Consider the following 72,089-nt stretch of genomic DNA (forward strand, 5'->3'; position numbering starts at 1 on the left):
AAGGTGCTAGCGCTTCTGAAAGATTGTGTCTCGGTCATCCGTTTCTCAAACACTGTGTAGTGCGAGAAATCAAACGGAGGCGATCGAGTCTTGTGGGGAAAATTGCGCAAACCTCTGTAGAGTGTATAAACTAATCATGGTTAGCCGTGTCCCCGGTTATGGACATCTTTAGTATCTAGTACTCTGATTATCATGTGAATCTCATCATGTTACTCTAAATAATTTGTTGGTTTTCTTATGATGATGCTTAATTGGGATTGAGAATGCTGTCAACCATTCTCAATGTTTAACAACCACCATGATAGTTAAATAAAATTTATTCCTTTGTAGTAGGGAAAAATTTGCTTTACGCAAATCTGTAACCATAGAGCTTTCCACCAGCCAAATATGCGTATAGTATAGCCTTATTCTTTCGTTGCTCTCTATGTGTTACATTGCCAGCATATTCCATGTGCTGACCTGTTTTGGGCTGGAACGTTCATGTTGCAGACTTTTCAGACGACGAGTAAGGTTCTTTTAGGTCGTGGTTCTATACTCACTGATGCCGTTGGAGTTGATAGACTCACTTATCTTCCAACCCTTCCGCTGTTATCGTTATTAGATGGCCTTAAGCCATATTTATTGTAATAAGTTCTCTTTTGAGACACTCGATGTAATAAGTGTGTGATTGCTACTATGTTATAAATCCTTCAAGTACTGTGTGGTGTCAGCATTACTGATCCAGGGATGACACCTGAGCACAAAGATTGAACCGTCTGAGGTCTGATCGCTATAAGATGGTATCAGAGCACACGCTGACTGTAGGACACGACCATTAAGCTAAAGCCCTAGATCACTACTCACTCTTCTCCTTTCTGACTCCTCATCTTTTCTACTCTTTTAGGATGGCGGATGCAAGGAACAAGTTCACGCAACCGGATGAAGATACACCCTTTGGACGTCACTTGATGGAAGTCACTAGATATCTGAACATAGGAGTACCAAGCTTCACCGGGACTTACAACGCCACTTTACCTGAAGAAGAGCGCTGGATGATTCAAGTTCATGTTCCAGGAAGGACGTCCATGCCAGTCACTGAACCCATAGAGTTTTCCTTTGATGCACCAACATGGAGTCTAGGAAAGAGCATGGCAGCTCACATTGCCATGGGACGCATTGGAGAAGTTTACCGCAATGATCTCAAGGATACTATCTACCAGATTTGTGGGCGCCGAGATGAGCATTGGGAGATGATCAGCACCAGGAAGGATAGATTAGTTGCAGCTTTTATCCAGGAGTTAAACCAGCACATTCGACGTTAGGAGAACCAGATGTGCGCCGACATGATAGATCTGAAGAATGTGAGGACAAGAATCAAGGAACTGGAGGAAGAACTCAAGGCTACACGTGAAGATTATGAAGAGGAAATCGAAGTATTAGTGGAGAAGAATGATGATCTGATGAAGAAGATTGGAATATTTATGGGAGGCCCTACACAAGTAGAAGAAGACGAAGAACCCAAGGAGATTCGCCCGGAGGACTACATCATCATCGACGACACCGACTCAGATCCAGATGATAGCGATGATGACTATGTTGATGAAGCTGGAGCAGATATCATGGAGTCTACAACCGAAGAATATTTCTAGTAGACCACCCCATCAGTAGTAGTACTCCACCATGTAAATATAGTAGTCCGAGCACTTTTGTGATAGTTAGATCGATTGTATGCCCTTGTTTGATTGAATGAAGTGAATTGTTTGCTTTTGCCTCATGTGCATATGGGTAGTGTTTTCTCTCTAGACCCCTCTCTATTCTTAAATATCATCTTTTCTAAACCCTCAGATGCCTCCGAGACGTGACCCCGGATTTACCTTCCCACCGGAACTCACCCAGTTGATCCAGCAGCAGAACACATTGATGCAGTTGCTAGTCCAGAATCAGAATCAGGGGAACAATAACAACAACCCACCACCACCACCTGCTGATCACTTAGCCCGTTTTCTTAGGCTGAATCCGCCAGTGTTTTCCAGTAGCACCGAGCCTATAGTAGCAGATGATTGGCTCCGCAAGACAGCAAGGGAGTTAACCACGATAGGATGCACAGATGCGGAAAAGGTGAAGTTTGCCGCACATCAATTGGAAGGACCCGCAGCATCATGGTGGGAGAATTTCACCGCCACTTTCCCTATCGACACTATCACATGGGACCAGTTTCAGCAGGCTTTTCGTACTGCCCATGTTTCAGCAGGAGCTATGGCCATGAAGAAGCGTGAGTTTCGCAACTTGCGCCAAGGAGGACGGACAGTTGGCCAGTATGTGGAGGACTTTAGTAAGTTAGTACGTTATGCCCCAGATGACGTAGCTATGGATGCAGCTAAGCAGGAGAAGTTTCTGGAAGGACTGAATGATGAGTTGAGCATGCAGTTGATGGTAGCAACCTTCAACAACTACCAGGAGTTGGTAGATCGTGCTCTCATGATTGAAGGGAAGCAGCAGCAGATTGAGAATCGCAAGAGGAAGTATGGACAAGGGAAGTACAATTATGGAGCTCAGCAGAAGCCACATTTTACCCCTAGACCGGGAGGAAATTTTCAGCATACCCATGGAGGAGGTAGCTCGCACAATCACAATGGCACCAAGAATAGTAATGGGAATGGAGGAAGCAACGGCCAGAACCGCACCAACCCATCAACCCCAGCCAAGAGAGACCTGAGCCAAGTCACTTGCTTTAAGTGCCAGAAGACCGGACATTATGCCAATGAATGTCCTGAATCCTAGAATGGAAATGGCAATGGAAGCTCTGGGAAGAAGCCGAACCCTTTCAACAGGGGACAGGTGAACCATGTTAATGTGGAGGAGGTTGAAGAGCAGCCAGATGCAGTAATCGGTAAGTTTTTGGTTAAGTCATTTACTGCACTAGTTCTTTTTTATACTGGTGCATCGCATTCATACATATCAAGGGGATTTGTGGATAAGTATAACCTGCCCACCAAAGTTCTTAGAACACCTATGTTAGTAAGCTCACCAGGAGCGGAGTATATGGCTAGCAAGGGATGCTTTCAAGTGCCATTGAGTATAGGTAGGCATGTGTTTCCCTCAGATTTGATCATTTTGGAATCACAAGGTTTGGATGTAATTCTGGGTATGGATTGGCTGTCGATGTATGGAGGAAACATCGATTGTGCCAGTAAGTCAATTTTGCTTACCACCCCAGAAGGAAGAAGGATCAAGTATGTATCCCGGCATGTGCCGAGGAGGACTCAAGTGAATTCGTTAACAGGAGTTGTACAGGAGGAAGTACCAGTGGTGAAGGATTTCCCTGATGTATTTCCAGAGGAGTTGCCAGGCATGCCACTGGATAGAGATATTGAGTTTTTCATTGAACTTTTGCCAGGCACAGGGCCAATATCTAAGAGACCATATAGGATGCCCGCAAAGGATTTGGAAGAGATTAAGAAGTAGATTAAGGAGTTACTGGATAAAGGATATATTCGCCCAAGTTCTTCGCCTTGGGGATCGCCAGTACTTCTAGTGGAGAAGAAGGATGGATCGTTAAGGATGGTTGTTGATTATCGATGATTGAATGAAGTAACCATCAAGAACAAGTACCCACTACCGATGATCAATGATCTGTTTGATCGATTGCAAGGAGCTAAGGTATTTTCCAAGATCGACTTGCGATCAGGATACCATCAGTTGAAGATTCGAGAACAAGATATACCTAAGACAGCTTTTACCACCAGGTATGGGCTGTACAAGTATACCGTTATGTCATTTGGTCTGACTAATGCACCTGCATATTTTATGAACAGGATGAACAAAGTGTTTATGGAGTTTTTGGATAAGTTCGTCGTGGTGTTCATTGATGATATTTTAGTCTACTCGAAGAATGAAGAGGAGCATAAGGAGCATTTGCATTTGGTACTTGGTAAGCTCAGAGAACATCAGTTATATGCCAAGTTTAGCAAATGTGAGTTTTGGTTGAAGGAAGTTGGATTTCTCGGACACGTTATATCCGGAGAAGGTATAACAGTAGATCCCACCAAGGTTGACACTGCGACAAATTGGGAAGCGCCAACAACCGTTAGAGAGATCCGGAGTTTTCTTGGACTTGCAGGATACTACCGAAGATTCATCGAAAATTTCTCGAAGATTGCGAAGCCTATGACAGAATTGTTGAAGAAGGATACCAAGTTCATATGGACTGAGGAATGTGAGGCCAGTTTCCAGGAGTTGAAGAAGCGTTTGGTTACATCACCTGTGTTGATTTTGCCAGATCAGACCAAGGATTATGAGGTGTATTGTGACGCTTCACGTCGAGGACTTGGAGCAGTGCTTATGCAGGAAGGAAGAGTTGTTTCATATGCCTCACGACAGCTTAAGCCTCATGAGTTGAATTATGCCACGCATGATTTGGAATTAGCAGCCGTAGTGCATGCATTGAAAACTTGGAGACACTTTCTCATTGGAAATCATTGTGAAGTGTACAAGGATCACAAGAGTTTGAAGTATATTTTCACGCAGAAGGAGCTGAATCTCAGACAAAGGAGATGGTTGGAGCTCATCAAGGATTATGATATGAGATTGCATTATCACCCCGGAAAGGCTAACGTAGTAGCCGATGCATTGAGCCATAAAAGTCATGTCAACACCCTAATGACGGGAGATTTACCAAGGGAGTTAGCCGAAAATCTTCATGAGCTATGTTTGGAGATAGTTCCGAGAGGCAATGTAGCAGCATTGGAGACTCAGTCTACTTTGATGGATAAGATCAGAGAAGCTCAAAGGACTGACAAGGAGATTGCTTCTATTAAGGAGAAAATGAGCAAAGGAAAAGCTAAAGGATTTTGTGAGGATGAGCACGATACCTTATGGTTTGAGGACCGTGTTTATGTGCCTAATGACCCGGAGATCGGGAAGCTAATTCTACAAGAGGCCCATGATTCGCCGCACTCGATTCACCCGGGAAATACCAAGATGTATTTGGATTTGAAGGATACTTTCTGGTGGACCGGAATGAAGAAGGATATTGCGGAGTATGTAGCAGTTTATGATGTATGTCAGAGAGTAAAGGCAGAGCATCAGAAGCCAGCAGGATTGCTACAGCCATTGCCGATACCCGAATGGAAGTGGGATAAGTTAGGCATGGATTTTATTACAGGATTGCCCAGAACACGTTCAGGCTATGACTCGATATGGGTTGAAGTCGATCGTTTGACAAAGGTAGCTCATTTCATTCCAGTGAAGACTACCTATACTAGTGCCAAGTTGGCAAAGATATACATGACCAGGATCGTATGTCTGCATGGAGTTCCAAGGAGCATTGTATCAGATAGAGGAACCTAGTTTACCTCAAAGTTCTGGAATCAGTTGCATGAAACTTTGGGTACCAGGCTAGAGTTCAGTACAGCTTTCCATCCGCAGACAGATGGACAGACAGAGAGAGTCAATCAGATTTTGGAGGATATGCTGAGAGCTTGTGCGCTAGATTACGGATCTAGTTGGGACGAGAATTTGCCATATGTAGAGTTCTCTTACAACAACAGTTATCAATCCAGTTTGAAGATGGCACCTTTCAAAGCCTTGTACGGAAGGAGGTGCAGGACCCCATTGTCGTGGGATGAGGTTGGAGACTACCAGTTGTTTGGACCGGATCTGATTAAGGAGTCTGAACAGAAAGTGAAATTGATTCGTGATAGACTCAAGGTAGCCCAATCCAGGAAAAAGAGCTACGCAGATTCTAAACGCAAGGAAACGGTTTACGAAGTCGGAGACTGAGTTTATCTTCGAGTATCTCCACTTCGAGGAGTTAAGCGCTTTCGAGTTAAGGGAAAGTTAGCGCCATGTTTTGTAGGACCATACAAATTTTTGGAGCGTATGGGAGAAGTAGCCTACAAGTTGGAATTGCCCGAAGGATTGTCAGGAGTTCACGACGTGTTCCACGTTTCCCAGTTGAAGAAGTGCCACGCAGAGATGGCTGATATACCGCTGAGAGACACAATGCCGCTGGAAGCGATTCAGTTGGACAGTGATTTGACCTATGAGGAGAAACCAGACAAGATTCTTGAGTATGCCAGCCGAGTCACCTGCAGCAAGGTTATCAAGTTTTGCAAGGTTCAGTGGAGCCACCACACGGAGGAATAAGCCACCTGGGAACGAGAGGAAGATCTGTTGAAGGACCACCCTCACCTATTTTCTAGCCAACCCAAATCTCGAGGGCGAGATTCATCTTAAGGGGGTAGGTTTGTAACATCCCAAATTTTCAATTTGGAATGTTACACAATAGATCATCATTGCATATCATATTTTATTTGCATTTTGGTTGATCCTAGAAAATTGTACGCAACTCAAGGACCCTCGGAGAGATTTGGGGATTTCGTTATTTTCATATTTGAGTTTTCTCAAATTTTGAGAATAGGATCATTTGATTTTATTTATTTTATCTTCAATTATTTCTATTACAAAAATATGAGAGAGGGAATAAAATGACTTTTCAAAAATAAAGAAATATTGAGGATTTAATAAAAAATCAAATAAGATTTTATTTTGGATTTATTTGCTATTTTATTTGAATTTAGGAAAAAATGCGTGTTTTTCAAAATTGCATTTAGGCCCCAAATAAATGTTCATCCTGTGCGGCTTGATTTTAGAAACCGGGGAAAGTTTATTTCGGGATTTTTGGAGTCCGTTTAGTATTCTTTTTGTTTTTTTTCTGGGCGTAATTATTTTTTTAAAAAAAGTCGAACCGACCTACCGGGCCGTGTCCGACCAGGACACCCGGCCCGGCCGGCCTTTATAAGGCGAGGCCCCAGCCCGAGCCGCCCAACCCTAGCGCCGCCGCCACCACCATCGCCGGAGCCACACGCCGAGGTTGCCCTGCCGCCGTTTTTTTAGAAATACCGTTCGGTTTTTCCGTCGGTTTTTTGGTTTTTTTAGATCCATTTTTTTCGATAGATCGGTTTTTTCAGTTTAGTTATTTAGCGAGCGTTCGCTCGTTCGTTCATTTTAACGAACGCATTCATCGTTTAGATCCAGATAACGAACGTTCATTCGTTAATCTGTTCGTCGTTTTCTTTTTCTCGGATTAAATCCGCGATTTATCTGATCACGATTCCTGATCCGATTTTCGTTCTAGTATAACTTTTCGCTCGTTTATCGGAATCAGGCGATTCAAGCGCCTAGAGTTTTGTCTCAAAACCCTCTTTCCGTTTAACCAACTAAAAGTTTTTGCCTCTGTAAAATTTGACCTAGATCCAGAATAGTAAATGAAGCCTGTTTCTTTTACCGTTTGTCTTTCGTTGCTTCGTTCGATTTGATTCTTTTTGCCAACCGGAGTTCTTAAGTTGAATTTTCTAGTTAGATCTCTTATTTGAGTTTTACCTGTGCATTAGATGAGTACCTATTGTATGCTTGTTTGTTTGCGATAGAGTATTCGGAGTGCGTCGCTTGCTACTTCGAATCGCTAGGTTTCGCGGATCATCAGCAAGGCAAGTAACACTTTGATCATACTTCCTACTACCCAGTTTTTATTGCATTAGATCAATCCTCACACATTGCATGTTTAGGATCTAATTAAATTGTGGGTTTTGGGAAGTAGTTGAGGTAGTACCTATTACATGTTTATTATCAAACCTTTAGGAGTTACTTCTACGTTTGCTTTTTATGCCATGCTATGCTAGTAGACGTGGATTGGGTGAGTGAAATCCATGACAGATGTGAGTTTGATAAATTAATGGTTTATCTAAGGTGGCAACTTAAATACACATCTGGGTGGATTGAGGCACCTGGGTATTCCAGCGATTGCCTGTTTTTCTTTTGGACCGCCACCCAGGCTCAAAGGGATCATGAGATTATTCATGCTAGAAACTTCCGTGTGCAGCCACAAGCTACTATGGGCTCTAGCATAGTTGATTAAGTCATGTGAACTCTTACAGTGGTAGACTAGCAGATGTAGGGGAAAGTAGGTGTAACGTTCTACCCGTCCGTAAGGTGCTAGCGCTTCTAAAAGACTGTGTCTCGGTCATCCGTTTCTCAAACACCGTGTAGTGCGAGAAATCAAACGGAGGCGATCGAGTCTTGTGGGGAAAAGTGCGCAAACCACTGCAGAGTGTATAAACTAATCATGGTTAGCCGTGTCCCCGGTTATGGACATCTTGAGTATCTATTACTTGGATTATCATGTGAATCTCATCATGTTACTCTAAATAATTTGTTGGTTTTTTTTATGATGATGCTTAATTGGGATTGAGAATGATGTCAACCATTATCAATGTTTAACAACCACCATGATAGTTAAATAAAATTTATTCCTTTGCAGTAGGGAAAAACTGGCTTTACGCAAAACTGTAACCATTGAGCTTTCCACCAGCCAAATATGCATATAGTATAGCCTTATTCTTTCATTGCTCTCTATGTGTTACATTGCCAGCATATTCCATGTGCTGACCCGTTTCGGGCTGCAACGTTCATGTTGCAGACTTTTCAGACGACGAGTAAGGTGCTTTTAGGTCGTGGTTCTATACTCAGTGATGACGTTGGAGTTGATGGACTCACTTATCTTCCAAGCCTTCCGCTGTTATCCTTATTAGATGGCCTTAAGCCATATTTATTGTAATAAGTTCTCTTTTGAGACACTCGATGTAATAAGTGTGTGATTGCTACTCTGTTATAAATCCTTCAAGTACTATGTGGTGTCAGCATTACTGATCCAGGGATGACACCTGAGCACAGAGATTGGACCGTTTGAGGTCTGATCGCTACACTGTTATTTCTGTTAAAATAGGAGATCATTGTTATCATGGCTTATGTGATATGGGTGCTAGTGCTAGTGTTATACCTTATGACTTGTATAAAGAAATCAAGCATGAAATTGCACCTGCTGAGTTAGAAGATATTGATGTCACAATTAAACTTGCTAATAGAGATACTATTTCAGCGATGGGAATCGTTAGAGATGTTGAAGTCTTGTGCAGGAAAACTAAATATCCTGCTGATTTTCTTGTTCTTAGTTCCCCATAAGATAGCTTTTGTCCCATTATATTTGGTAGACCCTTCCTGAATATAGTTAATGCTAGGATAGACTGCAAAAAGAATGTTGTTACTATTGGCTTGGATGATATGACTCATGATTTTAATTTCTCTAAATTTAGTAAACAACACCGTGAAGAAGAATTGCCTAGTAAGGATGAAATTATTGGTCTTGCTTCTATTGCCGTACCTCCTAGTGATCCTTTAGAACAATATTTGCTAGACCATGAGAATGATATGTTTATGAATGAAAGAAGGGAAATAGATGAAGTATTCTTTAAACAAGAACCTATGCTGAAACACAATTTGCCTGTTGAAATCCTAGGGGATCCCCCTCCACCTAAGGGTGATCCCGTGTTTGAGCTTAAACCTTTGCCTGATAATCTTAAATATGCATATCTTGATGAAAAGAAGATACATCCTGTTATTATTAGTGCTAACCTTTCAGAGCATGAAGAAGAAAGATTATTGAAAATTCTGAAGAAGCACCGTGCTGCTATTGGATATACTCTTGATGATCTTAAGGGCATTAGACCCACTCTATGTCAACATAAAATAAATTTGGAAGCAGATGCCAAACTAGTTCGTGATCCTCAACGATGTTTGAATCCTAAAATGAAAGAAGTGGTAAGAAAAGAAATACTAAAGCTTCTGGAGGTAGGTACAATTTATCCCGTTGCTGATAGTCAGTGGGTAAGTCCTGTTCATTGTGTCCCTAAGAAGGGAGGTATTACTATTGTTCCTAATGATAAAAATGAATTGATTCCACAAAGAATTATTACAGGTTATAGGATGGTAATTGATTTCCGCAAATTAAATAAGGCTGCTAAGAAAGATCATTACCCCTTACCTTTTATCGATCAAATGCTAGAAAGATTATGCAAACATACACATTACTGCTTTCTAGATGGTTATTCTGATTTCTCTCAAATACCTGTGTCGGCTAAAGATCAATTAAAGACTACTTTTACATGCCCTTTTGGTACTTTTTCTTATAGACGTATACCTTTTGGTTTATGTAATGCACCTGCTACCTTTCAAAGATGCATGATGGCTATATTCTCTGGCTTTTGTGAAAAGATTTGTGAGGTTTTCATGGACGACTTTTCCGTCTATGGATCTTCTTTTGACGATTGCTTGAGCAATCTTGATCGAGTTTTGCAGAGATGTGAAGAAACTAATCTTGTCTTGAATTTGGAAAAGTGCCACTTTATGGTTAATGAAGGTATTGTCTTGGGGCATAAAGTTTTGGAAAGAGGTATTGAAGTTGATAAAGCCAAGGTTGATGCTATTGAAAAGATGCCATGTCCCAAGGACATCAAAGGTATAAGAAGTTTCCTTGGTCACGCTGGATTTTATAGGAGGTTCATTAAGGACTTCTCAAAAATTTCTCGGCCTCTGGCTAATTTATTACAAAAATATATACCATTTGTCTTTGATGATGATTGTGTAGAAGCATTTGAAATACTTAAGAAAGCATTAGTCTCTGCACCTATTGTTCAGCCACCTGATTGGAATTTACCCTTTGAAATTATGTGTGATGCTAGCGATTATGCTGTAGGTGCTATTCTAGGGAAAAGAGTTAATAAGAAATTAAATGTTATCCATTATGCTAGTAAGACTCTAGACAATGCTCAAAGAAATTATGCTACTACTAAAAAAGAACTTTTAGCAGTTGTATTTGCTTGTGATAAGTTCAGACCTTATATTGTTGATTCTAAAGTAACTATCCACACTGATCATGCTGCTATTAAATATCTTATGGAGAAGAAAGATGCTAAACCTAGACTTATTAGATGGGTTCTCTTGCTGCAAGAATTTGATTTGCATATTGTTGATAGAAAAGGAGCTGAGAACCCTGTTGCAGACAACTTATCTAGGTTAGAGAATGTTCTTGATGACCCACTACCTATTGATGATAGCTTTCCTGATGAACAATTAAATGTCATAAGTACTTCTCGTAGTACTCCTTGGTATGCTGATTATGCTAATTACATAGTTGCTAAATTTATACCACCTAGCTTCACATACCAACAAAAGAAAAAGTTCTTCTATGATTTGAGACATTACTTTTGGGATGACCCACATCTTTATAAAGAAGGAGTAGATGGTGTTATTAGACGTTGTGTACCTGAGCATGAACAGAAACAGATCCTACGCAAGTGCCACTCCGAAAATTATGGAGGACACTGATACGTCTCCAACGTATCTATAATTTTTGATTGCTCCATGCTATATTATCTACTGTTTTGGGCAATATTGGGCTTTATTTTCCACTTTTATATTATTTTTAGGACTAACCTATTAACCGAAGGCCCAGCCCAGATTTTGTTGTTTTATGCCTATTTCAGTGTTTCGAAGAAAAGGAATATCAAACGGAGTCGAAACGGAACGAAATCAACTTGAGAAGTTATTTTTGGAAGGAAACCTACCGAATAGACTTGGACCCTACGTGAGAAGATGAAGGAGGAGCTCATGAGGGTAGGGGGCGCGCCCCCTGCCTCGTGGCCACCCCTTCGGTCCATCGACGTACTCCTTTCACCCATATATACCCACGTATCCTAAAACTTCCAGAATGGAGATTAGATCTGGAGTTCCGCCGCCGCAAGCCTCTGTAGCCACCAAAAGTTAATCGGGACCCTGTTCCGGCACCCTGCCGGAGGGGGGGAACCCTCACCAGTGGCCATCTTCATCATCCCGGCGCTCTCCATGACGAGGAGGGAGTAGTTCACCCTCGGGGCTGAGGGTATGTACCAGTAGCTATGCGTTTGATCTCTCTCTCTCTCTCTCGTGTTCTTGATTTGGCACGATCTTGATGTATCGCGAGCTTTGCTATTATAGTTGGATCATATGTTTCTCCTCCCCCTCTTCTCCCTTGTAATGAATTGAGTTTCCCCTTTGAAGTAATCTTATCGGATTGAGTCTTTAAAGATTTGAGAACACTTGATGTATGTCTTATGTGGGATACCCGTGGTGACAATGGGGTATTCTATTGATCCACTAGATGTATGTTTTGGTGATCAACTTGTGGGTTCCGCCCATGAACCTATGCATAGGGGCTGGCACACGTTTTCGTCGTGATTCTCCATTAGAAACTTTGGGGCACTCTTTGAGGTCCTTTGTGTTGGTTGAATAGATGAATCTGAGATTGTGTGATGCATATCGTATAATCATACCCACGGATAGTTGAGGTGACATTGGAGTATCTAGGTGACATTAGGGTTTTGGTTGATTTGTGTCTTAAGGTGTTATTCTAGTATGAACTCTAGGGCTGTTTGTGACACTTATAGGAATAGCCCAACGGATTGATTGGAAAGAATAACTTTGAGGTGGTTTCGTACCCTACCATGATCTCTTCGTTCGTTCTCCGCTATTAGTGACTTTGGAGTGACTCTTTGTTGCATGTTGAGGGATGTTGAGGGAAAGTTATGTGATCCAATTATGTTATCATTGTTGAGGGAACTTACACTAGCGAAAGTATGAACCCTAGGCCTTGTTTACTATCATTGCAATACCGTTTACGCTCACTTTTATCATTAGTTACCTTGCTGTTTTGATATTTTCAGATTACAAATACCTTTATCTACCATCCATATACCACTTGTATCACCATCTCTTCGCCGAACTAGTGCACCTATACAATTTACCGTTGTATTAGGTGTGTTGGGGACACAAGAGAATCTTTGTTATTTGGTTGCAGGGTTGCTTGAGAGAGACCATCTTCATCCTACGCCTCCTACGGATTGATAAACCTTAGGTCATCCACTTGAGGGAAATTTGCTACTGTCCTACAAACCTCTGCACTTGGAGGCCCAACAACGTCTACAAGAAGAAGGTTGTGTAGTAGACATCAAGCTCTTTTCTGGAGCCGTTGCCGGGGAGGTGAGTGCTTGAAGGTATATCTTTATATCTTGCAATCGAGTCTTTTAGTTTCTTGTTTTATCACTAGTTTAGTTTATAAAAGAAAACTACAAAAAATGGAATTGAGTTTGTCTCATGCGCTTCATCTTTTTGATATCTTTCGTGAGTATGATGGAAAGGATAATTGTGCTCAAGTGCTAGAAGAAGAGATCTCTAAAATGTTTGGCACTAAATATTTGAATGATGAGCATGATTGCAATGTTGTTAGTATGAATTCTTTGAATATCCATGATGCTAATGATGATTGCACTAGTTATGATGAAAATGCCTCCTATAAACATGTCAATTTTTGTGGAGTAGACTGGGCTAGCAAGTACACACCAAATAGGGAAGATAGATATTTCAAGAGGCATAAGTACTTAGAAACCAAATTGTTGCAAGAAGAGCTAGATGAATGTGCTAAAAATTTATCTTTTCTTAGCCCTACTTGTGAACTTTGCAATGAACGCGATCATTTTAGTACCCAATGCAAATTGTTTCATGAGCGTGTCGTGTCCAAAAATTGGGATGACTTGATTTCCCTTGCACATCATAATGAAATTAGTTTGCTCTTGGGTTATGAAGAAATTAAATGTAGAACTAAGGATATTCCAAAATTTGCCCTTGATAAAATTCTTCATTTTGATCTAGAGGAAATTTATGTGTATTGCGCGGTGAATTGCATTGAAAATCCTTATATTGCCAATTACATAAAGAAAAGAAACCAAATAGAAGATGAAGAGAATGCTAACGAAAGGGAAGAGACTTCCCAATATTCTCCTGTTATTTCTTATGATGAATCAGGTAACGAAGAGGAGCCATCTATTCAACCAATCTCATTAATAAGGATCTCCAAAAAGAGGATTGAACCCACACATGATGTGGTGAAGAAGAAGAAAAGAAAAAGGAAGAGAGGTAAAAAGGTATCTCTCCCAAATAAATTTGCTCCTATTATTGATGTGCCTCATGAAAATGATACACTTGATGATGATCTCGTTATGCCTATTGCTGGTTGTGATGATTATGATTGGGAAGATAATGACACTTCTTATGATCTTGAAAATCTTTTTGGCACTTGCTTGGAAGAATATTATAATTGCTATACTATTGGTGCTATCTATACTATTAATGATGAGAGTGATTATGATTATGATATTAAAAGGCCCAAGCTTGGGGATGCTATGTTTAATAATGATGATATTTTTAGCCTCTCAAGTTTTGATATGCAAAGTTGTTATGATGATAGCATGCCTTCTACTTACGATGATTATATTGATGAAAGTGGGTTTGGAAGAGTGTCAACTTTAGGAAGTAATGATCCCACTATTTTGGAGTATGTTGAATCTTATAATATTTATGAAAGTGGATTTGGAGAGGTCATGACTTTATTTAGTGATGTATCCACTATCTTGGAAGAGGTTTCAATCGATTATGATGAGAACAAAGTTGCTACTTATGATGATTATTGTGATAAAACTTATGCTATAAAGAGTAGTGATGATTATATTTATAAAACTTGTCATGATTATGAGTACCCTTTCTCTTAACATTACTCCTTTAACGTGGAAACAATTTATAGTATTCATGTCTCTTATGATACTCCCACTATTCCGAATGAGAAGAATTTTGCTTATGTGGAGAGTAGTAAATTTTCTATGCAAGTAGATCATGAAAAGAATTATTTAGGTGATGGTTATATTGTTGAATTCATTCATGATGCTACTGAAAATTATTATGAGGGAGGAATATATGCTTGTAGGAATTGCAATAATATCAAATTTCCTCTCTATGTGCTTAAAATCTTGAAGTTATGCTTGTTTTGCCTTCCTATGCTAGTTGATTATTGTTCCCATAAGTTGTTTGCTCACAAAATCCCTATGCATAGGAAGTGGGTTAGGCTTAAATGTGCTAGTCATATTCTTCATGATGCTCTCTTTATATTTCAATTCTTATCTTTTATGTGAGCATCATTGTCATTATCATGCCTAGCTAGGGCCGTTAAACGATAGCGCTTGTTGGGAGGCAACCGAATTTTATTTTAGTTCCTTGATTTTTGTTCCTGTTTAGTAATAAATAATTCATCTAGCCTCTATTTATATGTGATTTTATGCTTTTAGTTAGTGTCTGTGCCAAGTAGAACCTTTGGGAAGACTTGGGCAAAGTCTTGTTGATCATGCTGTAAAAAACAGAAACTTTAGCGCTCACGAATGCTACCATTTTTATTTGGAGAGTGCTATTTAGTTAATTCTTTTTTCAGATGATTAATAGATAAATTCCTCAGGTCCATAAATTTATTTGGGAATTTTATGAGTTCCATAAGTATGCGTTTGATCCAGATTACTACAGACTGTTCTGTTTTTGACAGATTCTATTTTCTATGTGTTGTTTGCTTATTTTGATGAATCTATGGCTAGTAAAATAGTTTATAAACCATAGAGAAGTTGTAATACAATAGGTTTAACACCAATATAAATAAAGAATGAGTTCATTACAGTACCTTGAAGTGATGATTTATTTTCTTATACTAACGGAGCTTACGAGTTTTCTGTTAAGTTTTGTGTTGTGAAGTTTTCAAGTTTTCGGTAAGGATTTGATGGACTATGGAATAAGGAGTGGCAAGAGCCTAAGCTTGGGGATGCGCAAGGCACCCAAAGATAATATTCAAGGATTGCCAAGAGCCTAAGCTTGGGGGTGCCCCGGAAGGCATCCCCTCTTTCGTCTTCGTTCATCGGTAACTTTACTTGGAGCTATATTTTTATTCACCACATGATATGTGTTTTGCTTGGAGCATCAATTTATTTTGTTAATATTTGCTTTCTGTTATTTATAAAAATGTTTTGCGTCCTTTATTTCAATAAAAGTGGCATTGATAGCCTTTACTATGCCTATTTTAGAAGTCCACATGTTGCTGTTTGAAAACAGAAAGTTTACCGCTGTTGCAATAATTCCCTAGAAAAGTCAGAATGTGATAAAATGTTGAAACCGTTTGCATATTAATCTCTGATAAATTTAATACAGTGGGAATTTTCTTTCATAACTTTTGGAGCTAGGGAAATATGGATGTTGCGGCATTCTTTACAGACTCTCCTGTTTAGGCAGATTGTTGTTATGTTTGCATTGTTTGCATATGTTTGCTTCTTTAATGATTCTATTTGAGGATAGGACTATTAAATATGCAGAGGCATTTAGTATGCAATGTTGAATAATAATTTTAGTGATTTTCTACAGTAGAGTATGGTAAGGTTTTTGCAATGGTTTATACTAACTTATCTCACGAGTTCTTGTTGAGTTTTGTGTGGATGAAGCTTTTGAGATTTAGGGAGACCGTGATATGAGAGGAATTAAGGAGACACAAAATCTGAAGCTTGGGGATTCCCAAGGCACCCAAGATAATATTTCAAGAAGTATCAAGTGTCTAAGATTGGGGATGCCCCAGTTGGCATCCCACCTTTCTTCTTCAACAACTATCGGTTAGTTCCGATTGATCCTAAGTTTTCGCTTCTTCACATGATGTTTGCCATTCTTAGAATGTCATTTTATTTTGCTTTGCTTGCTGTTTGAATAAATTATCAAGACCTTAAATTATTAAATGAGAGAGAGTCTTCGCATAGTTGCATAATTATTCGACTACTCATTGATCTTCACTTACATCTTTCGGAGTAGTGTGTCATTTGCTCTAGTGCTTCACTTATATCTTTTAGAGCATGGTGGTAGTTTTATTTTGAAGAAATAGATGAACTCTCATGCTTCACTTATATTATTTTGATAGTATTAAATAGCATGGTAATTTTCTTAAAATCCTAATATGCTAGGTATTCAAGAATAATAAAATTCTCTTATGAGTGTGTTGAATACTAAGAGAAGTTTGATACTTGATGATTGTTTTGAGATATGAGGATGGTAATATTAGAGTCATGCTAGTTGAGTAGTTGTGAATTTGAGAAATAATTGTGTTGAAGTTTGTGATTCCTGTAGCATGCACGTATGGTGAACCATTATGCGATGAAGTCGGAGCATGATTTATTTATTGATTGCCTTCCTTATGAGTGGCGGTCGGGGACGAGCGATGGTCTTTTCCTACCAATCTATCCCCCTAGGAGCATGCACGTAATACTTTTTTTCGATAACTAATAGATTTTTGCAATAAGTATGTGAGTTCTTTACGACTAATGTTGAGTCCATGGATTATACGCACTCTCACCCTTCCACCATTGCTAGCCTCTCTAGTACCGTGCAACTTTCGCCGGTACCATAAACCCACCATATACCTTCCTCAAAACAGCCACCATACCTACCTATTATGGCATTTCCATAGCCATTCCGAGATATATTGCCATGCAACTTTCCACCGTTCCGTTTATTATGACACGCTTCATCATTGTCATATTGCTTTGCATGATCATGTAGTTGACATCGTATTTGTGGCAAAGCCACCGTCCATAATTCTTTCATACATGTCACTCATGAGTCATTGCACATCCCGGTACACCGCCGGAGGCATTCATATAGAGTCATATCTTGCTCTAAGTATCGAGTTGTAATTCTTGAGTTGTAAGTAAATAAAAGTGTGATGATCATCATTATTAGAGCATTGTCCCAGTGAGGAAAGGATGATGGAGACTATGATTCCCCCATAAGTCGGGATGAGACTCCGGATGAAAATAAATAAATAAATAAAAGAGGCCAAAGAAGCCCAAATAAAAAAAAATAAAAGAGGCCATAAAAAAGATAAGGCCCAAAAAAATGAGAGAAAAAGAGAGATGGGGCAATGCTACTATCCTTTTACCACACTTGTGCTTCAAAGTAGCACCATGATCTTCATGATAGAGAGTCTCCTATGTTGTCACTTTAATATACTAGTGGGAATCTTTCATTATAGAACTTGGCTTGTATATTCCAATGATGGGCTTCCTCAAAATGCCCTAGGTCTTCGTGAGCAAGCAAGTTGGATGCACACCCACTAGTTTCTTTTGTTGAGCTTTCATATACTTATAGCTCTAGTGCATCTGTTGCATGGCAATCCCTACTCACTCACATTGATATCTATTGATGGGCATCTCCATAGCCCATTGATACGCCTAGTTGATGTGAGACTATCTTCTCCACAACCACCATTCTATTCCACCTATAGTGCTATGTCCATGGCTCACGCTCATATATTGCGTGAAGATTGAAAAAGTTTGAGAACATCAAAAGTATGAAACAATTGCTTGGCTTGTCATTGGGGTTGTGCATGATTTAAATACTTTGTGTGGTGAAGATGGAGCATAGCCAGACTATATGATTTTGTAGGGACAACTTTCTTTAGCCATGTTATTTTGAGAAGACATAATTGCTTTGTTAGTATGCTTGAAGTATTATCATTTTTATGTCAATATGAACTTTTGTCTTGAATCTTTCAGATCTGAATATTCATATCACAAGTAAGAAGAATTTCATTGAAATTATGCCAACTAGCATTCCACATCAAAAATTATCTTTTTATCATTTACCTACTCGAGGATGAGCAGGAATTAAGCTTGGGGATGCTTGATACGTCTCCAACGTATCTATAATTTTTGATTGCTCCATGCTATATTATCTACTGTTTTGGGCAATATTGGGCTTTATTTTCCACTTTTATATTATTTTTGGGACTAACCTATTAACCAGAGGCCCAGCCCAGATTTGCTGTTTTATGCCTATTTCAGTGTTTCAAAGAAAAGGAATATCAAACGGAGTCGAAATGGAACGAAATCAACTGGAGAAGTTATTTTTGGAAGGAAACCTAACGGATAGACTTGGACCCTATGTCAGAAGATGAAGGAAGAGCTCACGAGGGTAGGGGCGCGCCCACCCCCTGGGGCGCACCCCCTACATCGTGGCCACCCCTTCGGTCCACCGATGTACTCCTTTCACCCATATATACCCACGTATCCTAAAACTTCCAGAACAGAGATTAGATCTGGAGTTCCGCTGCCGCAAGCCTCTATAGCCACCAAAAGTCAATCGGGACCCTGTTCCGGCACCCTGCCGGAGGGGGGGGAACCCTCACCGGTGGCCATCTTCATCATCCCGGCGCTCTCCATGACGAGGAGGGAGTAGTTCACCCTCGGGGCTGAGGGTATGTACCAGTAGCTATGTGTTTGATCTCTCTCTCTCTCGTGTTCTTGATTTGGCACGATCTTGATGTCTCACGAGCTTTGCTATTATAGTTAGATCCTATGTTTCTCCAGCCCCTCTTCTCTCTTGTAATGAATTGAGTTTCCCCTTTGAAGTAATCTTATCGGATTTGAGTCTTTAAAGATTTGAGAACACTTGATGTATGTCTTGCGTGGGATACCCGTGGTGACAATGGGGTATTCTATTGATCCACTTGATGTATATTTTGGTGATCCACTTGCGGGTTCCGCCCATGAACCTATGCATAGGGGTTGGCACACATTTTCGTCGTGATTCTCCGGTAGAAACTTTGGGGCACTCTTTGACGTCCTTTGTGTTGGTTGAATAGATGAATCTGAGATTGTGTGATGCATATCGTATAATCATACCCACGGATACTTGATGTGACATTGGAGTATGTAGGTGACATTAGGGTTTTGGTTGATTTGTGTCTTAAGGTGTTATTCTAGTACGAACTCTAGGGCTGTTTGTGACACTTATAGGAATAGCCTAACGGATTGATTGGAAAGAATAACTTTGAGGTGGTTTCATACCCTACCATAATCTCTTCGTTCGTTCTCCGCTATTAGTGACTTTGGAGTGACTCTTTGTTGCATGTTGAGGGAAAGTTATGTGATCCAATTATGTTATCATTGTTGAGGGAACTTACACTAGCGAAAGTATGAACCCTAGGCCTTGTTTACTATCATTGCAATATCGTTTACGCTCACTTTTATCATCAGTTACCTTGCTGTTTTTATATTTTCAGATTACAAATACCTTTATCTACCATCCATGTACCACTTGTATCACCATCTCTTCGCCGAACTAGTGCACCTATACAATTTACCATTGTATTGGGTGTGTTGGGGACACAAGAGACTCTTTGTTATTTGGTTGCAGGGTTGCTTGAGAGAGACCATCTTCATCATACGCCTCCTACGGATTGATAAACCTTAGGTCATCCACTTGAGGGAAATTTGCTATTGTCCTACAAACCTCTGCACTGGGAGGCCCAACAACGTCTACAAGAAGAAGGTTGTGTAGTAGACATCAGACACCACGCGGGAGATAGAACTGCACATAACGTATTGCAATCCGGTTTTTATTGGCCTACTCTCTTCAAGGATGCCCGTAAGTTTGTCCTATCTTGTGATGAATGTCAAAGAATTGGTAATATTAGTAGATGTCAAGAAATGCCTATGAATTATTCACTTGTTATTGAACCGTTTGATGTTTGGGGCTTTGATTATATGTGACCTTTTCCTGCCTCTAATGGATATACACATATTTTAGTTGCTGTTGATTACGTTACTAAGTGGGTAGAAGCTATTCCAACTAGTAGTGCTGATCATAACACTTCTATTAAAATGCTTAAAGAAGTTATTTTTTCCAAGGTTTGGAGTCCCTAGATATTTAATGACTGGTGGTGGTTCACATTTTATTCATGGTGCTTTCCATAAAATGCTTGCTAAATATGACGTCAATCATAGAATTGCATATCCGTATCACCCACAGTCTAGCGGTCAAGTAGAATTGAGTAATAGAGAACTCAAATTAATTTTGCAAAAGACTGTCAATAGGTCTAGAAAGAATTGGTCCAAGAAACTTGATGATGCATTATGGGCCTATAGAACTGCATATAAAAATCCTATGGGTATGTCTCCATATAAAATGGTATATGGAAAAGCATGTCACTTACCTCTCGAACTAGAACATAAGGCATATTGGGCTATTAAAGAGCTCAATTATGATTTCAAACTTGCCGGTGAAAAGAGGTTATTTGATATTAGCTCTCTTGATGAATGGAGAACCCAAGCTTATGAAAATGCCAAGTTGTTTAAAGAAAAGGTTAAAAGATGGCATGAAAAAAAGATACAAAAGCGTGAGTTTAATGTAGGTGATTATGTGTTGCTATACAACTCTCATTTAAGATTTTTTTGCAGGAAAACTTCTCTCTAAATGGGAAGGCCCCTATGTTATCGAGGAGGTCTATCGTTCCGGTGCCATAAAAATCAACAACTTCGAAGGCACAAATCCGAAGGTGGTAAACGGTCAGAGAATTAAACATTATATCTTAGGTAATCCCATAAATATTGAAACCAATATTATTGAAACCGTAACCCCAGAGGAATACATAAGGGACACTTTCCAGAACGTTTCAGACTCCGAAAAGGAATAGGTATGTGGTACGGTAAGTAAACCGACTCCAAAACAAGTTTTAAGGCAATATTTCTCTGTTTTGGAATATTTAGAAAAATAGAAAATTAAGTAGCAGTACAGGAAGGACACGAGGGCCCCACGAGGGTGGAGGGCACGCCCTACCCCCTGGGCGCGCCCCCTACCTCGTGAGCACCTCATGTGCCTTCCGGACTCCGTTTTCTTGCACGATACGTATTTTGGTCGGTAAAAATTCACTATATATTCTCCCGAAGGTTTTGACTCCCGTATCACGCAAAAATCTCTTGTCTTTGTTTTGAGCCGCCCTGTTGCGGACAGAGCAACATGTCTTCCTAGGATTCGGAAGGAGAAAGCTATGTGGCTGATTACCTTGCAGACCCTAAGGTCTATGGAGAGGTGGAGCATTATGGTTGGACCACGGAAGAAGAAGACTATGAACCCAAGGGAAAGGAGGAGACGAGCTCAGATGAAGATGAAGTCCCACTACCTCAACCTGGGGACATGCATGTGGAGTTCAAAAAGTCAAGCCTCCCTGATAGGGAAAAGAAACCTAAGATCGAGTTTATCCCTTTTCGACTCTTGCAGGAAAACAAGCAGGAACTATGCAAAAAGATACTGAGCCTGGAACAGGAGATCGAGGACCTAAGGGACCAAAATTCTGTCCTCAAACGCAAATTAAGGAAGAAGCCTACGCCATCAACAAAATCACCACCTCTCCTTCAACAAAGAAGAATTGAGTATCTGGTATGGGCACTCCACTTGGTAACTGCCAAGCTTGGGGAGTGCCCTGGTATCGTATCACCATTTTTCTTAGTTCGATCCTTTTGGTAATATTTTGATCTAGTAGAATAAAGTTTATAGCATGATCTAGTTGTGAGTTTTGCTTTATTATCCTTCTATGTAATTGAGTCCGTGAGCTATATAATAAAGATTAGTGTTGAGTCAAGGGCTTGCTTATTTTTGCCATGATCCCAAATAAAAGAAAAGAAAAGAGAAAAAGAATAAAAAGAAACAAAAGTTCATATTGATCTTATTGATAGTAATGACTTCACATAGAAAGAGTGTGATGATTAAAATTTGTTGGGAGTTGGCAGACATAGCTTTGGTCATCGTTGCAATTAATAGGAAGTAATAAGGAAAGAGAGGTTTCACATATAAATATACTATCATTGACATCTTTTATGATTGGGAACATTCATCAAAATATGACATGCTAAAGAGTTGATGTTGGACAAGGAAGACAACGTAATGGGTTATGTTTTCTTATATCTGAGATAAAGTATGTTTTCATGGATCATCCAACGTGTTGAGCTTGCCTTTCCCCCTCATGCTAGCCAAATTCTCAGCACCAAGTAGAGATACTACTTGTGCTTTCAAATACCCTTAAACCAGTTTTGCCGTGAGAGTCCACCATATCTACCTATGGATTGAATAAGATCTTTCAAGTAAGTTGTCATTGGTGCAAAGCAATAAAAATTGCTCTCTAAATATGTATGATTGATTGGTGTGGGAGAAATAAGCTTTATACGATCTTGTGATGTGGAAGTAATAAAAGCGACGGACTGCATAATAAAGGTTCATATCACAAGGGGCAATATAAAGTGACGTTCTTTCGCATTAAGATTTTGTGCATCCAAACATAAAAGCACATGGCAACCTCTGCTTCCCTCTGCGAAGGGCCTATCTTTTATTATTATCTTCTACCTTATGCAAGTGTCATGGTGATCTTCACCTTTCCTTTTTCATTTTATCCTTTGGCAAGCCCAGCATGTTGGAAAGAACCTGATATATATATATATATATATATATATATATATATATATATATATATATATCTAATTGGATGTAGGGGGCATGAGTTATTATTGTTGACATTACCCTCGAGGTAAAAGGTTGTGGGGCGAAACTATAAGCGCCTATCTTTCTCTGTGTCTGATTAAAACTCCGTAACCACAAGTATTGCGTGAGTGTTAGCAATTATGAAGGACTAGATGATAGTTGAGTATGTGGACTTGCTTTTTAGCTCTGACATAGACTCTTTTTGATGTTATGATAAATTGCAATTGCTTCAATGATTGAGGTTATAGTTTGTTGGTTCTCAATAAGGTTTTTGATTCATACTTTTGCATTGTGAATAGATCATCACTTGAACATAAGTAATCATATGACAATATCTATATATGTCGCTGTTATGAGAATAATCATGATGCCCTCATGTCTGTATTTTATTTTTATCGACACCTCTACCTCTAAACATGGGGACATATTTATTGTTATCGGCTTTCGCTTGAGGACAAGCGAGGTCTAAGCTTGGGGGAGTTGATACGTCCATTTTGCATCATGTTTTTATATCGATATTATTGCATTATGGGCTGTTATTTCACATTATGTCACAATACTTATGGCTATTCTCTCTTATTTTACAAGGTTTACATAAGGAGGGAGAATGCCGGCAGCTGGAATTCTGGGCTGGAAAAGGAGCAAATATTAGAGACCTATTCTGCATAACTCCAAAAGTCCTGAAACTCCACGGAATACCTTATAATAAATAATGAAAAATCCTTGCCAAAGATGAAGACCAGGGGGCCCACACCCTGCTCACGAGGGTCGGGCGCCCCCCCTAGGGCACGCCCCCTACCTCGTGGGCCCCCTGGTGGCTCTCTGATGACCATCTTCTCCTATATGAAGTCTTTCATCGAGAAAAAAAATAAGAAGCAACCTTTCGGGACGAAACTCCGCCGCCACGAGGCGGAACCTTGGCGGATCCAATCTAGAGCTCCGGCAGAGCTGTTCTGCAAGGGAAACTTCCCTCCCGGAGGGGGAAATCATCGCCATCGTCATCACCAACGCTGCTCTCATCGGGAGAGGGCAATCTCCATCAACATCTTCATCAGCACCATCTCATCTCAAAACCCTAGTTCATCTCTTGTATCCAATTCTTGTCTCGAAGTCCGGGATTGGTGCTAGTAGGTTGCTAGTAGTGTTAATTACTCCTTGTGGTTGATGCTAGTTGTTTTAATTGGTGGAAGATCATATGTTCAGATCCTTTATGCATACTAATACCCCTCTGATTATGAACATGTTTATGCTTTGTGAGTAGTTACGTTTGTTCCTGAGGACAAGGGAGAAGTCTTGCTATTAGTAGTCATGTGAATTTGGTATTCGTTCGATATTTTGATGAGATGTATGTTGTCTAGCCTCTCGTGGTGTTATGTGAATGTCGACTACATAACACTTCACCATTATTTGGGCCTAGAGGAAGGCATTGGGAAGTAATAAGTAGATGATGGGTTGCTAGAGTGACAGAAGCTTAAACCCTAGTTTATGCGGTGCTTCGTAAGGGGCTGATTTGGATCCATATGTTTCATGCTATGGTTAGGTTTACCTTAATACTTTTGTTGTAGTTGCGGATGCTTGCAATAGAGGTTAATCATAAGTGGGATTCTTGTTCAAGTAAGAACATCACCCAAGCACCGGTCCACCCACATATCAAATTATGAAAGTACCGAACGTGAATCATATGAACGTGATGAAAACTAGCTTGACGATATTCCCATGTGTCCTCGGGAGCGCTTTTCCTTATATAAGAGTTTGTCCAGGCTTGTCCTTTGCTACAAAAAGGAATGGGCCACCTTGCTGCACTTTATTTACTTTTTCTACTTGTCGCTCGTTACAAATTATCTTATCACAAAACTATCTGTTACCACTTATTTCAGTACTTGCAGAGAATACCTTGCTGAAAAATGTTTATCATTTCCTTCTGCTCCTCGTTGGGTTCGACACTCTTACTTATCGAAAGGAATACGATAGATCCCCTATACTTGTGGGTCATCATTTACCACAATCGTACTTTTTGATACTGGTGCATCGCATTCATACATATCAAGGGGATTTGTGGATAAGTATAAGTTCCCCACTAGAGTTCTTAAGACACCTATGATGGTAACCTCACCCGGAGCTGAGTATATGGCAAGCAGTGGATGTTTTTAGATGCCATTAACCATAGGTAGTCATGTTTTCCCCTCTGACTTGATAATTTTGGAGTCGTGAGGATTGTTTGTGATATTAGGAATGGATTGGCTGTTGATGTATGGAGGAAACATCGATTGCGCCAGTAAGTCAATTCTGCTTACTACCCCGGAGGGAAAAATGATCAAGTATGTATCCAGGCATGCGCCAAGGAGAACCCAAGTACATTCTCTCATGGGAGTTGCTCAAGAGGAAGTGCCTGTTGTGAAGGATTACCCAGATGTATTTCCAGAGGAGTTACCAGGCATGCCGCCAGATCGAGACATCGAGTTTTTGATAGAGCTGTTGCCAGGCACCGGGCCTATATCAAAGAGACCATACCGGATGCCCATGAATGATCTGGAGGAGATCAAGAAACAGATTAAGGAGTTATTGGAGAAAGTTTACATCCGACGGAGTTCATCACCATGGGGAGCCCCAGTGCTATTGGTTGAGAAGAAGGATAAGTCTCTGAGAATGGTTGTTGATTATCAGGCATTGAATGAATTGACAATCAAGAACAAGTATTCACTGCCGATGATCAATGATCTGTTTGACCACCTGCAAGGAGCTAAAGTGTTTTCGAAGATCGAACTGCGATCAGGTTACCACCAGCTAAAGATTCGAGAAAAGGATATACCTAAGACAACTTTTACCACAAGGTATGGGCTTTATGAGTATACAGTTATGTCATTTGGATTGACTAACGCCCCTGCCTATTTCATGAGTATGATGAATAAAGTGTTCATGGAGTTCTTGGATAAGTTTTTCGTTGTGTTCATTGATGATATTTTAGTATACTCAAAGAATGAAGAGGAACATAAGGAGCATTTGCGTTTAGTTCTCGAGAAGCTCAGGGAACATCAGTTATATGCCAAATTTAGCAAATGTGAGTTTTGGTTGAAGGAAGTTGGATTTATTGGACATGTTATATCAGGAGAAGGTATAGCAGTAGACCCCACCAAAGTTCAGTCGGTCACTGAGTGGTTGGCACCCACCTCAGTTGGAGAGATCCGCAGTTTTCTTGGACCCGCGGGATACTATCGGAGATTCATTGAAAATTTCTCAAAATTGCGAAACCTATGACGACGTTGTTGAAGAAGGACACCATGTTCCATTGGACTGAGGAATGTGAAGCAAGTTTCCAGGAGTTAAAGAAACGTTTGACTACAGCCCCAGTGTTGATTCTGCCAGATATACGCAAGGATTTCCAGGTGTATTGCGATGGCTCTCGCTTAGGACTTGGAGGAGTACTTATGCAAGATGGAAGATTTGTTTCATATACCTCATGACAACTTCGACCGCATGAGTTGAATTATGCCACACATGACTTGGAGTGGCAGCCGTAGTGCATGCACTCAAGACCTGGAGACATTTTCTTATTGGGGACCATTGTGATGTGTACATGGATCATAAGAGTTTGAAGTACATTTTCACACAGAAGGAGTTGAACCTCAGGCAAAGGAGATGGTTGGAGCTTATAAATGATTATGATATGAGGTTGCACTATCATCCGGGAAAGGCCAATGTCATAGCAGACGCTTTGAGCCGAAAGAGTAATGCCAATACCTTAGTAACAGGAGGTTTGCCAAGGGAGTTAGCAGAAGATTTCAGGGAGCTATGTTTAGAGATTGTTCCTAGAGGTTTTGTTACAACCATGGAAGTTGAGTCGACCTTGTTGGGAAGGATCCGAGAAGCCCAGACGGATGACAAAGAAATTGTCGAGATAAAGGAGAAGATGAGTGAAGGCAAAGCCAAAGGTTTTTGTGAGGATGAGCACGACACCTTGTGGTTTGAGGACCGTGTATTTTTGCCCAATAATGCCGAGATCAGGAAGTTGATATTACAGGAAGCTCATGATTCACCATACTCGATACACCCCGGAAACACCAAGATGTATTTGGATTTGAAGGAGCATTTCTGGTGGACTAGAATGAAGAAGGATATTGCCGAGTATGTAGCCGTATGTGATGTATGCCAGAGAGTGAAGGCAGAACATCAGAAGCCAGCAGGATTACTACAGCCTATGCCGATACCCGAATGGAAGTGGGATAAGCTTGGCATGGATTTTATCACCGGATTACCCAGGACCCGATCGGGATATGATTCTATCTGGGTAGTAGTGGACCGCTTGACCAAAGTAGCTCACTTTATCATAGTGAAAATCACATATACAAGTGCCAAGTTGGCCAAGATATATATGACCAGGATCATATGTCTGCATGGAGTTCCGAGGACCATCGTATCAGACAGAGGAACACAGTTTACGTCAAAGTTTTGGCACCAACTGCACCAGACTTTGGGAACTAGGTTGGAGTTTAGTACAGCTTTTCACCCACAGACAGATGGACAGACTGAGAGAGTCAATCAGATTCTGGAGGACATGTTGAGAGCTTGTGCACTAGACTACGAGTCTAGTTGGGATGATAATTTACCCTACGCGGAGTTCTCGTACAACAACAACTACCAGGCCAGTTTGAAGATGGCACATTTGAAGCCCTGTAGAAAAGAAGATGTTGAACACCGTTGATGTGGGATGAAGTTGGAGACCGCCAGTTGTTTGGACCGGATTTGATTAAGGAGTCCGAGGAGAAGGTTAAGCTGATTCGAGATAGACTGAAAGTAGCTCAGTCCATACAGAAGAGTTATGCAGACTCGAAACGCAAGGAGGTAGTCTATGAAATCGAAGACAGAGCATATCTTCGAGTGTCACCTCTGCGAGGAGTTAAGCGTTTCGGAGTTAAGGGAAAGTTAGCCCCGAGATTTGTAGGGTCGTACCGTGTTTTAGAACGCATGGGAGAGGTTGCTTACAAGTTGGAGTTACCTGAAGGACTGTCAAGAGTTCATGACGTGTTTCACGTTTCCCAGTTGAAGAAATGCCATGCTGAGATGGTTGATATTCCTCTAAGAGTTACAGTGCCCCTAGAAGCAATTCAGTTAGACGGTGATTTGACATATGAGGAGAAACTAGTCAAGATTCTCGAGTTTGCCAATCGAGTTACCCGCAGCAAGGTTATCAAGTTTTGCAAAGTATAGTGGAGCCACCATACCGAGGACGAAGCCACTTGGGAAAGAGAGGATGGTCTACACAAAGGCCACCCACACCTATTTTCTAGCCAACCCGAATCTCGAGGGCGAGATTCATCTTAAGGGGGATAGGTTTGTAACACCCCAAATTTTCAATTTGGAATGTTATACATAGATCATTCATGCATATCATATTTTATTGCATTTCGTTTTGCGATCCTCAAAATCCTAAGCAACTCAAGGACCCTCGGAGAGAGTTGGGGATTTTCCTAGTTCTCATATTTGAACTTTTCTCAAATATTGAAACAAGGATCACTTTGGTTTTAAATGTTTTTCTCCTCGAAAATATTTCATATTAAAATTAAATAAGAGGAGATAATGTGACTTCTCCAAAATAAATGAAATGTTGGAGGAAAAATATTAAAATCATTTTTTTATTTTGGGGTTTTATCGCTATTTTATTTGGATTAGGAAAATATGCGTGTTTCAAAATTGCATTAGAGGTCCAAATAAATGTTCACATTGTCCGCCATATTTTTAGAGGACGGGGAAAATTTATTTCAGGATTTTTGGAGTCCGTTTAGTATTTCTTTAAATCATTTTTCTGCGCGTTGGAATATTTAAAAAAAATGCGAACCGACTTACCGGGCCTTGTCCGGCTAGGACACTTAGCCCGGGGCTTTATAAGCCACGCCCCCGAGGCCCAAGTCGCCCTAGCGCCACCCGCCGCCGGTTTTCATGAGAAAACCGTTCGGTTTTCTTTGGAAACCCTAGATCTCATTTTTTCTATTAGATCGGTTTTTCCGTCGGTTTATTTATTTTGTGGACGTTCGTCCGTACATTGTTTTAATGAACGCCGTTCATCCGTTAGTCACAGACAGCGAACGTTCGTTCGTTAGCCTGTTCGTCAGTTTTTCTTTTTCCAGGGTATTCCGCGATTATTTTCGATCACGATTTCTGCCCTGATTTTAGTTTTAGTTTATCTTTTCGCTCGTTTATCGAAATCAGGCGATTCAAGCACTTGGATCTTTGTCTCGAAGCCCTCTTTCTGTTTAACCAACTTGAATAAGATTTTGGTACTTTTAATTTTGATTTTAATCCAGACTAGTAATCGGATCTTGATTCTTTCGCAGTTTGAGTTTTGTTGCTCCGTTTGATTTGATTCTTTTTGCGAACCGGAGTTCTGCAGTTGAACTTTCTGGTTAGATCTTCTTATTTGAGATTTACCCGTGAATCTTTGCTTGATTGCTTATATATGCTATTGTCAGGATTTGCAGATCGTCAGCAGGGCAAGTAACACTTTGATCATACCCTTTTATCACCCAGTTTTTATGCATTAGTTTCAACCTTCAGACATTGCATGAGTAGGATCTCTTGACATGTGGGTCTGGGAAGTAGACGATGAGGTAGAACCTATTACCTGTTTTATTATCAAACCCCTGGGAGTTACTTCTACGTTATGCTTATATTGCCATGCTATGCTCATAGACGTGGATTGGGTTTGAGTGTGTCCGTGATAGATGTGAGTTGTTAATTTAATGGTTCAACTTAAGGTGGCAACTTTAATACACATCTGGGTGGATTGCTTGTGGGCACCTGGAGAATCCAGTGTTGTCCTAGGATATCCCGGAGTACCCGTGTGATCATCCTACGGTCCGCCACCAGGCTCAAAGGGATCATAAGACTATTCATGCTAGAAACTTCCGTGTGCAGCCACAAGCCATTATGGGCTCTGGCATAGTTGAGTAAGTTGCGTGAACTCTTGAGGAGGTGGACTAGCAGATGTAGGGGATTGTAGGTGTACCGGTCCGCCCGGAGTAGAGAGCAAATGCTTCTGAAAGATTGTGTCTCGGTCATCCGTTTCTCAAACACCGTGTAGTGCGAGAAATCCAACGGAGGAGATCGAGTCTTGTGGGGAAAAGTGCGCAAACCTCTGTAGAGTGTACAAACTAATCATGGTTAGATGTGTCCCCAGTTATGGACATCTTGAGTATCTGGTTCTTGGATTATCATATGGATATCATCACTCTAAATAAATTTTGTTGGGTTGATAATTACTTTAATTGGGATTGAGTTGGAGGAACCTTCTCAATATTGTTCAACTACCATGATAGTTAAATAAACTATATTCCTTTGTTGTAGGGAAAAATTGGCTTTTCTCAAAACATATTAACCGTACAGTCTCCACCAGCCATATATGCATGTAGTGATAGCATTTATCTGTTCATTACTCTCCTGTGTTACATTGCCAGCATATTCCATGTGCTGACCTGTTTTGGGGATGCAACATATCATGTTGTAGACTTTTCAGACGAGGAGTAAGGTGTGATAGGTCATTTGTCATGCACTCAGCTATGTCGTTGGAGTTGATAGACTCACTTTATTCTTCCAGGCCTTCCGCTGTTATCGTATTAGATGGCCTTAAGACGTATTTATTGTAATAAGTTCTCTCTTGAGACATTCGATGTAATAAGTGTGTGATTGCCACTCTGTTATAAATCCTTCGAGTACTATGTGTGTCAGCATTACCGATCTAGGGATGACACTGAAGCACAGAGACTTGACCGTTTGAGGTCGGGTCGCTACAGAAGGGATGATGCAGCACAGCGGCGGTAGGTATTTCCCTCAGATATGAAACTAAGGTTATCGAACCAGTAGGAGAACCAAGCAACACAACGTAAACAACCCCTGCACACGGATAACAAATCCTCGTAACCCGACGTGTTAAAGGGGTTGTCAATCCCTTCTGGTTACGGCGCCTCAAGATAGGCAAACAGACGTGAGATAAAATTGTAGTAGATTGATAGATCGAACAACAAATAAAATAAATAAGGATAAATTGAAGCAAGGTATTTTTGTATTTTTGATTTGATAGATCTGAAAATAAATGCAAAGGAAAAGTAGATCACAAAGGCAAATATATGAGATAGAAACCCGGGGGCCGTAGGTTTCACTAGTGGCTTCTCTCGAGAAAAATAGCAAACGGTGGATGAACAAATTACTGTTGGGCAATTGAAAAAAATTCAAATAATCACGACGATATCCAGGAAATGATCATTACATAGGCATCACGTCCAAGATTAGTAGACCGACTCCTGCCTGCATCTACTATTATTACTCCACACATCGACCGCTATCCAGCATGCATCTAGTGTATCAAGTTCATGGAGAAACGGAGTAATGCAACAAGAACGATGACATGATGTAGACAAGATCTATGTATGTAGAGATAGACCCCATAGTTTTATCCTTAGTAGCAACGATACATACGTGTTGGTTCCCCTTCTGTCACTGGGATCAGGCACCGTAAGATCGAACCCACTACAAAGCACCTCTTCCCATTGCAAGATAAATAGATCAAGTTGGCCAAACAAAACCAAAATATCGGAGAAGAAATACGAGGCTATAAGCAATCATGCATAAAAGAGAACAAAGAAACTCAAATACTTTCATGGATAAAAAAATATAGATCTGATCATAAACTCAAAGTTCATTGATCCCAACAAACACACCGCAAAAGTGTTACATCATATGGATCTCTAAGAGACCACTGTATTGAGAATAAAGAAAGAGAGAGATAAAGAGAGAGAGGGGGGGGGAGAGAGAGAGAGAGAGAGAGAGAAAGCCATCTAGCTACTAAGTACGGACTCGAAGGTCTACAAAGAACTACTCATGCATCATCTGAGAGGCACCAATGGAGGTGGTGAACCCCATCCGAGATGGTGTCTAGATTGGATCTGGTGGTTCTGGACTCTGAAGTGGCCGGATCAATATTTCATCGACTCTCCTAGGGTTTTGGGAATATTGGGGTATTTATAGAGCAAAGAGGCGGTCCGGGGGGCACCCGAGGTGGGCACAACCCACCAGGGCGCGCCTGGCGCGCCTGGGCCTCCTGGCGCGCCCTGGTGGGTTGTGCTCTCCTTGGAGCACCCCCCAGGCACAGCCAGGGCCCATTATGTTCCTTCTGGTCCAAAAAAATCTCCGTAAAGTTTCATTGCGTTTGGACTCCGTTTGATATTGATTTCCTGCGATGTAAAAAACATGCAGAAAATAGCAACTGGCACTTGGCACTATGTCAATAGGTTAGTACCAAAAATGATATAAAATGACTATAAATGATTATAAAACATTCAATATTGATAATATAATAGCATGGAACAATCAAAAATTATAGAAATGTTGGAGACGTATCAGGTAGCATGCCACATAAAAAATTATCTTTGTTTTATCATGTACCTAATCAAGGACGAGTAGGAATTAAGCTTAGAGATGCGGATACGTCTCCAACATATCTACAATTTTTGATTGTTTCATGCCATTATCATACCACTTTTACATATTTTTGGCAACATTTTATATTATTTCTATTTGGGCTAACCTATTAATCCAGTGCCATAGGTCAGTTCCTGTTTTATACCATTTTAGGGTTTTTAGGTAAAAAAATTCATGGAGCCAGAATGACCTAAAAATTTATGCAGATTTTTTGTGGAATATATCTAAATTTTTCTGTGCAAGAATCAATTAATGCAATAGGAGGCCCATGGGTTCCACAAGCCAGGGGGCACCACTACCCCTAGGGCGCGACGGGGCGGCTTGTGGCCTCCTTGTAAGTTAGTGGGAGTTGTTCTTCGGCTGCAAGGAAGCTATTATCAGCAAAAAAATCGTGTTAAAATTTCAGCTCGATTAGAGTTATGGATCTTTGTCTAGAAAAGAAATAGTGTTCAGCCAGAAAACAGAACCGAAGACAGAGAGAAACCCTATAGAAGAAGAAGAAAGAGAGAGAGAGAGAGAGAGAGAGAGAGAGAGATCCAATCTCAGAGGAGCTCCCGCCCCTCAGGGGCCATGGAGGTCAAGGACTAGAGGGGGAAACCTTATGCCATCTAGGGGGGGGCAAGCAAGAATAAGGAGGGGGGCTCTCTCCCTCTCTCTCCTGGTGGCGCCGAAGCATTGCCGGGGGAAGCATCGTGATGACGATCTACTCGAACAACTTCATCGCCGTCATCACCAACTTTCTTCACCTCTATGCAGTTGTGTAACCTCTCTCACCCCTGCTGTAATCTTTACTTGAACATGGTGCTCTATGCTATATATTATTATCCAATGATGTGTTACGCCTCTATGATGTTTGAGTAGATTCCTTTTGTCCATGGGCTATTTGTGGTATGATAAGGTTAATATGACTTGTATGTTCTTGTGGTGCCGTCCTATGGTGCCCGCCATGTCCTGCAAGCGTGTGCAGTTCCCGCTATAGGGCGTTGCAATATTTTAATGATTTTCTTATAGTGGGTTGCGGGAGTAACAGAAACCTAAGACCGAGTCCGTGAGTTGATGCATACGGGATCAAAGATACTTTTTACTTATTGTTACTGTTGGGTTTTACCTTAATGAATCTATAGTAGTTGTGGATAGTTGCTAGAGTTTCAACCATAAGAACACGTGATCCAAGTACGGAAAGTATGTAAGCTTAAGCCTCTCCCTCATAAGAATGATAATTATCACTATTGTGTCATATTCAATTGCCTAGGCACAATCATGTTTTCATTGGTCTTCAAAAACCTTTACTTTATTGTTCTTTTATGCAAAGAGCTACTAACACTTTATTATCTTGCAAATCAATCTTTTTATTCTTGCAAAGTAGTTTTATTCTTGTTTTAGGTAAAGCGAGCATTAGCGTGTGTAGAGTTGTATTGATGGTCGATAAAACTTGAGATAATATTAATTCTACCTTTAGCTCCTCATTAGGTTCGACACTCTTATTTATCAAAAAGGCTACAACTGATCCCCTATACTTGTGGGTTATCAGGCACCATCTACAGTAAACAAGCAAAGTGGTCCCCATTTGGTGGAGTTTGTCCCCTCTTGGCCACGACCCTTGCCAGCTCTCCACGACAGGGGCAACTCTCCAATACTAGAGGTGTCGAACAATACGACTCCTCCTGCCATCATAGCCCAATGTTGCACTCGACAAGTATCACCAACCGGAGGCACAACGTCAGCACATTCGATGGTGGGAATCCTATCTGCTCCTCGAATAGAGTAGATGGCAGCAACAACATCGAACATCTACCAGTGCAAGGATTGCCGGAGTACAGCTGGCGACATCCTCATGCACGGGCATGGCTGTAGATTTGAGGAACAAAGGGATGTGGAGAGAGTGATGCTCGGTTTGGGGAAGAAGGAGATGAGAGAGAGGCTTCTAGGTGGGGCCCATGTGTAATTAGAAGTTGAGTTCCGAGAAAGGGTTAGATGCAAAGAAATTTAACACAAAATTTAAGGATTTAGAAGTTGGAGATAACATCTGTACGATTACTAAGCTCGCAAGGAATAGAGCCCTGGGACAGCTCCAATTTTTTTATCTAGTGGACTCCGCTTGTTAGTGTATGATAAACAGAAAAAGAAGCTACGGGCTACCAGTTCGGGCCCAAACTATGGCACCAGATTGCATTGTGCGAGACAACGGAAGAGGGGGAACTAGGTTATGTTTAGTACCACACTGCAAACGGAGTAGGGGTCCAGAGGACGGACACCTATAAAACCCGACCTCGCTGGTAGGGCTTTGTGTGTAGCCTAGGCGTTTCACTATAGCCTGACCTGGCGCGCCCTAACTAAAACAAGTTAGTGAAGTTTGATGTTTAATTATTTTTGCTTGTGTTAGCAACTGAGCTCAAGCCGTGCATGAGCTGTGGGGCGAAACATTTCCAGATGAACTCACTGTATGAAGCCATCTCTGAAGTACTAAGCTCCAAGGAATATGGCCCTCCCATCGAGGTAAAATTTTAGAGGCAAAGTCATCTCTTAAGTACTAATCTTAGAGACGCATTGAGGTAAATTTTTGGTGTTCCTTTGAAATTCATGAAAGTTTTAAAAATTTGTGAACATTTCCAAATTTAGAAAACTTTTGTTGAAATCCAAGAACATTTTCTAAATTCGTGTACTTTTTAAATAAGCGGACACTTTAATTTGTGAGGATTTTTTTAAATTCATGAACATTTTCTAAAATTGCAAACATTTCTAAAATTTATGAATATTTTTAAATTCACATTTTTACAGTGTTTCTCTAACTTCATGAGTATTTTATTTTTTGAAACAATATAAATATACTCTCTATTTTTTCTCATATTTTCCTTTCTCTTTCTTTTCCTTCGCCTCTCCAGATAGGTGAGGCAGAGGGATTTGACAACCAACTGAAGCGAGCATCGTAGGTCGGCACATTTGATCCTCCATTGACGTGTTGCATTTGTGGGTTATTCGCTATGGGGAGAGGGGTGATCTGGTTTTCTGCTTTGTGCATTTATGATAGGGTCGTCCCAGCAAGCTTGTTGGTTCTGCAGTGAGCGATCGGGTCGCCGGTTTGTTCGTCTTCCCATTGGGCTCCTCGAGCGATAGATTTGTGATGAAAGACTCACGGCGTACTAGCGATGGGGAGAGCTAGAACAGAAAAATCAGACGTTGTAGGATAGCGAAGCTAACATGAGAACCGTCGAAGAGTGTAGATACGCCTTGTGGTAGTAAATCTATACGTGCCAGCAAAGTAGGGAAGCTGGAGAAAATGATGATCCATTTAATTATATGGTCTGATAGTACGAAAATTGCCAATACACCTGAACACAAACAACTAGCGATGGAAACATTGAACCGAACACCATAAACTGAATAAATAGGAATATTGATCAACTCTAGCTTGGCTCTTTGATTTTCGGAGTGGTAAAAGAAGGGCGCAGCAAAGCGCGCATTAGGCTCTAGTAGGGAGCTATAATTTGAGAGAAGTGATAAAGATGCTCTAAAGTGGACATTTCGAACTTCAAATCCAAGCAAACAGACGTAAGGATAAGACCTAGATCTTCTAGTACTTGTGGAAGAATATACTTTTTGGAGGGTAGTAATAGTATGGAAGAACTGGTTTCATTACTTGCTAACTGGAGCATTCAAATTCTTTTCATTTATGTTCATGTTTGATATTAAGCCGATTCATGTAAAATAATCGGTATGTCAAAATCATAGTTGTAATTATAGTGGTTAAGAAGATTTATCTGTCTACATGTTGTGTCTCGCCAACATTTCAAGGGTCACGTGATCAACAACGCAAGGATACAAAGATGCTAGCATTTTCTGTCGAAAAGCTTCCTGAAATGCGGGTCACTCTCAATCAGATCGACCAAAATGGTGTGGCACAACTTTAAATGAAAGTGACATTGCTTTTTTTTGTGAAGTCCCGACCAATGAAACATCTTGATTATCTAAGTACTCACGTAAATAAAATTAAGGTCCACTCCTCCAAGTGGTGCCATCTGCTTATGTGGTATGACAGTCACTTGAACGGCCCCTGGTGAATGCCACATAATGGTGGGCACTAACAGTTATATCCAAGATCTGTTCTTTTCTTTTCTTTTTGTCAAATGATATCCAAGATCTGTTCTGATACTTGCAGAAATGCCACTGGAAATGGTAATTGGAATTTATGTGGTCTGCATGCGAGTTGGCTTTGATGTCGGTTTCAGAAATATTTCGATCATAACTGAGATTATTAATATTAAGTGAATTCCATGGATTATGTTTTGCATTTCGGCCAAGTGGCCAAAACATCCACTTGAAATTCAAAACAGTTTAAAAGCTTGGAACTTTTTTATGAAATTTATTTGAAAGCTTGTGTGGTACTAAAATGGCTTAAATACTTCGATCGAAAGGAACCTATTTGGGTGTTCATTGAAATCATTGGAATTTAGTGAATTTCTAATGACATCTTGCTGAAAGTGGAACCATATCGCGACGATGTCGAAACTGGTATTTGTCCCGAGCAGCACTAGTGACTTTTAGCCCAAGCTACGGTGCTAGGGGTATAAACTATAGGTGTTAGGGCATCTCCAACGCCGACCCTTAAACCTCCCGCAACCGTCCGGACAAGATCGTCCGGACCGCAGAAGCCATCCAACGCGGTCCCGTATCAGTCCGCGGGGTGGTCCAGACACGATTTCTCCCGCAAACCGGAAACAAGCGTGCGGGAGGTTTGAGGGAGTCCGGACCGAGCCGAAGCCTGCTTCTGACCGCCCCGGCCCACCAAAAAACCATCCCCCTCCCCCGCGTTTTCGGTTAGTGTCGCTTCAGAGCGTCAGCGTCCGCATTCATGCCCGGCGAGAGCGAACGCGGTTGCTCACTGGCGCCGGCATTGAAGCGACTCGTCGACCGAGAGAGCGTCGCCCGTGTCGCTTCCCAGTGCAGGCAACTGCCGCGCGTCCAAACGACACGACGGCCGCCCGTCTGTCCCTCTAACACCTGCATTGATGGCACACAGTTGTCGAGGCACCTCCTCTGGCGCCACCCGTCTGTCCGTCCCGCCCACCGGTGCTATATAAACTGCTGCCCTGACCATAGCCACAGCCATCCCACTCAGCACCACTCCCCTCCATGGATCCCTCCGCCACCAAAGCTTTCTGGGACGGGTTGACGTCGGAGTAGAAGAAGGAGATGGCCGCAATTGTTGCCGACTGGCAAGTCGACAGGCAGCCGGAGGACGCCTCCGACGATGACGTGCAAATGGAGGATGCCTCCTCCGATGAGCCAACACCACCCTCCTCTTCCTCTGCTACACCCTCGCTGGTGCATTGCACCATGACCATCAGGGAGGCCCGTGCCCATTATATGGACATGGTGTGGGAGGAGCGGGAGAAGCAATTCCGGGAGGCGCAGGCCAACGCCAACTACAACCACAACCTCCTCCAGGAGCATCTGCAGGCGAAGGAGCAGGTCTCCGCCGGCAGGGCGGTCGCGACTGACATGGGCCTTGTAGAGTTGGAGGCGCTGCTCGAGTCCTATCGCCCCGCCCACGAGATTCGCCTCACCCGCTGGAGGTACCGACAGCGGGTGACGGAGGTCGAAGCCGCTGGCATGGAGTGCGATGATGAGGCGGGCAAGGCATTGTTGGGCAAGAACGATGAGGAGAACATCGCCGAGGCCGCACCCTGGCGCCACGACCACGAAGGAGCCGACACGTCCCCGGGCACTGCCGGCAAGGAGGAAGAGTAGTGCATGATAGGTCGCCGCCGCTCGTGTCACAGGAAGGCCACCGCTCCTCCCCTGCCGTCGGCGCCAAGCTTGGTGGGCTGAGCATCTTCCGCCAATTAGTCGCTTGGCGGTGATGTGGAGGCGGACGGCTTCACTTCCCGGGCCTCGGGAGGCGGAGGTTACGGAGGAAGAGGTGGAGAGCGCCGAGGCGGAGCTGGAAAAGCCGAAGCTTCAGTTCTCTTGGTTCATGACCGGACACGAGGAACGGGCACCGACGACCATTTAGACCTAGCCAGACGAGTTCCGTTTAGTTGATGTAAATGTAATGAAATCCGTCATGTATAGATGAAATTCGTCAAGTTTAAATGAAATCTGCCATGTTTATGTGAAATTTGACCATGTTTATATGAAATCCAATCATGTTTGATCAAATTTCATCCGGATAGTTTGAGTTGTTGTCAAAATATATGCGGCTAGCGTTGGATGGTGGCCTCCCGCATCCATGTCCGCGGACTGCCCCCCCTCCCCTATGGATGGATGTGGGAGGAAATTTGTGGTTTCCGTTGGAGATGCCCTTAGGGGGCTAAACTGTGAGTGCTAGGGGTTGCATGAAGCAGAATGTATCACGTACAGACACACTTAGCTAGATCCATACAAGTAATACTAGGCTTTGAAGCTGAATGCTTGATTGACAAATGGTGGTGTGATACTCCTTTTATAGTACTTAGGGCATCTACGATATTGCCCCATCCCTACACATCGGATGCCCTGCTGTCATTGAGAGAAAAAAAGTAAAGAAAATGGTTGCTTGCAGGCCCAAACGGGGGCCTGCAAGAGAGGAAGGTGATTCGTCACAAAACAAGGGAGAGAGAAGGATGCAACGAGATGTGAAGTTATTGGCTTAGGACAAAAAAGATAGAGAGAGAGAAGACAGAAGAGGGGGACACACTAGGCTGGGGAAATGTAGTGATTCACATCTCTACTCCTACATCTAACCTGGAGAAGCACTTAGCAACATATTAGTGCCTCCATAGTTCATGCCCTTACAGACGATACAGCCTAGTGACCTCATTGCTTATATCATGTACTAAATGACATCATTGTTGACCTCATGTCCTAGGATGATGTCCTTGTTGACTTTAGGGTAAAAAAATGTCTTGCCAACTTACTCCTTTTGGCAGGGTTTGACTCCACGATGACATCCAAAACAACTAGCTAATTACCCGTGCGTTGCAAGGGACACGTACACATTCTAGTGGTTCAACACCAATTATATCTGACATATAGCTTACACCCACCATATTCTAGACTTTGACAAGATTTAATTTGATTTTATTATGGCTAGGGGAATGCAAGCAAAGTTTTTTATTTAGTTGGGATTTTGGTAAGATTCGGTTTGATTTAGGTATTCGTAGGGGAATGAAAGGAAATTATCGATTTATTTGTGATTTCGACAAGATTTGATTTCATTTGATTGAGTTAATTTAGGACGTGCTTTTGGAAAGTACAGAGTCGGTTTAGATTATTCCAAGTTAATCTATTTATTTTATTTTTATTTTTGTGCGACATCGGTTGAGAGTACCAAGAAATCAATAGAAAATCAAGGAGGGGGGAGTGCGCAAGGGGGGAAATGAGGGGTGAGGGGAGTCAACACGACCAACTCTTCTTTAATAGTAGAGATTTTGTCATGTACTAAATGACATCACTGCTGACCTCATGTCCTAGGTTGATGTCATTGCTGACTTCACAGTAGAAAAATAAAAATGACAGGGTTTGACTCCACGATGACAACCAAAACAACTAGTTAATTGCTCGTGCATTGCAATAGATGCATACATTATTCTAGTGGTTCAACACTAATTATATATGAAATATACATTTCACCCACTATATTCGAGATTTTGATAAGATTTAATTTGATTTTAAGTACGGATAGTGGATTGCAAGAAAAGTTTTTGACGTAGTTGAGATTTTGATAAGATTTGATTTGATTTGGATATTCGTAAGGGAAGAAAATGAAAGTTTCGATTTAGTTGTGATTTGCAAAGATTTGATTTGATTTAATTGAGTTAATGCAGTACATGATTTTATAAAAGGGATGATTTGGTTTAGGTTATTTCAATTTATTTTCGCTTTTTGTGTTGATTTTAATTTTACGCGGCATCTTTTGAGAGTAAAAATCAACAGAAAACAGAAAAGAAGCGGCTATTTTTTTTCTGATAGTAGAGAACTAGTGATTGACAGAGGATCCGAAATGCTCCTCAAAATATCCCGAATGAGTCCAAAGGCTGCGACATGCTCAGATCTGACGGCACGTACCCACAATCTCCAGATATTTCGCCTCTCATCCTCTTCTTATACCCTGCCACTCACACTCCCCCTTATCATCAGTCTCCACTCTCCACCCATCTCAGCAAAAAAGAAGCTAGCACAGCTCCACACACCATGGCAGCCATGGCCACCACCGCCTCCAGCCTCCTCAAGACCTCCTTCTCCGGCGTCCGCCTCCCGGCGGCGGCCCGCACCCCGTCCTGCGTCGCCACCCCGCGCGCCGGCGCCATCTGCAACTCCATCTCCTCCTCCACCCCACCCTACGACCTCAACGCCTTCAAGTTCAGCCCCATCAAGGAGTCCATCGTCTCCCGCGAGATGACCCGCCGCTACATGACCGACATGATCACCTACGCCGACACCGACGTCGTCATCGTCGGCGCCGGATCCGCGGGGCTGTCCTGCGCGTACGAGCTCTCCAAGGACCCCTCCATCAGCATCGCCATCATCGAGCAGTCCGTGTCCCCCGGCGGCGGCGCGTGGCTCGGCGGCCAGCTCTTCTCCGCCATGGTCGTGCGCAAGCCGGCGCACCTCTTCCTCGACGAGCTCAACATCGAGTACGACGAGCAGGAGGACTACGTCGTCATCAAGCACGCCGCGCTCTTCACCTCCACCGTCATGAGCCGCCTCCTCGCGCGCCCCAACGTCAAGCTCTTCAACGCCGTCGCCGTGGAGGACCTCATCGTCAAGGAGGACCGCGTCGCCGGCGTCGTCACCAACTGGGCGCTCGTCTCCATGAACCACGACACACAGTCCTGCATGGACCCCAACGTCATGGAGGCCAAGGTCGTGGTGAGCTCCTGCGGCCACGACGGGCCCTTCGGCGCCACCGGGGTCAAGCGGCTCCAGGACATCGGCATGATCCAGGCGGTGCCCGGGATGAAGGCGCTCGACATGAACACGGCCGAGGATGCCATCGTGCGCCTCACCCGCGAGGTTGTCCCCGGCATGATTGTCACCGGCATGGAGGTCGCCGAGATCGACGGCGCCCCGAGAATGGTACTCCTAAATCTTGCTTTCCTATACACGCGTCCTCTTCTTGGAAGAAGAAGAAGAATCTCTTTTCGACTTGTGCTGGACTGACCGGATTAATTTCGTTTGTCTGGTGGCGGCGGTTGGTTACAGGGCCCGACCTTCGGCGCCATGATGATCTCCGGCCAGAAGGCGGCGCACCTGGCGCTCAAGGCCCTCGGCCGGCCGAACGGCATCGACGGGACGCTCAAGAACGTGACCCCGGCGCTGCACCCGGAGATGATCCTGGCGGCGACCAACAACGGCGACATCGTGGACGCCTAAGCAAAGCAATGAGCCACGGACACCAAGGCGTACGTACGCTGGTGTTTGGGGGCGCAAGATCAATAAGATGGTTCGGTGAAACGGAGGATGCTTAGGGACGAGGGCTTGTCTTTGTGATTTGTCAGATTCGTGTTTAATTCCGATGTTTGTCTTTAGTTTTCTTGTGTTAGCGTATTTTGTTCATGCCCCCTGCCCGCCATGTGCTCTGCCCTGCCTCTGCCTCGCGGCAGTTCCATGGATGATGAATCCTTCTGGAACAAGAGGAGGGAATAAAAAGGTTGAGTTCTATGTTGGTGTGCGGGCTCTGTTTACTCCATGGCCGGATCGAGTTTTCTTTTCTCAGTTTCCGCTGACACATAAATCAACAATCAAGGTCTATACAATAGGTAGCTAGCATAGAACTTGCAAAATACAGAGGACCAACACAAACATGCACAAGAAATTTAGTGTATACATCTCTAAAAATGTATTAGGCCCGTAAAGATCCGTGTGTCTAGCATTTTTGCTCTAAAAATGCTGTTGTGGGTTCATACTATTACCAGTCATTAATCATAACCATTAAAAGTGACAACTGTTCATATAAAATCGAATTGATTCGATTCCACGGTGCATTAATCATGATCATTAAAAGTGCCAACGGTTTCTATAAAATCGGATCCATTAAAGTGCCAACGATGACTCATTGCAGAACGATCACGATATGGATATGGAATTTATAGGAGGGCTTCCTCCTACCGGTGTAATTCACCTAAGAAGGATATGGAATCGTTAAGATCTGAGGCCTGCCACTTAGTCCCCAAGGCACCCAGAGGAATTGTGCCGCGACACAAGAGAAAAAATGTGGGTCCATATCTCAAGCACGCCACACAAAAGGGCACAACCTATTTCCCACATGTTACACTTAGCCACCTCTGTGCCTCACAGAGGTGGTTAAGTGTAACGTGTGGTTAGAAGGAGAATATTAGAATCACACTGGGCTTCTAATTATGAGGATTAGAAAGGATCTAGATCTAGCTCTAATTGGATCAACTAGAACTAGAGGAGGATACAAAACTTGTGTGTTTAAAAGTGACCAAAACCTTTAGTAAGGTTGGAGGAGCGAAGAGGAAGCACCATAAGGGGGAAACGTCCCCCATTGCGCTGGCGAAGAGGAGGGGGACTCTCCCTCCAATTCGGCCTCTCCTTCTCCATGAAGAAAGGGGGGCGCCACCTCCTATTCTGCCCAAGTGACCCAATATCCTTTCCACCACCTGGCATTTTAAGACCCGTTGATATCTAATTAAATATAAAAACCTCATAATTATTATTAGAGCCTTTTAATACTAATTTAACATCTTCGAAAATATTTTCCACCTATATATTATTTATCATTATTACCCGGTAAACCCCGAAACCCTTCTGGTGACCCCGAAACACTTTCGGTTCCTCTTGAAACTATTTTGAATATGAATGAAATTATTTCATAAATATTTACTCATTACTCCAGCCCTATTAACACTCAACAGATCATGATTACCTTCAGTTTGTGACCCTCTAGGTTCGATAAAACATATACATGAACAAAGTCTCTTTCGTTCAATGACTGATAGCGGAACCATGGATATCCATATCGATTCCCATGAATACATGAATGACATTCGAGTGAACCTTTTGTTATCATGTGTTATTCCCTTTGGTTCTCGATATTTTACAAACAAACCGAGGTGAGATGTATTAGTATCTTCTTGAGTCATACAAATGCTGACTAGCTATATCGGTCTCCTCGTTACCGGTTTTGTTCTTCTTTCTCGTTGACATATTTCGGCATCCACGTTACCTAGTCACCTATGTCTGGCCAGACGATGATGGCTGCCGTCACACCAAGAAGGCCCTGAGAATATCTTTCCATTGTCGGAGGAGCAAATCCCACTCTTGAGCTATCTAGTCCCTTATCAAACTTCCCGATGAACCTGTAAGGCGTCGTTATGATCACCGTGTTACAGATGACGTTTGAGCAACCCCAAAGCCCACCGTATAGTGAGAAGTTGCTCGATACTCTCATGGTCTAAGGAACAAGATCACACGTTAACTCTCCGTCTTATAACAATTGACTTGTGACGATTGTATCTCAAAGTATAACAAACAAGTTAGGGTCAATTCAATATGATCATTCTTCCAACATCATATTCTGAAAGTTGTTTTAGGACTATCGTTACACTTAATGATATCCTCAGATCCGGAAAATGTGATCACTAACAACAGTTGAGATAATCTTAGAGGCGAGAATAGGAATCATATTTTACTGTATATCATTCCACACGTGCATATGAGTTTTCCACTTAATCACACATTCTAGGATCATAGCAGTTATAGCACAAATATAAACTCTTAATTACAAATATGGAAATAAAATAAAATAATATTATTGCCTCTAGGGCATATTTATAACAAGGTGTAACGCCCTCGATGCGGCTATATCTCCCACGTGTCGAGGCACGACTTAGAGGCATAACCGCATTGAAAGCAATGTCGCAAGTCGGGAAATCATTACACATCCCATGTACATAAATAATATAAAGGGGAGAAACGTAGTTGGCTTACACTCGCCACGTCACATCAAAGTACATAAATAACATCCATCATACAAATCACTCATGGCCCGACTACGGTGCCAAAATAGAAAAGACCCCCAACATGCGACAAGGCCCTGAATCGATAACCCCAACTAGGCGCCACTACTGATCATCCGGAAAAGACACGTAGTATCGCTGAGAGTCCTCGTCGAACTCCCACTTGAGCTCGTAATCGTCAACTGGAGCAGAAACACCTGAACCTGCATCTGGAGTTGTAGTATCTGTGAGCCACAGGGACTCAGCAATCTCACACCCACGCGATCAAGACTATTTAAGCTTATATGACAGGTACGGCAATATAAGTGGAGCTGTAGCAAGCGACTAGCATATATGGTGGCTAACTTATACGCAAATGAGAGCGAGAAGAGAAGGCGAAGCACGAGCGAGAAGCTAAAGGAACATCCTGCGCAAGCATAACTCCAACACCGTGTCCACTTCCCGGACTCCGCCGAGAAGGGGCCATCACGGTAACACACACAGTTGATTCATTCTAATTAAGTTTAGTTAAAGTTATCTACAGCCGGACATTAACAAATTCCCATCTGCCCATAACCGCGGGCACGGCTTTCGAAAGTTCAATCCCTGCAGGGGAGTCCCAACTTAGCCCATAAGAAGCTCTCACGGTCAACGAAGGAATAGACCTCCACCCAAGACACACCGATCAGACTCGGTATCTCGGTACAACAAGATGATTCGACAGGTTAAAACAAGTCCAGCAACACCTCCCGAATGTGCCGAAAAATCCCGATAGGAGCTGCACATATCTCTTTCTCAGGGAACACTCAGATGAGCAATCTGTACAACTAAAACCCGCCCTTGAGTTTCCCCGAGGTGGCGCTGCACAGGGCTCTAGTTCGGACCAACACTCAGAGGAGCACTGGCCCGTGGGGGGCTAAAATAAAGATGACCCTCGGGCTCCAGAAACCCAAGGGAAAAGGGGGTAGGCGGCAAATGATAAAACCAATGTTGGGCATTACTGGAAAAGTTTTAATCAAGGTGAACTATCAAGGGGTTCCCATTATAGCCCAACCGCGTAAGGGACGCAACAATCCGGGAACATAACACCGATATGACGGAAACTAGGGCGGCAAGAGTGGAACAAAACACTAGGCGAGAGGCCGAGCCTTCCACCCTTTACCAAGTATATAGATGCATTAAGATAACATAGCAATATAATGATATCCCAACAAGTAAATAAATGTTCCAACAAGGAACGGCTCCAATCTTCACCTGCAACTAACAACGCTATAAGAAGGGCTGAGCAAAGCGGTAACATAGCCAATCAACGGTTTGCTAGGACAATGGTAGGTTAGAGGTTCAATCATGCAATTGGGAGGCTGACAAGCAAGTGGTAGGCATCGTAGAAGTGGCAAAGCAAAAGAGCGAGCAAACTAGCATAGCAAAGATAGTAGTGATTTCGAGGGTATGATCATCTTGCCTGCAAAGCTGTCAGAGTTGACTAGATCCTCAAAAGCACACTCAACGGGCTCCTCGTTAGCAAACTCGTCTCCCGGCTCTACCCAACAACACAAACAAGCAACAAGAATACAATCAACCACGTGCAAGGGCAACAATAATATGCAAAGACGGTATGCTATGCGGGATGCGATGCGGGATGCAAAATGCAAGACGTTACAGAAAATGCATGAACCTGGCCTCAACTTGGATGACCAAGTGGGCCACTGGATAGAGGGGAAGAAATCACCTGAAAACGATATAAAGATCATAGGAATCGGAGCTACGGTTTGGAAATGGCGAGCGTTTTACGAAACGAACCGATCTGCGATATACAGCAAGTAGGCTCCTAAATGCAACGAAATGAACATGCTACAGCCACCAAACATGAAAAAAAAATACATGGCAGTGATGTACACAAGATGCTTAACAAAACACTAGCACTGAGCCATAGGCAAATTCATCCATTAAGAGGTTCAAACAAGCATGGCAAAAATGAATATGCAAAACAGATTCCAGACTTAGTGAAATTAACACTAGCCTGAAATTTCAGATCACGAAGCCCTCTTCGGAGCAGCAAAACAACATGATACAAAACCTGAACATGACAAGTAAGAACATGGCATGGAGCTACTCAACAAGCTTAACAAAACACCCAAAGTGACCTGGGGCCAAAAGGGTTCACAAAATACTCTACCGAGCTCACGAACATAGCTCGAACACAATCAGTTTTCAGACTTAGTGAAAACTGAGACATGCAGAAATTTAACTCACGAAGGCATGTAAACGAGCTCGATGCACTCACTACGGTGCAAGTCATGGCAAGGAAAGCATATAACCAGCAAGAAGGCACAATATGCTAGCTACACATGGCAAGAACAAAGGCATAGCATGCATGGAACACTAACGGTAGCATCGGCAAAATCGCAAACAAGTTGACGATCTCCCAGATTAACAACGAAGCAAAAGTTGAGCTCGATTGAGTCAACCTAGAGCACTCCATATATGCAAACAAGGAAATGGATGGATAGAGCATAACATAAATATCAAAACTCCCTTACTGATCATCCTCAAAAGAGGCACGGATCACTAGGAAACAAGCTGGACATATAGCATCATGAACTAAAATATCCCAGACTTAGTGAAAATCACTAAGTCCCTGAAATCAGCAATCTCAGGTACCTCTCTTCGCAAGCTTGCACAAGACAACACACACATCCTAAAAATGCATGGGTGGCACCTCTGGAAAGAAGACAAAATGCTTAACAATTCATCCCAAAGGGGCACAGGCATATCATGCACGAATTAAACATGGCAAAAATGACAAAAGTGCATGATGAACTAACGGATCTGCAATTTAACTCACGAAGCCTCCTTCTAACAGCATTTTGGGCAACAAGATGACCTCAAATGCAAATGATGCAATGGAATGAAATGATGTACATGTCGAGGCGAAGATTTTGATATATTATATGCCCAAAACGGAGTTACGGATGCGGAGATATGAGCAGTCAAACATAGCATAAAAAATAGGGTTTCGGGGATGAAAAGTCAACCGAGGAGGAGATATTTCCGGATCCGATCTGCACGCGGTTCGAGGAATCGCCGGGAGCACTGTAGCTGGCCGGACTTGGCGCCGGAGTTGAAGAAGAAGAAGCCGGGGCGGAGGCGGGCGGCGGCGCCGGCGGCGGGGGCGGCGTCCCACGGCGGCGCGGAGTGGAGGCGGCGGGGCCCGGCGCGGTGGCGCCGGCCGGCGACGGCGGCACGTGGCGGCGGCGATGGCGGCGCATGGCGGCGGGCTGCCGGCGGCGGGGCACGGCGACGGAGGCGGCGGAGGTGGGGCGCGGGCGACGCGGGCCTCGGGCTCCCTGCGGCCTGTCGGTGGCGGCGGTGGCTGCGCCACGTGGCGAGCGCGGGTTGGGCGAGGAGCGTGGTGGCGGACGCGTCCGGCTGGGGGCGGACGTGTCCGTTGGTGCGGGGAGGTTTTTTTTTGGGAGGAGGATGGGGAGAAATCTGAGATTTGGAATGGGGGGTGTATATATAGGCATAAGTGGAGCTAGGAGAGTCCAAATGAGGTGCGGTTTTCGCCCACGCGATCGTGATCGAACGCTCTAGGACATGGAGCAGAGTTTGGTGGGTTTTGGGACAAATTTTGGGGGGTGTTGGGCTGCAACACACACGAGGCCTTTTCGGTCCCTCGGTTAACCGTTGGAGTATCAAACGAAGTCCAAATGATACGAAACTTGACAGGTGGTCTACCGGTAGTAAACCAAGGCCGCATGGCAAGTCTCGGTCCAGTCCGGAAATGTTTGAACCCCACACACGAAAGAAAGCTAGAAATGGCCACCGGAGGAGAACGAAGCGCCGGAATGCAAAACGGACAACGAGGAAAATGCTCGAATGCATGAGATGAACATGTATGCAAATGCAATGCACGAGATGACATGATAAGAGATGCACGAAAAAGAAAAACAACACACGGAGAAAAAGACCCGAACCCGAGAAATAAATATAACTTAGCGCCGGAGACGGCAAGAGTTGGATACAAATATGGAAAGTATAGCTGGGGCGTTACACAAGGCCTTCCTCGTCTTTTAATTCGCAAATATTTTCCCACTTCACCATATGATATTCATGTTTCTAATGAGTTTCTGATGACCATGCAAGACAGAGTGCTAAATCGTATATTAGTTGCACTTTCAGATGCCAGAGATATGTATATGGTGACAATCTTAGGAGGTTCAACTAAACATTCTCATATGTTAAGAGGATAGGAAATGGAGATTGTGAATACAATAGGTGTTGCAACAAACATTCAACTTGCACAGTCAAGTGTTGAGCTGCGAAGGACGCTTTATAAAACATGGAAGCAACTTATTCATAAGCAATATGCAATGAGAAATAAGGAATGATGTTTTCTTACTGGAAAATTCATGATTGGAAGCTATGTCACTGGTACCATGCAAGACACCATGCCATGTTGCCATACAAATAACGAAATAGATTTCTTTAGAATTGATCCATGCGCAAAACAGTGATAGACATGGATCCACCGGAATTTGGATGTTTGTTGTTTGTCATATGAAGCTGTATACTGATTTTTTCTTCAGAAAGGTCGAATGTCTTGATATTATTGTGTGCCACTTGCTTTGTTATGCTTGTGCGTGTGCTTTCACTGAGACTTGGGTTGAATTAGAACGCTAGGAGTTTGATTTACTTGTACAATACTTAATGACCTTGTAAGAAAAATAGTAAAATTTCTAGCATTTCTTCTCATTATCTTAGTCTTGCCTTGTGCATGATATCATGGTGTTTTTTTGCATGTTGTGATCATGCTTTGCCTACCTCTAGTCCATAGATGGTTCAAAGGTATGTTTTCATTGTTGATGATAGCAACAGAATTCCAGAATATTGCATATTTCATTTCATGAGAAGATCCATAATTACTTGGCTTGAGGCCGGAGATGCCAATATCTCATTTTCACATGGAGGCAAGCCGTAGGAAAAGTAAGAATTGCACCGCTAATCTCATAGATGGACATTCTATCCTAATTAATCACAAACATATTAAAGAGTCTCTTTACGTATATTTCAAGGAGGATGATTGATGTGCCGTGGTTAGGAGGCATGACCTGAATTGGGATTTTTCTCGGTCTCCAAGGTACGAGTTTGTGCTATCTGGAGGAGCCTTTCTTAGAAAAATTCTCAAGGCTTGGAAGGACATGCCTAAGGAGAAGGCCCTGGTCGAGATGGATTTATAGAGTGGGGGTGGGCCTTGGCCCAGTTGGGCAGGCCAACTGGGCCGGAGCCCAGTGGGGGCGGGGTGCTTCATCTTTGTTGTTTTTTATTTTTATTTTAATTTCTTTTATTTATTTACTTTTCTGTTTTAAATCATTTTAATATATTTAGGCATTTTATAAAACTGTGTCTTCTACACCATAATTATCTATGTAATATTTAGTACAAACCGAACATTTTTATTTTAATGTTTGAAACTTTTATTATTTAAGTTTATTTTAAATTTGAATTTGAATCAGTTTTGAACTAACCCGAGATTAACTACAGTGACAGAGGTGACATGGCATCGTTAACGTGGGATTACTGTAGCATGATTATCTGGGCGTTACAAAACTCCTCCACTACAAGAAATCTCGTCCCGAGATTTAGGAGGTAGAAGGAAATAGTGCGGGGTATTCATCACGCAGGCGGTCCTCGCTCTCCCAAGTGGCTTCATCTTCTGAGTGATGCGACCACTAGACCTTGAGGAATTTGATTGCCTTCTGACGTGTGCGGCGTTCAGCTTGGTCAAGAATGCAGACCGGATGCTCTTTATAGGAGAGGTCCTGTTGCAATTCGAGCACTTCATGATCCACTGCTCGGATTGGGTCCTTGAAGCAACGGCGGAGCTGTGACACATTGAACACATCGTGAACCTGAGAAAGGTTTGGCGGAAGCTCCAGTTGATATGCCACTGTGACGCCCCAAGACCGGACCTTCAGATGCCTTCCAGGGTTTCCGGGTTTCGTCGTGTGATTTGTTTGGTTCTTTGCGTCATGTGCATTGCATCATGTCATCATGCCATCATCCCATAAATCTTTTGCAACTCAAATAAATAAACTGTATGGATCTTTGATCCATTTAAATCGAGGGAATTCACATGGTGATTCTCTTTATAACATATCCTCCTGATATTAGGGAGCTATATTAAATATTCCATTTTTGGAATCACCTATAACACACTTGCAATTTATCACATGCCATTTTCCGCTTCAAGTTTGGTCCCCAAACTTTTCCTGTAATTTCTTTTGTCACTTCCCCGAGCTCCACCTAATTTATCAACATTTCTGGGCACTTCAAAACCCTAGCCCTATTTCAAACCATTTGATTAAATTCAAATGAGTTTGAATTCATATCTTCCGATCTTGCCACTTCTAATTTTCTCGGACCATGCATATTTTTATGAGTCTGGAAAAATTGTCCTCATGCCCAGATTCCGCCCCTACCTTCTCTTTCTTTTCCTTCTCCTTCTCTGGTCTGTTTTAAAAAGGAAAAGAATAGAGGGAGAGAAGAGCCCAGCTTCTTGGGTCTGTCCATCTAGGCCGGCCCATTTGTGCAACTAGCCCAGCCCACCTAAACCCTCACTTAACCTAGCCACGCTGCTCCATCCCTCCTCTCTCGATCGATCCCCATCTCTCCCTGTGCGCCGCCACACACTGAGCCAGCGCCAGGAGGCGCTCGATCCCCTAGCGCTCCCTCACAGCACCCTTCTCTCCCTTGACCCACTCGTCCTCCTCACGATGTGCCCCCTCCTCCTCGTCCCGATCAGGAGGACCTCTCGATCCGCCGTCATCCTCCTTGCGCGAGGCCGCCGCCGCGTTGTCTCGCCCACCTGCACCTCCTGGAGAGGCCGCCTGCGCCGCCCTTGCCCGGTCCCGGCCGGACACCGTCGTCAGGGCCCCGTTCCCACCTCCTAGGCGCCAAGACCGTTACCTTGCGGCCGCCGCAAGCCAGCGCCACCTCCGGCCTCCCCTTCATCGGCATTGTCCCCTGCTCCTCGCCTCAAGTAACGGCGCTTCAAGGCCGGCCTCCTGCAGCTTGTCGTTGCCGGTGCTACCACCACCAACAATCAGCCGCTCTGCCACCGTTTTGCAGGAGCTCCACCTCCCTGCTTCGCCTCCGCCTCTCCTCTTACTGCTGCTCAAGCCCTCGTCTGCCATGGCCTTCCTCCTGCCCGTGCATTTCTTTTTGTTCCCTACACCGATGCGTCGCCGGAGAAGCACCTACTCCCCTTGCAATCGATGCGCCCTGCCTTGGCCTCCTGTTCGTGATGACCGGAAGACTGCAGGAGACTTCTCTCCCACCTCCACACACCTCCGGTGACCTCCCGAGGCAGGGCCTTGGCAAGTCCTTCGATGCCCCTTCAGATTCATCAAGACCGGCAAGTTCGACTTCGACGCCAAGTTCGTCTTAAATCTGTACGACTACACCCGATGTGGGTTTCGGCAAGTACCTGGAGGCCACAACGACGCCAAGTACCACAACACCCATGTTCGTCTACGGAATGTGTACCACTACGCCGTCAAGACCGGACCGACAAGTACCCCAACGCCATGTGAACAACGACCGTCATCGAAGACCCGGGTAGCAAAACGTAAAGTACCTATGACCGAAGAACGCCATGTACCTCTCCGAAAAACGAACATGTACCACTACGTCCGGAGACCTCGAACCCGTCAAGTCCGATAATGTTTGTGTACAACTACCGACGACGTGCATGTTGCCAAGTACCCTCTCCGGATCGTCATGTTCGACTACCGATAAACATGTACCACTACCATCGCCGAGATCGCGAGAACCTCTACCGTCGACCCTAGAGCATGAGAGAACGATTACTTCCACTACGAAGGTCCCGAGAACGTCTACTTCCCCTTCTCTGCTTCGAACTTGATCCGTTCTGATAATGCACGCTCTGAAAGGTATAACTGCCGAGACGACCTTCCTAGAATGAATGCAAGTTGTATGAGATGCTCATGTTCTAACCGTGTCCGAATTGTCGATGCACGTTGCCCCTCTTTTGCCTTGTTACCATCGTCTCGTGGGACACCCGGTATCCGGGAGTGCCCCACCATCTTTTGCACACGTCCGCATACTTCTCCTTTTTATCGGTATCTCAATCGAGTTACCGGAACCGGAACGTTGCCGTGGCACCGTTACCGTTATCGTTGTCGTGGCACCCCTTTTTGTTTCCACCACGATGACAAAATGCTTCATAATGCTCTTGTCAATTTTTAATAAAAATTGCATAAACTTGTTCATGTCATCCGCATCATGACAACAACAATTAAAATGTTTAAATTGTTGTTGCCATATATTACTAATGCATATGGGGATTTACCGGATTCGTTATTTGTTATACCCGGCCCCATTTAAATTGTTTATATGGTGTAGTTTTGTTATGCCTCACCTCTTGCCATGTTAACCAACATTTAATATTGTTGAGTACCTAACCGAGAGAGAACTAAATAATTGATGTGGTGTTCCATCAATATGCAACTCGTTGCATATTGAACTCCACTTAATTTGTAGGATTGTTTGTGCTCTTTGCCATGCCATGCCTCTTTAATCCGGACATGCATCATACTTGGTTGTGCATCATGCCATGTTTATGTGTTGGTTGTTTACTATGTTGTTTGCTTCTTTTCCGGTGTTGCTTCTACGGGTTAGTTCTGATAATGTCGCGTTTGTGAGGACCCGTTCGTCTACGTCCGTTTGTCTTCTTCAGGGACTCGTTCTTCTTCCTTGAGGGATTTCAGGCAAGATGACCATACCCTCGAAATCACTTCTATCTTTGCTTGCTAGATGCTCGCTCTTTTGCTATGCCTATGCTGCGATACCTACCACTTGCTTATCATGCCTCCCATATTGTTGAACCAAGCCTCTAACCCACCTTGTCCTAGCAAACCGTTGTTTGGCTATGTTACCGCTTTGCTCAGCCCCTCTTATAGTGTTGTTAGTTGCAGGTGAAGATTGAAGTTTGTTCCTTGTTGGAACATGGAGATGTTGTTCCTTGTTGGAACATGTTTACTTGTTGGGATATCACAATATCTCTTATCTAATTAATGCATCTATATACTTGGTAAAGGGTGGAAGGCTCGGCCTTATGCCTGGTGTTTTGTTCCACTCTTGCCTCCCTAGTTTCCGTCATATCGGTGTTATGTTCCCGGATTTTGCGTTCCTTACGCGGTTGGGTTATAATGGGAACCCCTTGACAGTTCACCTTGAATAAAACTCCTCCAGCAAGGCCCAACCTTGGTTTTACCATTCGCCACCTAGCCTCTTTTTCCCTTGGGTTAGGCCATCCCAAGGGTCATCTTTATTTTTAACCCCCCCGGGCCAGTGCTTGTCTAAGTGTTGGTCCGAACTGAGTAGACTGCGGGGCCACCTCGGGGATACTTGAGGGCTGGTTTTACTCGTAGGATGTCTCATCCGGTGTTGCCCTGAGAACGAGATATGTGCAGCTCCTTTCAGGATGTCGGCGCATCGTGCGGTCTTGCTGGACTTGTTTTACCATTGTCGAGGATGTCTTGTAACCGGGATTCCGAGTCTGATTGGGTCTTCCCACTAGAAGGAATATCCTTCGTTGACCGTGAGAGCTTGTGATGGGCTAAGTTGGAACACCCCTGCAGGGTTATGAACTTTCGAAAGCCGTGCCCGCGGTTATGGGCAGATGGGAATTTGTTAATGTCCGGTTGTAGAAAACCTGAAGTTGACCTTAATTAAAATACATCAACCGCGTGTGTTACCGTGATGGTCTCTTCTCGGCGGAGTCCGGGAAGTGAACACGGTGTTGGGGTAATGCTTGACGTAGGTTGTTCTAGGATCACTTCTTGATCATAGTTGTTCAACCGTGCTTTTGCCTTCTCTTCTCGCTCTCTTTTGTGAATAGATTAGCCACCATATATGCTAGTCGCTTGCTGCAGCTCCACATCATACCTTTACCTTTTCCCATGAGCTTAAATAGTCTTGATCGCCAGGGTGTGAGATTGCTGAGTCCCTGTGGCTCACAGATACTCCCAAAACCAGTTTGCAGGTGCCGATGTTACCGAGCAGGTGACACAACCAAGCTCAAGGAGGAGCTCGATGAAGATCTTGTCCTTTGTGTTGTCTCGTTCTAGTTGATCAGTAGTGTAGCCCAGTCGGGACGATCGGGGATCTATGTAGCTTTTGGGGTAGTCTTCTTTTATTTTGGTTCCGTAGTCGGACCCTGATTGTATCTGGATGATGTAATGCTTTATTCATGTAATTGTGTGAAGTGGCGAGTGTAAGCCAACTATGTATCTCTTTCCCTTATGTATTACATGGGCTGTGTGAAGATTACCTCACTTGCGACATTGCTTTCAATGCGGTTATGCCTCTAAGTCGTGCTTCGACACGTGGGAGATATAGCCGCATCGAGGGCGTTACAAGTTGGTATCAGAGCCTTCCCCGACTTAGGAGCCCCTTGCTTGATCGAATCACTGGGGTTGTTGAGTCTAGAAAAATGTTTTGAGTCTTTTAGGATTATATATATCGGAGAGTAGGATTCTTTTTACTCCTCAGTCCCTTCGTCGCTCTAGTGAGGCATCCTGACGTAGAGTTTTGACTCTTCTCTTCTCAAATTTCACAAAAAAAAATTTAGGATCACGCGGGTATCTTGGAATCGTTCCGATGGTTTTGTGACGAGAACATCGTTCTTGGTGCCTCCTGTCATTTAGGGGTTGTGGCAGTGTCCCGGGGAGTTGAGCTCCGAGGTGTTGTCGTCACAATTTTATCGTTGCAGTTCTGGAATACCTGAGTTTAGTTTCGCTGACATCGAAAATCTCTTTTATGCAGTTGTTGGTGAGATAACCTCGACGCCACCCAGTACTGGGGCAGGAGTTCAGGAGTATTGCCATAACTCGTATAACGGATGCTTTTCGAAGGTTGAGGTAGATGATTTCCGAAGGTTTCTTGGTTATGTGTTGAAGGATGGATACAGCTGGATGTAGGATTTTTTAGTTTTGGGTGAGATATTATGCTTCCCCTGTATCCCCAACACCTGATTGCATAACCGGAAAGGTTCGGGAGTTTCATAGGTGGGAATTCAAGTAGCTCGTAGGATATCTTTCCGATAGACGTATGATATGAAATTGGGGTTCGACGTCTAGTGGTCCGCCTATCCATGGTTGGTTTTACAGTGGTCTCGTTGTGTCTTAAAGAGTCCTTGGCTATGCCGACTTGGGGACGCTTCGTATGTCATGTGCACTGCCTTGTACATGATGGTGCTGTACGATCGAGCCCGTGTAGGCCCCACCACGAAAACTTCGGACGAAATCTCTATCATATGTTTGTTTCGGCTTACTCTGCAAGCCAATCCTTTGTTTTGTTTTGAGTTGTGGTATTCGAGTTGCTTCAATGTCAAAAGTTGATTCCATACCTTCCCCAAATGGTGTTCTCATACTCTGATGCGAATACTAATCCTTCTTGATAATCGAGATTGTCATGTCAACCCTTTTCAACCGGTGTGTCTCTCTTTAAGTGGATCCGATCATTTCAACAGTAGCAAGATCAATTCTCAGTTCTTCTCAATGGTGTTTGTTTCAGCCGTCTCCAAGTTGCCTTTATTTTTTTCCCGCCCTCCCTCCCTTGTTTTTCTTCAAGGACGCAGATTTCTTAACCAAGTATCCATTTCTTTGATGTGAAGCCTCTCCATTCTTTTCCGTCAATGTTCTTACCCGGTGATTGTCATGAAGATCCTAACGGAGCCTCAAGTTCGTCATTCTTTGTTTCTATTATCTTCTCCGGTGGATCTAATTCAAGCTTTCGGTGTTGATCATATCCTTTTTCCTCGTTTCAAATACCTTCTTATGTCGGTGCACCTCTTAATCTTCCCCGCTTACTATTCAATTGTTCCGGAGTGCTCAAGATATCTCGAAGATTCGTGTTTCCACTCTGCTTTCGTTCAATCTCTTTTCGAGGATGTTATCTCATTCAATCCATTTAAATTCAACCGGTGCTATCTCCTTTTCAAGTTATCGTTCTACGGTGTTTCTTTTGAGTGGGCCCTAACCCACAGGTCTTTTCCCAGGATCTTACCCGACTCTTCTTATTTTTCCGGAGCTTCTCAAATTCTTTTCTAAAGTTTGACGTAAGAATGATTTATCATCAGTCAAATGTCTTTCTCCAAGATTTTTCAAATTCTTTTCATCGTTGGCTCAACTTTTCCATCTTTCATTCCGGTGTGCCGCAATAATTCTTGGTGGTGTTTCTCATCGGTATTCTCAACATTTGAAGACCGAAGAAGATTTTTTCTCTCAATCTTGCTCCATTCTCTTCAAGATTCATGGCTCTAGCTTCGTGCCATCCTCTCGTAATTGTTTCGATTGTGAGAATTTCTTTTCACCCATCCGGAGTAGTTCAAGAGTATTTCAGTTTGTTTTCTATGAAGCCCATCATTTCAGAAGATTTATTCATTCTAGCTTTCAGCTCTCGTTCTCCAAATCTTACCGGTGCTTCGTTCAAGTTTTCTCTAATCAATTCGGGATCTCTTCGTTCACTTGCATCTAAATTCTCTCAAGTATCTTCGCTCATTTTCCAATTCCTCCTGCTGATGTGTTCATTTTCTTCGTTCATTTTCAATTCTTACGGTGGTTCTTCCAAGATTCTTCTTCCTTCGTTTATCATATCAATTTATTCGTGTTTCAATTCTTACGGTGGTTCGTTCAAGAGTTCTTCTCCTTTGTTATCATACAGATTCATTCGTTATTCCCAAATCCTACCGGTGGTTCGTTGAAGACTTTCTCAAGTTGCGCTATATCTATCTTAATCCTTTTCAACGAGAATAAGTAGTATGCAAAATCTGTTGCTTGTCATCAATTTAAATTGGTGAAGGATAAGCATAATGTAATTCTTATTCTTGTTTCATCGAGTAAATTCAATTCCTGCTTTCCGGAGTGGTTCATCTTATCAATTCTCGGTTTCACATGATTCATCTTTTCTTTCCCGGAGTTCCAAGCTCTCACATTTATATCACCACGGAGATCCATCTAAATCATTATAAGGCTTCACCTTGGGTTGTCAACTTCTCTTTCTTTTTATCATCATTTTGTTACCGGAGTTCTTCATGGAGGTTCTACATGATGGTTCATCAAGGATTTAATCCCTTATTGAAGTGTTCATCAAGATTCTTTTCAGAGGAGCTCAAGCATTCTTCATCTTGCAATCCAGAGTGCAATTGTTCTCCCTTATCTTTTGAGGTGGTAATATATCATTCTTCATTCACAAGAATGAGGTATCTTAAATCCATCAATCTCTTCATTGGAGTTATCTTGGATTATATTTCACCTAAAACCTTCCCTAAGGAATGTTGCTATTGGGGTGCTTATCAATAATCCAAGTTTCCTCCTATTCTCACGATGAAAGATGTTTTCATCTCTCCGTCGCTCTCAAGCAAGAAATTGTTTTCGTTTGTGGCAGGTTTTCACCCCAAGTTCTTGAGATGTCTTCCTTAAGCCCTCAACAAGCCTGTTCTTTTCGTTGTTGATTTCCCAACAACTCCGTTCAATCCTTCTTTTTAAGGATGCTCTCTCAAATTCATTTGAGGTAGAACATGCTGTTTTCTTCTCCGTTCTTTTCATTGCATTCTTTCATATCTTCCGGAGGCATTGTGATGATGCTCTCTTCACTCATCATCTCGTGTTGTGAAGATCATGTTCTTTCCTTTGCTTATCCATTCAACCGGAGTGTCGTGTTTTCATTCCAGTTCTCTCATCTTATCAAGTTTTACCTCCTTTCTCAACCGGAGTGCTGTCTAAAATCTTTCTTACCCCTTGTGCCATTCTTTCAATAGTTCCGGAGGCAGCGTGATGTTAATTTCATTCAAGTATCTTCTCATCTTGTCAAGTTCATGATTCTTATTCTTTCCATTACAGTCGGAGTGCTGTCCAAATTATATCATTCTTAATCCTTCTCTATCTTGTTTTAACCGGAGTGGTTTCAATATATATCTTGGCCTTCAACCTCAAGTTTTTTTCGCAATGTTCTATGTTCCTCTTTTCTAACGGAGTGTTTTCGACTTTGTTCACCTTCTTGTATTATTTTCTCCAGTTTGTTCAACCTCGCAAGGTTCTTTGGTTTCACTCATTCGTCAAAGAAGCAACTTAGTTTTACCTCTTCTCTTCCTCTTCTGTTTTCTCTCCGGTGCTATCCTAGATCTCGGGACGAGATCCTCTCGTAGTGGTGGAGTGTTGTGACGTCGCAAGACCGGAGCTTCAGATGCCTTCCAGGGTTTCCGGGTTTCGTCGTGTGATTTGTTTGGTTCTTTGCGTCATGTGCATTGCATCATGTCATCATGCCATCATCCCATAAATCTTTTGCAACTCAAATATATAAACCATATGGATCTTTAGTCCATTTAAATCAAGGGAATTCACATGGTGATTCTCTTTATAACATATCCTCCTGATATTAGGGAGCTATATTAAATATTCCATTTTCGGAATCACCTATAACACACTTGCAATTTATCACATGCCATTTTCCGCTTCAAGTTTGGTCCCCAAACTTTTCCTGTAATTTCTTTTGTCACTTCCCCGAGCTCTACCTAATTTATCAACATTTCTGGGCACTTCAAAACCCTAGCCCTATTTCAAACCATTTGATTAAATTCAAATGAGTTTGAATTCATATCTTCCGATCTTGCCACTTCTAATTTTCTCGGACCATGCATATTTTTATGAGTCTGGAAAAATTGTCCTCATGCCCAGATTCCGCCCCTACCTTCTCTTTCTTTTCCTTCTCCTTCTCTGGTCTGTTTTAAAAAGGAAAAGAATAGAGGGAGAGAAGAGCCCAGCTTCTTGGGTCTGTCCATCTAGGCCGGCCCATTTGTGCAACTAGCCCAGCCCACCTAAACCCTCACTTAACCTAGCCACGCTGCTCCATCCCTCCTCTCTCGATCGATCCCCATCTCTCCCTGTGCGCCGCCACACACTGAGCCAGCGCCAGGAGGCGCTCGATCCCCTAGCGCTCCCTCACAGCACCCTTCTCTCCCTTGACCCACTCGTCCTCCTCACGATGTGCCCCCTCCTCCTCGTCCCGATCAGGAGGACCTCTCGATCCGCCGTCATCCTCCTTGCGCGAGGCCGCCGCCGCGTTGTCTCGCCCACCTGCACCTCCTGGAGAGGCCGCCTGCGCCGCCCTTGCCCGGTCCCGGCCGGACACCGTCGTCAGGGCCCCGTTCCCACCTCCTAGGCGCCAAGACCGTTACCTTGCGGCCGCCGCAAGCCAGCGCCACCTCCGGCCTCCCCTTCATCGGCATTGTCCCCTGCTCCTCGCCTCAAGTAACGGCGCTTCAAGGCCGGCCTCCTGCAGCTTGTCGTTGCCGGTGCTACCACCACCAACAATCAGCCGCTCTGCCACCGTTTTGCAGGAGCTCCACCTCCCTGCTTCGCCTCCGCCTCTCCTCTTACTGCTGCTCAAGCCCTCGTCTGCCATGGCCTTCCTCCTGCCCGTGCATTTCTTTTTGTTCCCTACACCGATGCGTCGCCGGAGAAGCACCTACTCCCCTTGCAATCGATGCGCCCTGCCTTGGCCTCCTGTTCGTGATGACCGGAAGACTGCAGGAGACTTCTCTCCCACCTCCACACACCTCCGGTGACCTCCCGAGGCAGGGCCTTGGCAAGTCCTTCGATGCCCCTTCAGATTCATCAAGACCGGCAAGTTCGACTTCGACGCCAAGTTCGTCTTAAATCTGTACGACTACACCCGATGTGGGTTTCGGCAAGTACCTGGAGGCCACAACGACGCCAAGTACCACAACACCCATGTTCGTCTACGGAATGTGTACCACTACGCCGTCAAGACCGGACCGACAAGTACCCCAACGCCATGTGAACAACGACCGTCATCGAAGACCCGGGTAGCAAAACGTAAAGTACCTATGACCGAAGAACGCCATGTACCTCTCCGAAAAACGAACATGTACCACTACGTCCGGAGACCTCGAACCCGTCAAGTCCGATAATGTTTGTGTACAACTACCGACGACGTGCATGTTGCCAAGTACCCTCTCCGGATCGTCATGTTCGACTACCGATAAACATGTACCACTACCATCGCCGAGATCGCGAGAACCTCTACCGTCGACCCTAGAGCATGAGAGAACGATTACTTCCACTACGAAGGTCCCGAGAACGTCTACTTCCCCTTCTCTGCTTCGAACTTGATCCGTTCTGATAATGCACGCTCTGAAAGGTATAACTGCCGAGACGACCTTCCTAGAATGAATGCAAGTTGTATGAGATGCTCATGTTCTAACCGTGTCCGAATTGTCGATGCACGTTGCCCCTCTTTTGCCTTGTTACCATCGTCTCGTGGGACACCCGGTATCCGGGAGTGCCCCACCATCTTTTGCACACGTCCGCATACTTCTCCTTTTTATCGGTATCTCAATCGAGTTACCGGAACCGGAACGTTGCCGTGGCACCGTTACCGTTATCGTTGTCGTGGCACCCCTTTTTGTTTCCACCACGATGACAAAATGCTTCATAATGCTCTTGTCAATTTTTAATAAAAATTGCATAAACTTGTTCATGTCATCCGCATCATGACAACAACAATTAAAATGTTTAAATTGTTGTTGCCATATATTACTAATGCATATGGGGATTTACCGGATTCGTTATTTGTTATACCCGGCCCCATTTAAATTGTTTATATGGTGTAGTTTTGTTATGCCTCACCTCTTGCCATGTTAACCAACATTTAATATTGTTGAGTACCTAACCGAGAGAGAACTAAATAATTGATGTGGTGTTCCATCAATATGCAACTCGTTGCATATTGAACTCCACTTAATTTGTAGGATTGTTTGTGCTCTTTGCCATGCCATGCCTCTTTAATCCGGACATGCATCATACTTGGTTGTGCATCATGCCATGTTTATGTGTTGGTTGTTTACTATGTTGTTTGCTTCTTTTCCGGTGTTGCTTCTACGGGTTAGTTCTGATAATGTCGCGTTTGTGAGGACCCGTTCGTCTACGTCCGTTTGTCTTCTTCAGGGACTCGTTCTTCTTCCTTGAGGGATTTCAGGCAAGATGACCATACCCTCGAAATCACTTCTATCTTTGCTTGCTAGATGCTCGCTCTTTTGCTATGCCTATGCTGCGATACCTACCACTTGCTTATCATGCCTCCCATATTGTTGAACCAAGCCTCTAACCCACCTTGTCCTAGCAAACCGTTGTTTGGCTATGTTACCGCTTTGCTCAGCCCCTCTTATAGTGTTGTTAGTTGCAGGTGAAGATTGAAGTTTGTTCCTTGTTGGAACATGGAGATGTTGTTCCTTGTTGGAACATGTTTACTTGTTGGGATATCACAATATCTCTTATCTAATTAATGCATCTATATACTTGGTAAAGGGTGGAAGGCTTTGGCCTTATGCCTGGTGTTTTGTTCCACTCTTGCCGCCCTAGTTTTCGTCATATCGGTGTTATGTTCCCGGATTTTGCGTTCGTTACGCGGTTGGGTTATAATGGGAACCCCTTGACAGTTCGCTTTGAATAAAACTCCTCCAGCAAGGCCTAACCTTGGTTTTACCATTCGCCACCTAGCCTCTTTTTCCCTTGGGTTAGGCCATCCCAAGGGTCATCTTTATTTTTAACCCCCCCGGGCCAGTGCTTGTCTATGTATTGGTCCGAAGTGAGTAGACTGCGGGGCCACCTCGGGGAAATTTGAGGGCTGGTTTTACTCGTAGGATGTCTCGTCCGGTGTTGCCCTGAGAATGAGATATGTGCAGCTCCTTTCAGGATGTCGGCGCATCGGGCGGTCTTGCTGGACTTGTTTTACCATTGTCGAGGATGTCTTGTAACCGGGATTCCGAGTCTGATCGGGTCTTCCCGCTAGAAGGAATATCCTTCGTTGACCGTGAGAGCTTGTGATGGGCTAAGTTGGGACACCCCTGCAGGGTTATGAACTTTCGAAAGCCGTGCCCGCGGCTAAGGGGAGATGGGAATTTGTTAATGTCCGGTTGTAGAAAACCTGAAGTTGACCTTAATTAAAATACATCAACCGCGTGTGTTACCGTGATGGTCTCTTCTCGGCGGAGTCCGGGAAGTGAACACAGTGTTGGAGTAATGCTTGACGTAGGTTGTTCTAGGATCACTTCTTGATCATAGTTGTTCAACCGTGCTTTTGCCTTCTCTTCTCGCTCTCTTTTGTGAATAGATTAGCCACCATATATGCTAGTCGCTTGCTGCAGCTCCACATCATACCTTTACCTTTTCCCATGAGCTTAAATAGTCTTGATCGCGAGGGTGTGAGATTGCTGAGTCCCTGTAGGCTCACAGATACTTCCAAAACCAGTTTGCAGGTGCCGATGTTACCGAGCAGGTGACGCAACCAAGCTCAAGGAGGAGCTCGATGAAGATCTTGTCCTTTGTGTTGTTTCGTTCTAGTTGATCAGTAGTGGAGCCCAGTCGGGACGATCGGGGATCTGTGTAGCATTTTGGGGTAGTCTTCTTTTATTTTGGTTCCGTAGTCGGACCTTGATTGTATCTGGATGATGTAATGCTTTATTCATGTAATTGTGTGAAGTGGCGATTGTAAGCCAACTATGTATCTCTTTCCCTTAGGTATTACATGGGTTGTGTGAAGATTACCTCACTTGCGACATTGCTTTCAATGCGGTTATGCCTCTAAGTCGTGCTTCGACACGTGGGAGATATAGCCGCATCGAGGGCGTTACAGCCACTTTTTCCACGCCTTTCGAGAATAGTGAAGGGACCGATATAGCGAGGAGCTAGCTTGCCCTTGATCCCGAAGCGGTGAGCACCCTTCATTGGTGTAACTCGAAGATAAGTCTTTTCGCCAGGTTGATAGACCATGTCTTTGTGATGACGGTCATACTGACTTTCTGACGTGACTTGAAGCAGTTCTTGAGATTCTCACGAATAATGCGGACTTGTTCTTCGGCCTGTTGGATAATATCCGGACCGAACAGTGGACATTCCCCAGTTTCTGACCAGTTCAGAGGGGTCCGACACTTTCGTCCATATAATACTTCGAAGGGGGACATCTTCAGACTAGCTTGATATCTATTATTATAAGAGACCTCGGCATACGGAAGAGATTCCTCCCATTTCTTGCTGAAGGAAATTACACAAGCTCGAAGCATGTCTTCGAGAACTTGGTTGACACGTTCAACCTGTCCTTGCAACTGAGGATGAAACGCAGTACTGAACGACAGATGAGTTCCCATAGCTTCTTGGAAACTTGCCCAGAATCTTGAAGTCAATAAGCTGCCACGGTTTGAACTGATAACCAGTGGAATACCGTGAAGTGAAACAATTTTGGACATGTAAAGAGTTGCAAGCTGACTAGCAGTGATTGTTTCTTTGACCGCCATAAAATGTGCAACTTTAGAAAGCCGGTCAATGACGACAAGAATAGCATCATTACCTTTGTGCGATTTGCGAAATCCAGTGACGAAGTCCATTTCAACATTGTCCCATTTCCATTCAGGAATAGAGATAGGTTGCAGAGTTCCAGCAGGCCTTTGATGTTCAGCTTTGATACGATGGCAAACGTCACACTCAGCAACATAACGAGCAATGTCCTGCTTCACATGAGACCACTAGAATCTCTGACGAATATCCTGGTACATCTTTGTACTACCAGGATGGATGGACAGAGGCGTATCATGAGCTTCTTTCATAACCTTTTTAGTCTGATCCAGGTTTTTCCTCGAACATGGCACCACTAGGCGGCCTTTGAAGTACAAGGCGCCATCTTCGTGAAGAATGAGGGCTTTCCTTCTGCGAGATGGTGTTTAATCTTATGGACTTCAGAGTCATAACCTTGAATAGTCTTTATACCATCTACGAGATCTGGTACGACAGCCAGGGTATTTAGAGAACACTTAGTAACAACACAGAGATTCATCTTCTGAAACTCTGGGGGAGGGGGAGTGAGTGCTCTAGGAGGAACAATATGAAGGCTCAGCTTTCTAAATTCTTCGACAAGGGAGGGCTGAACATTGTGAACCTAGAGGTGGTTGCAGTAAGACTTGCGGCTCAAGGCATCAACCATTACATAGCCTTGCCGGGGGTATAGGATATACCCATGTCAAAGTCCGCAACAGTCTCCATCCATCTCTGCTGACGGAGGTTCAAATCTGGCTGAGTAAACAGATACTTCAGACTTTGGTGGTCGGTGAAGATCTCGCAACGATTACCGAGAAGGTAATGTCACCACTGCTTCAAAGCATGAATGACAGCAGTGAGCTCAAGCTGGGTAGTTTTCTTCGTGAGGGCGCAGTTGACGAGAGGCATAAGCAATCACTCTGTGCTCTTGCATTAGGACACAGCCTAATCCTTGACGGGAAGCATCGCATTAAATGACGAAGTCCTTCTTAGTATCAGGTGGAGCAAGCACTGGGGCAGAAGTCAACTTGTCTTTGAGTGCCTGGAAACTTTCCTGACACGTGTGTGTCCATTGGTACTTGACACCCTCATGCAACAGATTAGTCAGAGGCCTAGCGATCTTGGAGAAGTTCTCGACGAATCGACGACAATATCTGGTGAGACCGAGAAAACTTCGGACTTGCTTGACATTCTTCAGAGGAGTCCAATCGAGAATAGCCTGAACTCGTTCAGGGTTGACGGCAATACCATCCTTGGAGATGACACACCCAAGATAGGTTACTTCGGGGAGCCAGAATTCATACTTGGAATACTTAGCATAGAGTTGATGTGTAACACCCCGGATATAATTTACCCAATTTGTACTCCAACTCTTGCCGTTTCCGGCCTTAAGTTATTTTATTTTCTTGGGTTCGGGTTTTTATCTCCGTGTGTTGTTGTCGTTGTCATGCATCTCATATCATGTCATCATGTGCATTGCATTTGCATACGTGTTCATCTCATGCATTCGAGCATTTTCCCCGTTGTCCGTTTTGCATTCCGGCGCTTCGTTCTCCTCCGGTTGTCATTTCTACCTTTCTTTTGTGTGTGGGGATTAAACATTTCCGGATTGGACCGAGACTTGCCAAGCGGCCTTGGTTTACTCCGGTAGACCGCCTGTCAAGTTTCGTACCATTTGGACTTCGTTTGATGCTCCAACGGTTGACCGAGGGACCGAAAAGGCCTCGTGTGTGTTGCAGCCCAACACCCCTCCAAGTTGGCCCAAAACCCACCATAACCCTCTCCATCATCTAGAGCATTCGATCACGATCGCGTGGCCGAAAACCGCACCTCATTTGGACTCTCCTAGCTCCCTCTACCTATATATATGTGATCCCCTTCGAAATTTTCGCGGATAAAACCCTAGCCATCTTCCTCCTCGCGCCCGGACGCACCTCCACGCCGCGCCGGACATGTCCGCCGCCCCGCAGCCACCTCACTCCGGCCAATAGCCGCCCGCAACGTCACCCCGCTACCGATCTCCACCAACCAGGCGCCGCCACCTCATCCGCGCGGCCCTCCTCCTCTCTCCTCCTCGAGGCGGGCCCGCGCGGCCCAGATCCGGCCCGCGGGGCCCGAACCGCTGCCGCCCCGCGCCTGGGCCGCCCCGCGCCGCCGCCTGGGGAGCCACCCCGCCGCCTCGCCTCCCTTCCGCCCGAGGCCAGCGCCTCTCCTCCCCGCGCCGGCGAGATTCGCCACCGGCCCGGCGTAGCTCCGGCGACCTGGCCCCGAGCCGCCGCGCGAACCATCGCCCCCCCGTCGACCGCCAACCCACTGCTCGCCGCCGTCGGCTCCGGCCTGCGCCTCCTCCCCTCGTCGCCGGCCTCCTCCACGCCAACTCCGGCTGCCTCCCTCGCGAACTCCGGTGATCGACGAACTCCGGCGAGCGCATCGGTTTCCGTGCACGATCTGGATCCAGATCCAGATCCAAACGAGCTGGTTGACTTTTTCCCCGAACCCTAATTTTTTGCCCATGTTCATCATGTCCATAACTTTGCATCCGTAGCTCCGATTCATGCATATAGCATATCAAAATGTTCATCTCAGAGAGTACATCATTTCATCTCATTGCATCATTTTCATTTGAGTTCATCTTGATGCCCGAAATGCTGTTGGAAGAGTGCTACTTGAGATATTTGTCAGATCTGCTGCTCCATTTAGATATTTGTCATTTTTGCCATGATTAATGTCTGCATGATATGCCCATGAGCTCTACATATGTTTTGTTAAGGGTTTTGCCATCTTTCCAGAGGTGCAACCCATGTATTTTTGTGATGTGTGTGGTGACTAGCACAAGCTTGCAAAGTGAGGCACTTGGTAATTCTGATTTCAGGGACTTAGCATTTCACCAAGTCCTTGACCTGTGTATCTCATATGGCCATATGTTCATGTTGTTTCCTAGTGATCCGTGCCTCTTTTGACGAGGATGATCAGTAAGGATGTTTTGTTAATCTTGTAGTGCTCTATCCATCCATGTCTTTGTTTGCAATTATGGAGCACCCTAGCTTGAGTCAATCGAGCTCTACTTTTGTCATTTTGTGAATCTGGGCAGATTGTCTACTTGTTAGCGATTTTGCCGATGATGTTGTAGTTGATCCGTGCATGCTATGATATTGTTCTTGTATGTCTAGCTTGTATTTTGTGTATTCTTGATGTGTGTATGCCTAGTTGTCATGACTTGCTCTGTAGTGAGTGCATCGAGCTCGTAAACATGCCTACTTGATATCTGTTTCAGCATGCTCCAGTTTTCACTAAGTCTGTGATCTGATTATGTTTTTGCCATGTTCACATGCTTGTAATTGTATTTTCTGATCCCTTTTGGCTCAAGGTCACTAAGGGACTTTTGTTAAGCTCTTTGAGTAGCTCCATGCCATGCTTTACTTTGCCATGTTCAGGTCCTGTAGCATGTAGTTTTGTTGCTCCGAAGTGTGCTATCTGATCTGAAATTCCAGACAAGTGTTAATTTCACTAAGTCTGAAATCTGTTTGTCAAATGCATTTTTGCCATGCTTGTTTGAACCTGTTAATGGATGAATTGGCCGTAGCTCAGTGCTAGACTTTTGTTAAGCTCTGAATGGATTCCTGCCATGTATTTTGTTGTCATGTTTGGGTGCTGTAGCATGTTCATCTTCATTGCATTTAGATGGCTACTTGCTGTAAATCGCAGAACGTGGTCATATTTGAATTGCTTGCCATTTCCAAACCGTAACTCCGATTCCGGCGTTCTTTATATCGTTTTCAAGCGATTTCATCTCATCTTTCCAGTGGCACACTTGGATTTCCAAGTTGAGGCCAGGTTCTTGCATCCCTTGTCAAATCTTGCATATGCATCCCGCATCGCATCCCGCATAGCATACCATCCTTGCATCATATTGTTTGATTTTGCACGTGGTTGATTGTGTTCCGTTTGCTTGTTTGTCTTGTTTGGGTAGAGCCGGGAGACGAGTTCGCTAACGGAGCCCGTTGAGTTTGCTTTCGAGGATCCAGTCAACTCTGACAACTTTGCAGGCAAGATGATCATACCCTCGAAATCACTACTATCTTTGCTTTGCTAGATGCTCGCTCTTTTGCTATGCCTATGCTACGATGCCTACCACTTGCTTTCAAGCCTCCCAAATTGCCATGTCAAACCTCTAACCCACCATGTCCTAGCAAACCGTTGATTGGCTATGTTACCGCTTTGCTCAGCCCCTCTTATAGCGTTGCTAGTTGCAGGTGAAGATTGGAGACCGTTCCTTGTTGGAACATTATTTACTTGTTGGGATATCATTATATTATCTTGTTATCTTAATGCATCTATATACTTGGTAAAGGGTGGAAGGCTCGGCCTCTCGCCTAGTGTTTTGTTCCACTCTTGCCGCCCTAGTTTCCGTCATATCGGTGTTATGTTCCCGGATTTTGCGTTCCTTACGCGGTTGGGTTATAATGGGAACCCCTTGATAGTTCGCCTTGATTAAAGCTTTTCCAGCAATGCCCAACCTTGGTTTTACCATTTGCCACCTAGCCTCTTTTTCCCTTGGGTTTCCGGAGCCCGAGGGTCATCTTATTTAACCCCCCCGGGCCAGTGCTCCTCTGAGTGTTGGTCCGAACCAGGCAGCCTACGGGGCCACCTCGGGGAAACTCGAGGGTTGGTTTTACTCGTAGCTTGACCTATCTGAGTGTGCCCTGAGAACGAGATATGTGCAGCTCCTATCGGGATTTGTCGGCACATTCGGGCGGTGTTGCTGGTCTTGTTTTAACCTGTCGAAGTGTCTTGAAGAACGGATACCGAGTCTGATCGGAACGTCTCGGGAGGAGGTCTATTATCCTTCGTTGACCGTGAGAGCTTGTCATGGGCTAAGTTGGGACTCCCCTGCAGGGATTTGAACTTTCGAAAGCCGTGCCCGCGGTTATGGGCAGATGGGAATTTGTTAATGTCCGGTTGTAGATAACTTGAACCTTAACTTAATTAAAATGAATCAACAGTGTGAGTTACCGTGATGGTCTCTTCTCGGCGGAGTCCGGGAAGTGAACACGGTGTTGGAGTAATGCTTGCGCAGGTTGTTCTCTAGTTTCTCTTCGCGCTTTGCCTCCTCTTCTCGCTCTCTTTTGCGAACAGGATAGCCACCATATATGCTAGTCGCTTGCTGCAGCTCCACATATTTACCTTGCCTTACCTATTAAGCTTAAATAGTCTTGATCGCGAGGGTGCGAGATTGCTGAGTCCCTGTGGCTCACAGATTACTATTAAACCAGATGCAGGGCCTGATGATTCCGCTCCAGGTGACGCGCTTGAGCTCAAGTGGGAGTTCGACGAGGACTCTCAATGATACTACGTGTCTTTCCCTGATGATCAGTAGTGGTGCCCAGTTGGGGGTGATCGGGACCGTGTCGCATGTTGGGTTGTTCTTTTCATTTTGGCGCCATAGTCGGGCCATGAGTGTTTGAATGATGTAATGTTATTTATGTACTTGATTGACGTGGCGAGTGTAAGCCAACTATGTTATCTCCCCTTTTATTATCTATATTACATGGGATGTTGTGAAGATTGCCTAACTTGCGACATTGCTTTCAATGCGGTTATGCCTCTAAGTCGTGCCTCGACACGTGGGAGATATAGCCGCATCGAGGGCGTTACAAGTTGGTAATCAGAGCCTTCCCCGACCTTAGGAGCCCCATTTGTAACGCCCCGAGACCGATGTGCCAGGTGTCGTTAAGTTATTCGTTGTTGTTGCCTTGTCATTGCTTGCGTGTCATGCATTGCATATCATGTCATCATGCGCATTTCATTTGCATACGTGTTCGTCTCATGCATCCTGAGCATTTTTCCCCGTTGTCCGTTTTGCAATCCGGCGTTCCATTCTCCTCCGATGGCCATTTCTATCTTTCTTTCTTGTGTGGGGGTTAAACATTTCCGGATTGGACCGAGACTTGCCAAGCGGCCTTGGTTTACTACCGGTAGACCGCCTGTCAAGTTTCGTACCATTTGGACTTCGTTTGATACTCCAACGGTTAACCGAGGGACCGAAAAGGCCTCGTGTGTGTTGCAGCCCAACACCCTTCCAATTTGGCCCAAAACCCACCTAACTCTGCTCCATCATCTCGGTCGTTCGATCACGATCGCGTGGCCGAAAACCGCACCTCATTTGGACTCTCCTAGCTCCCTCTATGCCTATATATACACCCCCTCCGAAATTCGTGGTTCATTCTTCCCCTAACCCTAAAAATTCTCAGATCCGCGCCGCCGGACGAAATCCCCACCTTCGCCGGACATGTCCGCGCCCCTCCACGCTGCTCCAGCCAACCAGAGGCTGCCACGTCACCTCGCCGCCGCCGCTAGCCAACCAGCGCGCGCCATCTGTCCGCTCGGTGCCCACTTCGCCGCACCACGCCGCAGAGCCCGCGAGGCCCGCCGCAGGCCCTCCCGGGCCCGAGGCTCCCCGCCGCGCCTCTCCTTCGACCCCGCCGCCTCGGGCGCTTCGCGCCGCCACCGACCCTCGCCGGAACGCCGCCGCAGTGCAGCGCCGGACTTGCTCCGGTCATCACCGACCCTCGCTGGAGTCCGCCCCCGTCGCCCCTTCGTTTCCCAGCCGCGTCCAGCTCGCCTCTGCCTCGATCGGCCCCGGGGAGCCGAGCCCCGTCGGATCTGGTGCTCCTTGGCCTCCCTACCTCGCCGCACCCTGCCGGAATCCTCCATCGCTGCCATCGCCATGGATCGGGAGGAACCGATCCAGCTGGTTCCTCTCGTCGCCGTCGACCTTCCGCGTGGGCCGCGCCCTCCCGAAGGCCCAGCTCGCCCGCGCCCCCGCATCAGCCCAGCTCCCTCCGTTGACCGCCCGCGTCCAGCCCGACCGGCCTCCTCCCCAGCTTCCTTCGCCAGATCCGCCGGCCTCTCTCTGCAGATGGGCCAAGGCCCAGGGTGAGCCGACCCCCAGCGCCCCCTCCTCTCTTTTTTTTTCTCTGTTGGGCTTGCCCAGTTTCAGCCTGATCATGTTTTTTTTTCTCGTCCTGCGATTTTGTCTAATATTCCAGAGATTGCAGTTTTGCAGAATAGTCCCCCTAGTTCATGCATTTAATAACTCACTAACCGTGCATCGGATTAAAATGATTTATATATGAAACTTGCTCAGAATTTTGTGTAGATTAATAATATCCAACTTTCATCTATGTTTGAAATATTTAAAATGTTGTTTGCATTAATTTGCTCCTATGCCATGCTAAAATGATTTAATTCATAACTAAATAACCGTAGCTCCGTTTTAATAATCTTTATATGTAAATGGGGTAGAAAAATGCCTAGTTTAACGTGGTGGCATCATCTTGCATGTTTAACAACTCTAAAATATTGTTTAGGGCAGAACAGTACCAAACCTAATTTATGCTCATGAGGAGTTTCCGGAATTGTTGTTCGTTGCTTCCGGCCTCATTTAAACTTGCCTAGATAGGTAGTTTTGTTGTGCTTCACCTCTTGCCATGTTAATCAACATTTAATATTATTGGGGTTCATAAATGAGAGAGAACTAAATAATGGTTGTGGTGTTCCGTCAATATGCATCCCGATGCATATTGAGCTCCACTTAATTTGTAGGATTGTTTGTGCACTTTGCCATGCCATGCTATCATTAAACCGGACATGCATCATACTTGTTGTGCATCATGCCATGTTGATGTGTTGGTTGTTTACTATGTTGTGTGCTTCTTTTCCGGTGTTGCTTCTTCGGGTTGGTTCCGGTAACGTCGAGTTTGTGAGGATCCGTTCGACTACGTCCGTTTGTCTTCTTCATGGACTCGTTCTTCTTCCTTGCGGGATTTCAGGCAAGATGATCATACCCTCGAAATCACTACTATCTTTGCTATGCTAGTTTGCTCGCTCTTTTGCTATGCCAATGCTACGATGCCTACCATTTGCTTGTCAGCCTCCCAAATTGCCATGTCAAACCTCTAACCCACCATGTCCTAGCAAACCGTTGATTGGCTATGTTACCGCTTTGCTCAGCCCTCTTATAGCGTTGCTAGTTGCAGGTGAAGATTGGAGGCGCTTCCTTGTTGGAACATTTATTTACTTGTTGGGATATCACTATATATCTTATTTAATTAATGCATCTATATACTTGGTAAAGGGTGGAAGGCTCGGCCTTATGCCTGGTGTTTTGTTCCACTCTTGCCGCCCTAGTTTC

At 44.0% G+C, this 72,089-nt stretch overlaps 1 protein-coding gene across 1 annotated transcript; it reads left to right on the forward strand.

The window, feature by feature from the left end:
* The first annotated feature begins 40,631 nt into the window (after positions 1–40,631).
* Positions 40,632–42,180, forward strand: LOC125525971 (thiamine thiazole synthase 2, chloroplastic). Its single transcript, XM_048690974.1, has 2 exons — positions 40,632–41,595; positions 41,722–42,180. The coding sequence occupies exons 1-2, from the start codon at positions 40,711–40,713 to the stop codon at positions 41,890–41,892; spliced, it is 1,056 nt and encodes a 351-aa protein (XP_048546931.1). The 5' UTR covers positions 40,632–40,710; the 3' UTR covers positions 41,893–42,180.
* The last annotated feature ends 29,909 nt before the right edge of the window (positions 42,181–72,089 follow it).

This window comes from Triticum urartu, chromosome 7 (genome assembly GCF_003073215.2).
Source record: "Triticum urartu cultivar G1812 chromosome 7, Tu2.1, whole genome shotgun sequence".
In the NCBI taxonomy this organism is placed as follows: Eukaryota; Viridiplantae; Streptophyta; class Magnoliopsida; order Poales; family Poaceae; genus Triticum; species Triticum urartu.

Coding starts and splice junctions, on each gene's coding strand:
- LOC125525971 (XM_048690974.1), top strand. CDS start 40,711: ATGGCAGCCATGGCCACCACCGCCTCCAGCCTCCTCAAGACCTCCTTC. Junction 41,596..41,721: donor TCGACGGCGCCCCGAGAATG/GTACTCCTAAAT, acceptor GGTTGGTTACAG/GGCCCGACCTTCGGCGCCAT.